General features: G+C 35.6%; 1 protein-coding gene, 1 long non-coding RNA gene and 1 other non-coding gene across 3 annotated transcripts; 2 read left to right on the top strand and 1 right to left on the bottom strand.

Moving 5' to 3' along the window:
• Positions 1-19,130: 19,130 nt before the first annotated feature.
• LOC113737629 (L-type lectin-domain containing receptor kinase IV.1-like) lies at positions 19,131-21,037 on the top strand. The gene is made up of 3 exons (XM_072083877.1): positions 19,131-19,875; positions 19,999-20,436; positions 20,823-21,037. Exons 1-3 carry the CDS (start codon positions 19,131-19,133, stop codon positions 21,035-21,037), a joined length of 1,398 nt encoding a protein of 465 aa, XP_071939978.1.
• Positions 21,038-22,807: 1,770 nt separating this feature from the next.
• Positions 22,808-27,117, bottom strand: LOC140038276 (uncharacterized). Its single transcript, XR_011842117.1, has 2 exons — positions 26,569-27,117; positions 22,808-23,310 (listed from the first exon to the last, which is right to left on the bottom strand). It is a non-coding gene; the product is annotated as an uncharacterized lncRNA (long non-coding RNA).
• On the top strand, positions 25,212-25,318 carry LOC113738341 (small nucleolar RNA R71). Its single transcript, XR_003460126.1, has one exon. It is a non-coding gene; the product is annotated as a small nucleolar RNA R71 (small nucleolar RNA).
• Positions 27,118-72,089: the final 44,972 nt, after the last annotated feature.

Here is a 72,089-nt window from a genome sequence, read left to right as displayed (position 1 = left end):
CTTTAATGAACCAGACACATGGCAATCCGCCCTTAGCAGAGTTGGATCATTATTACTTACTGGATGCCTCGATCGGTACTCCTCACACCAATTGAAGACATAAAGCTGTCAAAACAATTCTTTAGAAATTGCAGCTTTTCTTTCATTAGAAGAGAAGGAAATGTTGCAAGTCAGAGTTTGGCAAGATTTGCCTTGAACTTAGTAGAGGATGTTTACTGGAAGGTTTCCTTCCCCCTCTGGTTAACTAGATTAGCTAGGGAAGATTTAGGAGTAGCTGCTCCTCCAATTTTGTAAATAAACTTTGACTCCATTTGAATTAATTATTTTTTAGCGTGTTTTTTGTAAAGTTGTTATGGTGCAATTCTGTAGAAAAATACTGTTTACGTTGGAAAAAAAAATAGAATTACCCTACTCATGAACTTCAGTCCCGCGATAAAGGTCGAAATAGTCAAGCCCAAAAGGTTAATTTTGTCTGCAAACAAGTTTGAATAGCACTACACCAGTAAACTCCGTCTTTCTAAGCTCATCAAAGGGAGCCATTTAGGAGCCTGAAACACCCCAAAAGCCCGAACACAGCAACTCGGCCAGGCAACGGCTGCCCATTACCATTTACTTATTCTTATACTTTGGACAATAAGAAATTTTGCAATTATGTTTCTTACAGCATTATAAAATTTTGAAGTACAAAAAAAGATAAAAGTGTTGGGAATCGTGTAAGAATGACGGATTGTTTCTGGATAATTTATTTACATATCAACTAAATACTGAAAAGAAATGAAAAGAGAGCCTTTCTTCGTTTGGATTATATAGGAGGTATTTGAATTTATAATTCATCGATTATTATAGTATTTAAATACTCGGTGATGTATAAACTCAAATGTCCCCTAGGTTTTCCAAATAATGAGAAAATTTTGAAAGGGTTTCAAAATTCAAATTTTTTACCAAATCCTTCAGTACAAATGCAGTAAGAAATTCCTTGGAGTAATATTTTAAGGAAAATCAATTACACAGCTACCCAGTCATAAAAGCCCACCCAAAAACCCTTTGTAATAGCCTTGACCAAACAATTAAAGCCCACTAGCCCAATGTGGTATACCCACTTGTCCTGCCTTTCGTCGCACCGTCTGGTTGGTTCTTGCAACGGTTTCTGAGGAGACAAGTCTGGTCCAAAGATTGATATGTAGATTATTTGCTTCTCATTGTTTTGGTAAATTTCTGTTGCCTTGAATTTTTATCCAACGAGGTTTACCATTCTCTTTTCTTTAATTTTAGTTAATTTTGTTGGCCTGATTTTCACAAAATACCTGATTTCATCATAATGTATAGGTTAAGGGAGAATGTAGAGAAATAAATGGGTAAGCATGGACCAACATCATTCATCATTGTATTAATTGTTCCTGGTGCAAGAGGAAAAGACATGGCCGGTAAATTATTTTGGGGCGTCGGTATCCCCTCCGCCCCCGCCCCCCCACACTCCACTGTTGGAGGTACTTGGAGTGGGAGGAGGGGTGGCGAGCAAAGGAGGGCTCCAAAGGTGGTGCAGCTGCTGAGGCTCCAAAGGCATCAATGCCCAACAAAGAAGTCGAGTCCATTACGGTAGTTGGAGCCAATATTCTCAAGGATGGAGCAGCACCGAAAATCTTGCCAGACTCAAAAGAGTACCCTGAATGGCTGTCACACCTACTTGATGAGGTCTTTACTCTTGGATAAGGTCTTTATTCTTGTTTTAGAGAGATCAATGCTAAATAATTTCGCAAGTTACTGTAGCAAATCTGGTTATGACTTGTAAAGCAATAAATTTCTACATTTTCTTAAAAAAAAAAGGCAGACTTATTGCCAATGTCTTGAGTTTCTTACCATCCCCGAAAATGCATTTTTCCTTCATTATATTGCCGGAGGGCATTACTGCGTGCATGTCGTTCCACTTCCATATAACAAGAAAATAGGCTTATTGTGACGCCAGAATTGTGTTGCAAAAAGTCACAAAAGCGCTGTAAAAACCTTTTAGTGGCACAAAAGCGATAAAATTCTATAGTATCACAAAAGTAACTGTTACAAAGGAAAACGATGCAATTTACGAATGTGCCGCATGTATTTGTGTCACTTTAACGCTAGCTTGAGTGTCGCCATTCTACTTGTGGCACAAAAAATGTGCCCCAAAAATATCCATAATGTTATGTGACATAAGCTTGTGTCCAAAAAAACCACTAATATAAAGGCCAAATTTTTTGATGGTACAATATTTATCATGCTCAAATATACTAAAATCGAATATCAGAATAAAATTAAAGTTCCACAGTACACTGGAATAAATCATCATATACTGCTTCAGTCAAATTCTACAAACTTAATCACGTCATCATTTCAAAAAAAAAAAAAAAAGAGGATAAACTTCTTAAGAGTAATATAATTCACTCCAATGACAAAATATTTCATATATCCCAAGAAGTGCTTGTCTTCGAAATCACAGCTTCATCACACATCTCTCAAAAGCATCTCCATATCTCAAAATCCTGAAATAACACAAAACATATAGTCATAACCATTCTTGAATACTAGAGTTTGGAAATGTCTGCATTAATTCACTTCCAAATTTGGGAAAGTAACCCATATCCACTATCCAATAGAACTACACTCAATAAAATTTCAAGGTGGGAGGAGGAGAATTTAAGAAAAAGAATGAGCAGACTCCAAGATTAGGGTGTGCCCCACCATCTACAAAAGAAATACAATCTGAGGACCACACTAATCAATTTCAGAATGTTTTACCTATGAATTCAGTCAAAGAGTTAGGACCACCAGCAACGTGAAAGAACATGCACATAAGGAATGAAAGTTCCTAAAACATGTAATCAGTAAATTATGCAGTACGAACTCGGCAACCCCTTGTTCAATGCATGTTACAGTGAAGAAAGCAATGAAAAATTGTTAATCTTGAAGATAGGAATGAATTGTACCCCCTGTCACTTCACAATCTACAATTACAGATAGTACTTCTTCCTTAGTAATCAAGGAATGTCGTCCAAGATGGCATGCAGAGCTCGAGATAGGCACAGCCTCATAGCACAAAACGCAGGGTCTATGAACTAGGGGACTCTCTGGCTTACAACTCATCAAATTAATTTATACATTATTTTGTTTTCGATCAGGAAAGAATATGAGAAATGACATAGCAGAATTTTTTGCTTAAAGTATTGACAAGAATAAGTTCTCCTTGGTGTTCAAATTTGATAAGATTAAAGAAGTCTATCGTGCAAATGAAAAACAAGAAAAGAAAAAAGGAAAAGGAACAGATATATTGCCAACAAAATAAGCAAAATCCTGTCTCAATTAATGCATGAATAGAACATGAATTCATGTCTGATTAAGAAAAGGGCTACTGCTACTGCTATTGCAACTTTAGTTGAGAGATCAAATCAATTGAAAAATTGTGTGCTTTTCCTTGAGAGCACCCAAAGTAGAATTGCAGAGCTTGGAAAGGAACACATTAGAGGATGAAGCTGGAAGGAAGCCATGAGAGGCCTGTGCAAGTCTGAAACTTACTCCTATTAATGTCAACTTAGCAAGACAGATATTTCAAGGTAAATATTCACTTATAGTGTAATTGTACCCAAAACCTCAAGGTTACTAAATCAGAAGCTTTACAGCAATTAGAATCTTCAAAACATAACACAAACTTCATAAATGAACTGATTGTTAATCTCTCACATTCAAAGAACAATAAGAAGAAATCATGTGCAAGAAAATTGTCAAAATAAGCATGGGGAATTATATCGACAGCAAAATAAGCATATTCTTAGTAAGTAAAATTGTTCTTTTATCACAAGCATGAAAAGAACAGAGTTATTTCCAGAAACTTTTCATGAAAGAGCAGAGAAAAGGACTTGAAAAAGAATTCCAATCACATAATTGACTCATATCCTGAACATAGAAAACCATATAACTTTTAAAATAGAAAACCAAAACTAGAAAATACAGGGCAAACAAATAAATCTCAATTATTTTTAGCGGGCAATTAGAACTCTTCCATTTCAACAGTAACATATACAAATGAAACATTAATTATTGTTCATAACCATAATCGGGATTCTTGAAGAAGTCTCAAGAGAAGATAATTGAAAGAAAAAGGGCTTTTAAAACTTGGAATAGAGTGCGATTGTCCTCCCACGGGAAGAAGTATGGCAGGAACAAGAAATTGCAACAACAAAAAAGAATCAGAAATATGTGGTCAAGACTCAAGATTATATGTGGTCAAGAAGTTTTCTCATAATTACGGACACAAACCTGTAGCATAGTCCTAACAATCCACATTTAGTAACAAGGGAGAAACATTACAGTTCTATAGAAATTCAGTGAGCCAACAGAAAAGAAGGAGATAAAGCAATTTTCTTGGTACAGAACTTCAAGAATTCTGTCAAAACATCTGGGAGAAAGTACGCAACATAGTACCAGCAAGTGTAGGCTTCCATCAACATCTTCGTTTTTTGTGGTTGTCAAACTACCAAAAATAAAATTTATATTAATATCTACTCTCAAAACTAAATAAGTATAGTGGTGAGTAGGGTCATCTCCTCAGAGAACTGGCAGATTTATTACACAGATAATTTGGGGGGTTTTAGGAAGGGAGATATAAAGAACAAATTAAAGATGTAAGGGTACTGAATTTCCACTTCGCAAATAGTGCAGTAGCTAAAGGATATAATAAATAATTAATTGACACAACCTAGTCAAAGAAATAATTTCGGCACCGGCTCACGTAATTGATCATGGATACTTGGAATAATTCACACGTTCGTAAGTAAATTGGTTCTAGCAATTCAGTAACCGCTAAACTACCAATCTCTCCTTAGTTATATGGTAGTCTAGAGACGCTCTTACATTACTCCCTTGTAAAATAGATAACCCCAGAGACGCTTGTAGGATTTAATCTATTCACAGGTTTAGAAATTAGAGAGACCCAATTCTAGTTAACAAATACACATGCGGGTTCATTTAAACTAGATTAACTATTCCTACGACACAAATTAAATTACTTGCGAGGCAATTAAATTGTGCCGTTCGCCACTAATTTTAAGACGAGCAAGTGATACGCACCACCGTCTTAATTGGAAGTGTACCATTCAGACAATTGAATAACTGGCCACATTAATCCAATAGATTCAAATAATAATAGCCTATTAAAACAAGGAATAATTAAATACCCACAAATGTAGAATTTAAAACACCGCTGAACAATTAAAAAGATCTCACAATTGCCGTGCACCAGGCCTTGATTATTCCTCAACTAGATTAATGAACCTAGCCTTGTCTCATAACGATGCTGCAATAGAAAACTTGAATCGAATTGAATTGATGAAAAAGTAAAAGGTATATCTGCTAGTCTCTAACTCACGTTCCGAAGTAAAAGACAGAGACAAAAGATAAACGGCTAGTCTGTTGCTCTCCTATTTAAAGTTTTTCCGCCGCCGCCTCCTTTAGCCAAATACGTGTTTGTATCTATAAGGGATGTCTTCCTTATTTTTCTCCTTGAGTTGTTGCCAAAAGTATTCTCTGAAGATGTCTCCTATCCCACGCAACTTCAAAAGACATCTCCCAAAAATAGTGGCCAGCTTCCAGGGATAAGTTCCGCTGTCCGTCCTTTTGGACTTCCCTTTGCGGTCTTTGGCGTGGGCACGCTCTGGAATGAAGAGTTTTCTGGAAATTCGTCTCTTTTCATCATTTGTTAACACCAAGCGCCTGCAACTGACACACATACCAATTATGAGCAGAAATCATTACTCTACACGATAAGTGGCCAAAATCAAGACCAAATACCATCAAATACAATGCACAATTGTCTCGCTATCAATTTTATAAAGAAACTGCGCTATAAATTGTCTTGTCCAACACCAAAATGTAATAAAAGTGTTTCCCTAAATTGGTGACTTAATTTCTTAGTGTTGAATGTTGGCCTCCACCTAAGACTAATTAATAAATGCAAGTATAGTTAAAAAATTACTTGACTCCAATGTACATCATGTTTTGATCAGAGGACCTGTGGGGAAACCATCAGTCCATTGTTCTTTCAAATTCTTCAGGTACTATTTAGCTTCTGAGACCCTTACAAGTCCACCTTAGACCCCATCACAACCAAATAAACACATATAACCCCAAGTGATTAAAGAATTAGAAATCAATATGCCATATATTACAATGGATTTGATTCTTTTAGGATATACACAGACTACTAAATACCTGGAACTTCAGATGTGTTATCTGAAGAAGTTGCAAGTGACAACACACATATTTATTGCTTGGAGTAGGAAAAGAATGAAAGGAGTTTACCCATCAATCAAGAAAAGGTATGATTGACTTCATGTGTAGAGAAATTGGCAAGATACACAATTCATCATCCATAAGTGCACAAGTTTGATAACATGAGCAGCCACTACACTGCGACTCCAGAACCAAATCTTGATACCCCAAACCCAAAACCCCCTCTGCAAATATGATCTAAAATTTAGTATCCATTGCACAATCTCTCTGCTAGTTAAAAAAAAATGCTTTTCATTAAATTCTGGTTAAGCATTGTTAAAAGATACCGTACCAAACCACAGTGCAAAAGGCTAGTGAGCAAGGACAAGGAACATGTTGGGCTCTGAGAGAGCCAAACTCGAGGAGAATTTAACCATGAGTTAGAATGGGAACCACAACCATGGGCTTGACACCACATCCAACCCAAAACCTTAAGGCATTGGATCTATGGATCATTCCCACTTATATGTTCCTCATTCTACTCATCTCTTTCCGATGTGAGACGTTGATTCACACTTGATATCCCAACAGAACACAGTAGCAATACAATGAATCCACCTACTTAAACTGTTTTCATTGTTGTTTCAAGAAGGTTTGGTGTCAAGTCCTCAATATCCTACAAAAGTATTTCCACCCAAACGAAGATGGCAAGTCAAAAATCAAGGAGCTTCACTAAATAAGACATAGGCAGACGCACAAACTAATGTAAAGGCAAGAAAAGATCTCAGACTCACATGTAATACAGACATGCCAAATGCATTTATAAGAATCCTTTGAAAAGCTTATACAAGCAATATGTGATTCCTACAATTTCAACGGATTGTGAAAAAGGATCAACTTTCTCCAGATCTAGAAGTCCTCTCTGCATCAGCGTCTTTATTTGCTTTGCACATTTTTTCTTATGATTAGGGGAAGCAGTCAACTTCAGCAACAAGATTAACAAATATTTTGCAAGTGACACCTACAATCTAGTTCACAAATAAAATATTCACTTCAATTACATGGATAATCACTACAGGTCTTGCGGATACTCAAGTGGTAGATAATACCAGACATAAAATAAATTTCTAGATTAAAGAAATGCAAGAATATTTTCAAAATTGTTCAAGAAAACATATTGGGGTCAAAATACTTATCTAACTTGATCAGACAAAAAAGCACAAGCAATTGAAGATACGCGCATAACTCCATCCATTATCTCATAAGGGTAGGTCATTCCCCTCCCCCCAAATTAAAAAAAAAGGAACTATGCTGCACTATCTAAATTCTAATATACCATCATCAAATATGGGTATATAACCATAAAGTTAGGATTTTTAGAAATATATTCACTAGCTTAATCAATGAGAAATTAATGATTCTCTTCTAGGAAAAAAGGAAAACCAATAATTACTTCAAGGATGAAGCGTCACTAGTGTGTCACTTTCCAATAATAGCTCAGTTTTAGCACAAAAGACATGACAAAATAAACAAAACAACAAATATGGCAAAAAGTTGATAGTACCCATAGGTTTTAAAAAGTCCATAGAGAGAATGAAATTTGACCTCAAATCAAGTTAAATTCATGTTAAGAATCGAATAAGAATCAAAAAGTCGATTCTTAAGATGAATTTAACTTGAGTTGAGGTCAAATTTCATTATATATATATATATATATATATATTGCAGTGAAAGAGGGAGATAATTTGAGCATAATTATCGTGAGTGTGAATTGGAAAATCTCTGAGAAAGACTTCGATAAGATTGGCCTAGAACTCCTGTCAAGACCAAAGCTAGGGTTTGGTTCACCAATTAACAACTTAGAGTAGTGAGCATACCAGTGAATATACAACTCCAGCTCTTCCTGCTCAATGACTTGAAAATGAAATAAAATTAATAGAGAAATTCTCGAAAATCAGCTGCAATCAATCAGAATGGAAAAGAGCAAAGACGTTAAGGTTAAGCTAATCGTAATTCTTCAAAAAAAAAAAATCACAAAACCATGTAATGAGAAAAAAAACTACGTGACTCATAAAATCTATCGCTTATAATTTATCAGTTGCTTGATTGATTCAATTCATCAACACTCTACAGATAGAATCAGTAATATTTAACCTTTTTTCAAATCAAATAGAACTTTATGAATAGAATTACCTAAAGAAGTGTGCGATGTCCAATTCCCGCACTTTCAACACATCGACTTGAAAATCAAGAGGAATTTCCAATTAATTTCCTCAAATTTATGCTATAATTAAATGGAATTAGTACTTGGAAGCAATGTTTTAAAAATTGGACCGAACCGGCCGGTTCGACCGGTTGAACTGCGAACCAGCCATGAACCAGCCATGATGCTGACCCGGTTCTATACTAAAGTTGACTTTGTAAGAAAACCGGTCAAATCTGTCAAAACCAGTGAATGATGGTTTTCGGTTTTTCAACATTCCCCTCAATATTTTTTTAAATTTTGCAAAATGCAACTACTAAGGATCGAACTTAGGACCTTTGTGATAGAAGACCAATGTAATAACCATTGTATCATTACATCCTATTAGTCTTTTTTGATAACTCATTTACATAAAACAAAAATCCATCTTTCTTTTCTCCATTTTTCCTACAAAATCTCATACTTTCATGACTCTTTCTTTCTAATCTTCAACTCTCTCTCTCCTGTTTTCTTTTGTCGCTCCCTTTTTAATCAAACCTCTTTAGTTTTAATTTATTGATGTTTTCTTCCATCTTTTAATATTGTTTTTGCCCATTAAATTGAAAAAAGTTTAAAAAAAATTATTTTTCTTTAACCCTAAAGACTAATTATTAAATGACACAACCACCCACTTTTATCTCATTTTTTGTTGCTTTTCAAGTTTGTATTTCTATTTTCGATTCTCCTGACTTCCTTCAAACTCCAAACTTCTTTTTTTAATAGCAATTTCTAAAACCAAAAAATGTAAATTAAAATTTAAACTCACGATGTCTAAATTCCCATAGACATGAATTTTGCATAATTTCAAAATATTGTGATATTTTTGAGTTGGATTTAAGATTATTTTTTGGTAGATATAATTGAAATTGAGATGAAATTTATTTGTTTCAACTTATAATTTAAAAAAATTATTTTTGAAAATCCAAAGTTATTCGAAAATATTAAACTTTTCATCATATAAAGTTTTAAATTAGTCTATTGCATGTCTTGTTTTGTACATATAATATTTATATAAATTATTTTTAAAAAAAATTCATTGAACCAGGGTTGAACCGATCCGACTGGTTGAACCTTGATCCGAACACCTCACCGGTTCAATTAATAGTTCTAGTTTTAAAACATTGCTTGGAAGAGATCGAGGAAGAGAGAAAGAATAGAAAAGTAATAGAGAGAGTCTTGACTTCTGAGACGTGGAAATTAAGAACGTTTGAGCGAATGCGTAAAATTGAGGAGTAAGTTATCTAATTTGTGATTAAACCTGATACTACGTCGTTTACTTTCAAAACTTGGTCTTGGGATTGAATTAAACTGAAAACTACAACGTGGCATGAGTGTTATTATTCTGGTTTCTATTTGCACCGCAATTGTGCCGTAAAAAGTCAGGACTGTTGTGAAATTTGTGGCACAATGATGATTGTGCAGTTCATTTAAGGCAATTTTGCACTGTGTCACATGAAAAATGCGGCAATAACCCTCCTGTTTTGTTGCAGTGCAGGCTGCATCTTGGCCATGCATGTGTTAGGATGTTCCTACTAATCCGGATGATGAGGGCATCTTTGGTTACAAATTATCATGTTATAAATTATCATCAAGGAAAAGCATTTAAGTTATGTTCTCCTAATAAATCATGTTACACATTATCTTTGTACTTTGCTAGTCGTGCAGTTTTTAAAATTTCAAACTCAACTAACAAACTGTTGAAATTTAACTAAGGGACAGTAATAGAAAGATGTGCTTTTGTAGTTGATATGTCTTACTTTTTTTTTTTTGAACTGTGTGTAAGATTGGCCATGAGACCCTTGACATATAAAATATGATGGAGGAAATATTTTAAAAAATTGGTGGATTACATATCTAAATACTCTCCAAGTAATTATCACAACCTAGAGAATTTGAGAGAATGTCAAATATTTTGTCAAATTCCTCAATTCAAACGCAGAGGTAATGAATTAGAAATGCAAAGCCTCATTAATGATCAACAAAATATTATCAAGAGTTAAAAAGCTTTTTAATGGCCTTCAGGCCCAAAATCGACCATTATTCAGAGATATCAATCTTGTCAATATGTATCCCAACTTATTGCAGTTAGCAACCAATTCCAGAGTAGTTAAAGAAATCAGATTGGCCTTCCTTGACCTCCCAACTTGGCAAGGTGCCCCTTGAGAGGTACTTCTTCAATAGAGTTGAAAAGTGAGACTGGCTAGCTGTGGTTGCATGAGGGCAGTACAAATATATATAAAGCGTAATTATAAAGAAATGAGCCATGAGAGACAGAGAAATTGATAATCTAGTTGTTGCAAATAGGAAGACAAGGCAAGAGGAACATAAACAAAATCTCCTCTTTCCCAGATTGAATTAATCTTCTAGAATTTTATATAGATTGTGCTTGTGTGAACTAAAAATTTGTTAACCAATTGTTCCTTAGTGAAAACGATAATCGTATCACGTTCTCGCTATTTTAGAACTGGAAAATGAAGAAACTCCACTTTTGTTTTAGATTATGAACTTTCTAAACAAAGCTATCTAATGGATGTGTCATTTCGAACGTTGATTTCGTAACTTCCCATATTGTTATTCTTAACTAGAGAGAAATGAGGAATCCGCTAAATAACCATGATTAATTCACCCTCATTGTCAGATTTAGGGTTTGAATTTTGGATCTCACAGTTGAGAGTAGGTTGGGTGTGAAGAAAGTTGGGAGGTTAAAAAAACAAACCATGATTAATTGACAAGTTATAACCATTAAATCAATAGATCCCCATAAACATGAATATTTTGGCACACCATCATATAATATTTTTCTAAAATGTAGAGTGAGCAAAAGGAGGGAAACTAAATGTGTTTGTATCCATATTTTTTCCGTCTTTTCATACCTTTCCATATTATAATCATAGATCTGATAATGTGTCATGTGGGTTTTTCGTCAAGAATTAAGAGATTGTAGTTTTGACGGTGATATTATGCCGGATGCGAAATTGTAGGAAATCTTATTTTTCTTTCTTTTTTTCATAGTGACATACTTTCTTTTTTTTTCCTTTTTTATTTATAGTTGCACATAGATTTAAGATTTAGTTGAGAATTTTTCTTGTGTTGTGTAAGGAATTTTACCTTTTTATTTTGTTTGTTTAACAATTTTTTCGCGCTTCTCCTTTAAGAAGAGTGAAGATGAACTAGACATTTTTTATTGTTCCTTGCTTTGCTCTCAATTCTCCATCATAAAATAAAAAAGTAAGAAAACAAAGAAGATGATTGTTATCGTAAGTCGAAAAAAAAAAAGGAAAAGAAAAGTCCATAGGTTAGTTGTTTACAACCATCGGATGCATCTCTCTTTCTCCCTAACTCCATCTTAAACATCATACTAGAAACATCTTTCTATCTTCTTCCTTTTTCAACCAATTTTCTCTCTTTTTGTCTGCTTTCCTTTTCTTTTCTTTTTTTTTTAGAGTTTTTTTTATTTCTTGATTAATTCTTTAGTTCTGCCATTCCTATAACCTTATTTTACTGTCCATTTGATAGACTCAGGAAAGATGCAAGAAAAATCCACAAGGAGAAAAAAATCCTGCTTTTTAGTTTGTGACCCTTTGCTTTGAATTTGCCGATAATTTTTTCAGATTACTCTAAGTTTGACTTTCAAGTTTCTCATTTATGTGCTATTAACTGGATTTCACAATGTTTTTTATATGTATTGAATTTCTTAATTTTACCTTCCTTTTTATTATTGCCTTCTCAACACGAATTCCAGACGAATAAGTTAAATCGTCAAGACTCATTCTCCCCATACTTGATATTTTTGTCCAAAATAGTGCTTTTTGCTGTTCTATCTGCTCTGTGTTAATATGTCACACAGTTAGCAACCACTTATATAGCTAAATCTTTTGGTAATGTTGCATGGCATATATGGTATATAAGCATAATAGCAACTACCTATGTAGTTAAAATCTGTAGACTAAACTTACTCCAACAGCATAATCATGATTAGGTAACTGTCCGATATACAATAATTGCGCAACGAATTTTCTGTCCCACACCCTATGCCATTCTCTGTCCCATTTTTTATTATATTGCTATTTCTCTTACATAAACACCATGTTTTAATTCTTTTTTTGTTTCCTTAAGATCCAATAACTATTAACTAAGTAATATACAAAATTTAACAAACTCAAAAAATCAAAATGCATAAAAAATGAGATTTTTTATGAAATTTCTGCTGTATTTTTTAATTTTCTATTAAATATTATTTTTTGAAACTGTTGTATTGATTTTTTATTCAGTTAATAGTTATTGGATCTTAAGGAAACAAAAAAAGAATTAAAACATAGTGTTTATGTAAGAGAAATAGCAATATAATAAAAAATGGGACAGAGAATGGCACAGGGTGTGGAACAGAAGATCCGTTGCGGGTAAAAGTAGTCATATTTACCAACTAATCCCATTAAATCTGGGCACCTTAATTCAATGCATGAGGTCCCTTATTATCTAGAATTTCTACACTACGGATGAGAATTCTATATGCATCTAAAAGGAACAATACATCAACTCAATATTAGTAGCTTCATTGTAAATTGTGTTTGGATCAGTTATTCTCCTTTCTCTTTTCTTTTAATCTATTCTTGGGCAGGATTCTTTATTTTTAACTCTGATTTCTAAAATAAAATGTTTTTCTTATAAAAGCTTTATCCTCCTCTTTTTGTTTTGCATAAAATTCCTATCTATGGTTTTGCAGATCTACTCTCAATGAAAGTGGGGACAATCTAAAAAATTGAGTGATAGAATTTTTAGATTGAGCTTATTAATCATTTCTTCACCCAAGAATAACTAGCATGAGACGAGTTGATCTTCTGTCCTTCTCATGCCCACTACCAATCTTTAAAAAGTCTCCCCTTCTGGTGCCCATACCGCGGTCCTGTTTTTCCAACGGTTCTTCACAGCTGTTAATTTTTATTCAACTTTTTTTAAAAGTAATAACTAAACTTATGAGGAAAAAAATCCAAATACACAACTATAATATTAAATACTAAGAAAAAAAATAGTTAAAGCTCAATCTAAAATTCAGAGAATTACAAATCTTTACATAAAAAGTAAATAGCAAGAGAAACAAGGAATCCCCAATCCCCACCCCAATACAATCCTCTACATTTCTTTAGCCTGAAAATGAAACCGAAACACTATCTACCGATAAATGAATAGTCTAGTCGTGGAAAAGGTTTGGTGGTAGATTTGAGTCATAAATAACGTGTGTGCAAGGCATTTGTTGAAAATTTAAAAAATATATATATACAAATGAGTAGTTATAAAACGGTTACCTACCATAATGTGTTGCTGCTAACACAAGTTAAGATTTTCTTAAAAAAAAGGTTAAAACACATTTTTTTAAAAATAATGTACAAAATATTTTTTAAATAGGTGTGGGATTATTTGACTTTTGATGTAAAAGTAAGAATGACAAAGCATTTTTTACCGTGAGAGCGATTCTGTACTAAAAGACAAAATTAACCTTTAACATTCAACAAAAAAATTTCTCCCCTTCCCTTCTCCATACGCCGTCAGCCCTTGTCCATGCTCCTCCACGGCATCACCATCCCTCTAGAATCCATCATGTTTTTCCACCCTAATACTAGTGTTACTATCGTCACAATTATTGTTTCTAGTGGTTATTGTTTGAATTTTTTGATGAAGTTGAAAACTATGGTAGGGTGGCTATGATTTTCAGCTTAATTTTAATGGCTTGACCAATGGTTTTTTTTTTTTTTTTTAAATGTAAGATAGTATTCTTAATCTGAAACTCATTCATGTGATTCGCGCTGAAAATACTGAATAAATGAAAGAGATTACAATGGCGAATTGATTTGTTATATTGGAGCAACATTTGGATCTTCAGTTTGGACGTTGATTTTGAGTGTGGAAACTGGGTTGTGTAGATTATGGGAAAGGGTTTGGATTTAAAACCATTGACATTTGAGCAGCATGCATTGTATTAGAGAAATAAAAAAGTTATCTCTGACAGGTCCAGAAATTAAAACCTTCCCGAGCCCAAACCCAGGGTTCCTAATTTTTTTTTTCAGCGGTTTTTTACAGGTGTTGATCTTAATTCATCTTTTATGAGAAAAAATATCAATCCATATATCAGCTGTAATGTTAAACACTAAGAAAATAATAATTAGAACTCAATCTGAAATTCAAAGTATTAAAAATTCTTACTTAAAAAATAAATGCCTAGAGAAAGAAAGAACCGAGTGAGGTTCAAACAAGCATATATAGGACTGGGGTAGTGGTGTCCCCAACCCTACCCCAATACAATCCTCTACGTTTCTTTAGCCCGAAAATGACATGACTAATTGAAACCCTATTTTCCCATAAACGAATAGTCTAGTCGTGGAAAAGGTTAGGTGCTAGATTTGAGTCATATTAGCATAGTGATTGACTAGTACATTAAGTCACACTGTATGCGAACCAACTGATTCTCAAAAAATTGTGTGTGCAAGGCATTTGTTGAAAATAACAATATATATCAATGAGCAATTATAGAACAGTTACCTTCCATAACAGGTTGTTGCTAACAAAATTTACGATTTTCACATAAAAATAATTCTCTCTTGAAAAGAAAATAATTTTAATTTTCTCTCTTAAAGATTATAATTATAATTTTTCTATTTACGTTGATTTAATGATATTTTCTCAAAAAAATTTTAATTTTTTACGTGGATGGTTTTTATTTTTTTTGCTATAATTTTCAATTTTTTCTTTTTTATGTTGATTTAATGTCAAGTGCAGATCAGATGTAGTTAGATTTGAAAGAAACTAAAGTGATATTTCAATTTTACTCTTAAAATCTATATCAGACTATTATTTTGGGACTAATTTACTTTATTTAGAATGCGAGAGACTAATTTCCTTCATTTTAAAAGTGATGGATACAAAATAAATATTGTCAAGATGCAAGGGACTAAACAAATCATTTTCCCTTGGACTTTTGATGTCAAAGTAACAAACCAGTTAAAAGAATGACAAAATCAGAGTTATTCTGTACGAAAAGACAGAATTAACCTTTAACATTAAACGCCATCAGCAAACCAATTTCTCTCCGTCCCTTCTATCTACGCCGCCACCCCTTCTCCATGCTCCACCACGACGTCACCATCCTTCTAGAATACGTGATGTTTTTCCACCCATTCCTATCCTCACGACCATTCATTCTTGTCCTCCACTGCCAGCAGGTCTTCTCATAAATCGCCCACGCGCACTACACTGCCATAGTGTACTATAGTTTTCTCATTTTGATGGAGCACTGATGCGACAACTATCATGTTAAATAAGTATTATATTAATAAAACTTATAAAGTTTGAACTATTCATTCCAATATTTCCTTAAATACTTCCTATACAACCTCAATTGAAGTTTGATATTTCCACACAACTTCAATTAAGGTTTTACAATAAATTAAGGTTTGATGTCCACGTAGGAAGTGATACTTTAGTGACGAGGAAACCACAGATATGTAGCAGGATGCTTTTAATGCATGCTCAAATTCAGTACTCTTAAATGATTTAGGAAAATGAACGACCCCCTCACAGTCTATTGATTAATTATCCTGGAAATTGCTTGTAGTCTAATTTAATTATTCAATATTTATACAGAGTTGCTTAAATTATCTACACTTGACATGGATAAAAGAATTCGGAAGATGGTAGGTACAGTTTTCGGAACAATGATTTAATGATATATGAAATATTAAAACTACAATATACTCCCTCCGTCCCACTTTGATAGTCCTGTATTCCTTTTTCATCTGTCCCAAATTGTAGTCCACTTTCCAATTGAAGAATGTAGTTGTATTTTAATTTTCCTAAAATACCCTTATTCAATGTAAGTTGTTGTTACTATAAACCTACCCCATTTAATGAGAGTTGATTCTTTTTTTACCATCAATTCAAGTTCCCATAAAGTTGTACCATATTTAATGTGAGGGTATTTTAGGAAAATAACAATTTAAATTTACTTTTCCAACAAAGTTAACTACTTTTTCTTAAACTGTGTGAAAAAATAAACAGGACTATCAAAATGGAACGGAGAGAGTATATGAAATGATATATGAAATGTTAAAAAAATTACAATATATAAACATAATTTTTTTAGAAAACACGGTAATAAAGAGTAAACTATCAAATATAACATTCATCCATTTACACACTGCAATTGGTCAAAAAATGATGGCAAAAAATACCATATTATATTTATCAAAGGTTAAATTTGGAATGAAAAGTCAAATTGCGCTAACATTTCAGATAATAATCACAATTTTTTTTTTGAGAATATATTTATAGATAGTTATGAGCTTTGACGAGGTGGTTTGGAAGCTCAACTTTTGCGATTTTTCCTGCCTCATTCCTAGAAAAGAGTTTCAACCCAGCATTTTCGTCAACATAAATGGATTGTCATATATCAAGATTATGCATGACAAGTAAAGTTCACTGTTAGGCTTTAGCACAAATTTCTCTACAATTGTTTCTAAGCAACAATGCCCTGTTTTCGTATTGAACTACTATAAAAGGGTGTTCACACATATTTACGAACCTTCGGTTGAGGATGTGGACAACAATTTAATCTCAGTACAAGAGCGACTTGCATGATCAGGGCTTACAGTATTTATGCATCGTTTTGTCGTTTGGCTTTGTTATGTTTATCTGATTCCTGCTGTCAATTTTAAAATGGGATAATTGCAGAAATCTCCCCTGAGGTTTCTGACATTTGCACTGACCTCCCTTATGGTTTGAAAAATTACACTGTCCTCCCTTGAAGTTACTAATCCTTTGCAAATTCAGTCCAAACGATTAAAATATTATTTTAGGGAGTGAAATTAGAATTTTTTATCAGATTTGCTCTTTGTGATACATGTCCAATGAATGACGAAGTACTATAAATCAATTAAAATTTAATAAACTTTAAAGAGTATAATTTATGAGCAAACATGCATTACTCATTTAAAATACCGACTCTTTACGGGTATTTTATTTTCAAATATTTAATTTGTGATAAATATATCAATATTTGTAAGTAAAATTCAAAAAGTATTACAGTAATATTCTTGCAAAAGGAAAATCGGTAAGTTATTTATTTAATATAAATTAAATATTTTTTTTTAAAAAGAAATGACCCATAAAGTATTAATTTTTTATGACTTTCATCCATTACATGAGTAAAGTATTCGCTCTTTATGTGCATTTTATTCATTTAATTTATGTTAAATATATAAATATTTGTAATTAAAATTGAAAAGTATTATATTAATATTTTTACGGAAGAGAGATTGGTAGGTTTTGTATTTAACAAAAATTAAATATTTGAAAGTAAATACAAATCTATATTTGAGCGTAAATATTTGTATTAAATTAAATGTTTGAAAGTAAAATACCCGTAAAGAACCGGTACTTTAAATAGTTACCGGCTCTTTATGGACAAACACGCATTACTCATTTAAAGTACCGATTTTTTACGGGTATTTTACTTTCAAATATTTAATTTATGATAAATATATCAATGTATGTAAGTAAAATTGAAAAAGTGTTACAGTAACATTCTTGCAAAAAGGAAATCAGTAGGTTATTTATTTAATATAAATTAAATATTAAAAAAAATGGCTCATAAAGTATTAATTCTTTATGGCTTTCATCTATTACATGAGTAAAGTATTGGCTCTTTATGGGCATTTTATGCTGAATCATTTAATTTATGTTAAATACATAAATGTTTATAACTAAAATTAAAAAAATGTTATATTAATATTTTTACGGAAGAGAGATTGGTAGTTTTTGTATTTAACAAAAATTAAATATTTGAAAGTAAATATAAATCTGTATTTGAGCGTAAATATTTGTATTAAATTAAATGTTTGAAAGTAAAATACCCATAAAGAGCCGGTACTTTAAATAGGTAATGTGTATTTGCTTATAAACTATACTCCTTAAAGTTTATTAATTCTTAATTGATTTGTAGTACTTTGTCATTCATTGGACATATAGTATAAAAGACAAATTTGCTAAAAAAATTCTAATTTCACTCCCTAAAACAATATTTTAATCGTTTGGACTGAATTTGCAAAGGATTAGTAACCTCAGGGGAGGTCGGTGTAATTTTTCAAACCACAGGGAAGGTCAGTGCAAATGTCAGAAACCTCAGGGGAGGTTTCTGCAATTAGCCCTTTTAAAATAACATATTTGTAGGGATTTGAGAAAGATTCACATAACATAATGCTTTTACCAAATTCAGAACTATCTAATGCAGTAGTTTTGAAACCTTAATTTTCACAAAGAAAAGAGAAACTAATACTCACAAACTGACAAACATTGAATAGTTCCGCATGGTTATAAAACCGGGGCACTGAGGGACTTGTATCATATCAACGACAAAACGGGAGAGTCAGAGAACTGTGGCGGAAAAGGAATCACAAGTTTTTTTTGAGTGTCCCATCCCAAACTTCACTTTCTTGAAAACTAAAGTCTATTCATACTCTATGTTCAATATGGTGTGTGAAAAGATTGCAACGCTAGATCGTAAGATATAGGCTGCAAAATCAAGAAGGATTTAGCAATTGGCATCCGAGTCACAGCCATGCCATTCAGACTTGTAACAGCAATCTTAGCCTATTTTCTAGTTCACATGGCAGCAGCTTCTGACCATGTTGGGTTCATCTATCAAGGATTTCAACGATCAAACCTAAGTCTGGATGGATTAGCCAAAATCACCAACAATGGCCTCCTACAAATAACCAACACCACCAGATTGCAGACGGGGCATGCCTTCTATCCTAATCCCATCAATTTCAAGAGCACATCTAATAGTCCAGCTTTCTCCTTTTCCACCCAATTTGTGTTTGCCATGGTACCTGATGTCCCAGGCATACCTGGTGCGGGAATGGCTTTCGTGATTGCACCAACAAGAGACCTTCCAGGAGGGCCTTCCACAAAGTTCCTAGGCCTCTTCAACGAAAGCACTAATGGAAATCGAACAAATCACGTTTTTGCAGTGGAGCTTGATAATCACCAAAACAAAGAATTTGGAGATATCAATGACAACCATGTTGGTATTGATATTAACTCTTTGAACTCCACTGTATCCCGGCCAGCAAGTCACCAAGATAATAACAAGAATTCATTTGACAACTTAAATCTTAGCAGCGGTAAACGGATGCAAGTTTGGGTGGAATACGATGGGGTGGATGGGAGAATCGATGTTACATTAGCTCCAATAGCAGCTGCTAAACCAAATACTCCTCTTTTGTCTTTGTCATGTGATCTGTCGCCAATTTTACAGCAAACAATGTATGTTGGCTTTTCTGCATCCACTAGTCCAATCGACATAGGGATAGCATATTTTGTACTTGGATGGAGCTTCAAGATGAATGGTGATGTGCAACCGCTTGATCTCTCTCGGCTCCCCAAGCTACCTCGGTTGGGACCTTAGAAAGTTTCTAGATTTTTCACTGTGGGATTGCCCCTGCTTTCCATGCTTTTGCTGTTGATTGTAGCTTTTGGGGTAGCTTATTATTTAAGGAGGAAGTGGAAATTTGCAGAAGTGCTGGAAGAATGGGAGCTTGCCTATGGACCTCACAGGTTCAAGTACAAAGATATATACATTGCCACCAAGGGGTTTACAGAAAAACAGCTGTTAGGGGAAGGCGGATTTGGCCAGGTCTACAAAGGCGTTTTGCAGACAAACATGTCTGAGGTTGCTGTCAAGAAGGTCTCTCATCAAGCAAGACAGGGAATGAGAGGTTTTATTGCAGAAATCGTCAGTATTGGGCGCTTACGGCATAGAAATTTAGTACCGCTCTTGGGTTATTGTCGGTGTAAAGGAGAGTTACTTTTGGTATACGAGTTCATGCCCAATGGTAGTCTAGACAAGTTTCTGTACAACCAACCAAAGTACATCCTCAACTGGAGCCAAAGATTTCGAGTCATCAAAGGTGTAGCATTAGGATTACACTATCTACACGAAGAATGGGAGAAGTAGTGATCCACCGAGATGTAAAAGCCAGTAATGTATTGTTAGATGGTGAACTGAATGGAAGATTAGGAGATTTCGGCCTGGCAAGGCTATATGATCATGGAACTCTTCCTCAAAGCACCCATGTAGCAGGGTCTCTTGGCTACCTTGCCCCTGAGCATAATAGGACTGGGATGGCCACAATGAGCACTGAACAGAACCAGAAGAGAATATAATTTTGGTTGATTGGGTATTTTCGTGCTGGAAAGCAGGTTGTATACTCCAGGCAGTTGATCATAATTTGGGTAATGAGCAAAGAGGAAGCGGAATTGGTGTTGAAACTGGGCTTGTTATGCTCTCATTCAGAACCAACGTTTAGGCCAAGTACGAGACAAGTTCTGTTGTACTTGGAGGGATCAGTAGCCTTGCCAGATTTATCATCTCTAGCCGTGGGCGTTTCTGCTGTTGGCCTTGGCTTCGCCCATCCTGACTTTGAAGAAATTACATCGTCACTTGCAACTTCCACTGACAAATCTTTCTCACATTCTGTAGTAGACTCCATTCTCTCCAGTGGTCGGTAATTAAGATGCTTATCTTTCTGATTTTGTAAATTTAGAAACAAAAAAAAAGAAGAAGAAAAGAGCTTCGACTCCCGTAATTATTTTGTTGAGTGCATTTTCTAACGTATCTGTTCTATTTTTATTATCTTTCTACCCACCAGAACGCCTTGTACTCTTTATTAGTGTGGCATCTCAAATATGCAATGTTTTAATATTGTAAGTCTGTTCTTTTCTCCTATTATCTATTTTCTAGATTCTGTGTGCCTTGTGAAAGGATTCATCAATAGCACTTATTCATAAACATCTTTTCTGAGAGAAAAATGAAATTGTTGCACTAATCATTCTGGAAATCGTCCCATCATACAGCTGAATAAGAGCAATGATAGCCCAGAGCACACTAGCTTCACCCATCAAATGCCCAAAGATTGAAACTATCTAGTTATTTACTCCAAAACGACTCATTTGAAGAACTCAATGAATCTTTGAAATTCTTTATTGCTAGAAATTAATTGTTCATTTCATTTATATATTCCATCAAATTTCAAAATTAGCTTGATAACGATTTTCTGTAAGCTCATCATGTGTCTAAGGAGCTAAGAAAAGAAGAATGGACTTCATAGTGTAATCAAAGAAAGGGACCATTAAACATGACAAAAGCTTAATAGCTGTCCATTTAATTTGCTTGGACTAGATATAAAAGAGGCACAGTATGTAAATATCTAATGCTTCTTTAGTACCATGAAAAACACAACTCAGACTTATTACATTGTACCAGGATAGTTACCTAACAAGCTTGGTATTTGGAAATTTTTATAGAAAAATATACTGTACAATTTGATATATGTGAGATAAAAAGGTGATTGAAAAATATATTTACAAAAAATATAAAATTTTTCTATGAAAAATCACAATCCAGACAAAGCCTTGGTTTTCAGCATCTTACGAATCAGCGTGTAAGTACTAGACCATTCATTGACTCGTTCCCTGCGAAAGTCTTACGAATCAAGCACGCAATTGACTGACAATTACAGAGTCCCTTAGAACGAGGGGCTTACAAGTTCTAATTCAAATCAGTTTGCCCTTAAGGTGTAAATGGTGTCGAATCTATTCAACAATAGAAGTCCTACTCGAGAAAATATTAATTTTGTATATAGCAATTAGTAGGGTCATCTTCGTAGGGATTGAAGAGAAATTTAACTCTTTTTAGAGTAATAATTATGAGGGGATTTTTGAAAATTTTGAAAATAACTAATTAACTAATTATAAAAGCAATTCACAGAAATAAATAAGAATTAAATCAATAATAACATGATCCTAACCAAAGATGCAACTTTTCATAAACGGTTTACACAACTGATTATGGATGCAAGAATAGTTCAATTATTCATTAATAGATTGGTTATATCCATCAACAAGTTTTGACAGTCAACTTTTCCTTACTTTATCAATAGTCAAAGTACGATTATTAACTATTTTCCTAATTAATAAATAATTTTAGGTACGACCGTAGAATTTAATTTCTCGATTGCATTTAAAAATAGAAAAATCCAACCCTAATCAACAAACACACGACAAGAGTTTGTTTAACTTAGATCATATGTTTTCCTAACATGAAACAAATTACTCTAGTTACCACTAATATTAACCAATCAAACAATTACGAATTTAACTGGTTAGTATGGAAGTAGATTATTAGGTTAATTCTAATATTGGGTTCTTGACATTCAAATAACAAAAGAATCGTAAGAAATTAAATCAGAAAACTTATGAATATCAATGAATTAAAAGAAATAATTAAAAATCAATTCGATCTTACAGATGTTTGAAACCCCGTCTTCAAGTTGACCTTTGACTAGAAAAGAAAATTAGTTGTACATCATGTACAAAACTTCCAATGCAAAAGATGGAGTATTACAAAGCTGTCTCATCCTCTCACAAAAGAAAAGAAAGATAGATATTTGTTTCTTGCTTGGAAGTAAAGAGTCAATAGCCAGCCATCCTTATTCCTCGCAAATCTCCTAATTATAGCTATTGAGATAAAATATACTTCCTATTTGGAAAAGGAAATGCTAAAAAGATAATGTCTATTGTTTACTAATTGAATACTCTATCTAATAAGGGAAGAAAGCCACCCAATCTTCACCAAAACGTTCGCTCGGTATTCGATTTGATTAGGAAACTTCTATGCATAGGAAAATCCCGAGCGTTCCGCACTTGACAACAAGATTTAGATGCGCCCACGCCAAACTATGCATAGGTCTTCAGGAAAAATCGCCCTTTAACATCTTTTTGCTCTACATTTCCACAATTTGTACCATTTATCAAATATTAGTAGAATATATCAATTAATACAATATTTGAGGGAAAAATATTCACAAATTTACTAACAAAAGACACCCTATCAATCTCCTCCACACCTAAACTATACGTGTTCTCAAGCATATCCAAACTTAGATGTACAATCATGAGAGTAGCATTTCATAGCAAATCATACTAGCATAAACATTCTGCCCGCTTCCACGTCATAAGTTCCTTTCAACCCATGATGCTTGTTTGCAGCAACATTCAACTAACCCCTGCAATTAAACTTAGGAAATTCTTGCACAACGGGATTGATAACATTAACTGCGAACACTGAATGAGAGTCATTGGAATGTTTCATTTTATCAAAAAATATTAAAATAACTACTTTTCTATCAAATTCTATCGTAAGTATACCCTTACTAACATCAATTTTAGTTTGGGCAGTACTCAACAATGGTCTTTCTAATATAATTGATGATGGATTTGAAGAGTTAGCATCTTCCATGCAAAGCACATAAAAACCAGCCGGAAAAACTAATCCATCTACTTGAACTAAAACATTTTCAATTACCCTATCCAGATAAGCATATGTACGATCAACTAATTGAATTATTACCCATGTTTCTTTCAAAGGTTATAGATTTAGGGAATCATAAATAGGTTTGGGCATCATATTAATCGAAACCCTTAAATCTAGTATGGCATTTCTTATTCTAGAATTTCTCATCTTAAGAGGAATAGTAAACATACATGGATCCTTGCATTGAAGTGGTAATTTTCCTTGTAAAATCACTAAGATATTCTTACCTACCACAATTTGCACACCCCCTCTCAATTTCTTCTTGTTAACGTACAAGTTCTTCAAAAATTTAGCGTATTTTGGCACTTATTTGGTCATGCCCAACAAAGAATATTGATTGTCACCTTCCGAAACACTTCTAAAATCTCCCTTTCTTTGTCTTACTTCTTCAATTTCTCTAGCTTTCTAGGAAAAGGAGATGGGTTAATTAGATTTAACTTGAATCACAGGATTAGAAATTACCTTAGGGCTTGTATTCTTCTGTCCTTCTTCTTTAATCTCCTTTTTAATCTGAACTGCACTCTTAATCTTTGGATTGATCAACTTGGGTCCCTCTATCTCTTTGCCACTCCTAAGGATCATAGCACTCATGTTCTTGGGGTTCACCTCTGGTTGTGATGGCAACCTTTGGTCCATTTTGGCTTCTAGGTGATTTACCATAGTTGCCAATTGACTCACTTGATTTTCTAAATTATGTATGCTTGACCTCGTTTCCTGTTGAAATTGTAAAGTGTTAGAGGCTAATGTTTTAATAATATCTTTTAAAGAGTTGCCTAAATTAAAAGACACAGGTTGAGAACTTGAGAATTTGGTTGGTATTGAGACTTTTGAAAAAAATTTGGTTGCCTATTTCCTTCATAACTAAGGTTCAAATGATCCCTCCAACCCGAATTATTGGTATTGAAGTATGGATCATATTGCCTACGTGGCGCGTGCATATTACCAGCCATATTTACTTATTCGACACCGTCCTCTTGAAACATTGGACACATATCCACAGAGTGACCTATATTTGTGTAAACCCCACACACCTTGGCTTGTTGCGAATTCCCTACATCCCATTGTTGCACAAAAAGGGTGATTTCAGATAATTGCTATTGAATAGATAAAGTATCTAACTCATTCACTATACGAATAAGAATGCTATTGCAAAAACCAAATTATTATGAATTTTTTGCCATTTTTTCGATCAAGTCCCATGCCTCTCTTGGGGTCTTATTCACCAGTGCTCCACCACTTGCAGTGTCAATGATGTTTTTGTTAGATAGATGAAGCCCTTCCTAAAAGTATTGGATCAGCAATTGATCGCTTATCTGATATTGTGGACATCTGGTGCACAATTTATTGAATCATTCCCAGTACTCATAGAAGGATTCCCCACGTTGTTGTTTGATTCCGCATATCTCCTTTCTCAAACTTGTGGCCTGGGAGGTAGGGAAATACTTTTCTAAAAATTTCTTCTTCAACTCCGTCCAGGTTGTGATACTTCCTGCGGGCAAATAGTACAACCAGTATTTTGCAAAATCCTTGAGGGAGAAGGGAAATGCCCTCATCTTTATCTATTCTTCAATAACTCTGAGAGAATTCATACTTGAACATACTACTTCAAAATCTTGCAAGTGTTTGTGGGGCTTCTCATTTGGAAGACCATGAAAAGAAGGTAAGAGGTGAATTAAGTCAACTTTTAACTCAAAAGAAGTATTTTCATCTAAATTTGGAAAAGTGATGCATATTGGCTGTAATTTAAGCCAAGAGCAGCCAACTCCTTCAGTGTCCAATTATTGGTCATGGTGATTGCTTCTCCTTCTAAATCACTCAAGTAAGCACTTCAAGAATTCACCAACTCAATCGCCAAATTAAACCCTAGGGATTCAGTAAACGATTGCTCCTATTTGTGTTTTCTAGTCTCTTTTTGTAGCCTACGCACTATCTTCTCAATTGCAGGATCAAAGATTAATTCATCTGTACGAGAAGAACAGGCATAAAATAGAAAAAATATCAGAAAATAAAATGAACTTAAATAGAAACAAATAAACTAACACCAATCCCAAGCAACGGCGCCACAAATTGTAGATGTCGAATCTGTTCAATAATAGAAGTCCTACTCAAAAAAATATTAATTTTGTATATAGTAGAAACTAGGGTCGTCTTCACAGAGATTAATAGGGCTGTGCATCGAAATCGAAATTGGTAAATCAGAAATTTGAAATCGGAATTTAATTTCCCGACCGAATTCGATTTCGAAATGGTCAATTCCGATTTCGAATTCGTTACCGAATTGAATTCGGAATTCGGTGGATTCCAAATCCACCAAATCCCCTTTTTTTCCCTCTTTTGTTAAAAAACAGAAAAACCTCTTCTGCTCACCACAGGCATATTTGTCCCTATTTGCATAAGTATACCATCCACAAACATGAAACATCTAGTCCCTATGAAACAACAGATGCACCTTCCACTAATTGTTGCCGTCTATCTGAAAACTATCAAGATTACCATGATGTCAGCCCAACATTCAAACAGCAGTACCACTATCCTTGCTTGAATTGTTTGTTTTCTAATTACAACCTTGGTGATTTTTACACAGTCGACACCTCCAAGCTCTAGCAACCCAGAAAAGAAAAAAAAGGGGGGGAAGAGTTTGATGTAGAAACAAAAAGGGGACGCGTACCTCAATTTGTCCAGCTACATCACCCGGAGAACATCCCTGCAGGCCAATCCAGGGACGGCACATGTCATAGCAAAGCTGTGAGGGCCATCACTCTAGGACACGCGTACGACGCTAGGGTGACCGAACAGGTTATGGAATCCTCCAAGCACCTCCTCATAAGCCCCACCTAAGAACATCTCCAAATAGTATCCCCCACCACTACCACCAATGCCTTGAAATTCATGGAGGGGCAAGCTTGACTCACCTCCAATAAACTTGTCGATCTTCCCATCACTGTCACACGTCAGGTCCGACAATATTCCCCTCACTCCAGGCTTGAAGATGAAGGCTGACGATGGCTTGAAGATGAAGAGTGAAGATGGCATGAAGATGTCTGTCGGGCTTGAAGGTGAGAGACGATGGTGGCGGAGGAAGGCGGATGAGGGCGTGAAGATAGCTTGAAGGTGAGATAGAGTCAGGCGGTGGAGGCGGTGGTGGTAGAGGAAGGAAGATGAGAGACAATGAGGAAGAGGCGGCTGAAGAATACAAAAGTGTTAACAGATTAGGGTTTTTGCAATTTCAATTATTAGATATATCGTTACTAACTTATTATGTTATATAATATATATTATATATGTATTGTTAAAAAATAAAAACTATTATATTATATATAAATATTATTATTCGAAATCGAAATACCATTTTCGATTTCGAATTCAGTAATTCCAATTTCAAAAAATATATTTTCAAATTCGACTCGATTTCGACTAATTCAAAATCGGAAATACTGAATTCAGTTCCGAATTACCGAAATTCGAATTTGAAATTCTGAATTCAATTCGAAATCGGTCTCGAAATCGAAAATTTTCGACTTTGCACACCCCTAGGGATTAAAGAGAAATTTGCTTTTATTTAGAGTAATAATTATGGGGGGATTTTTAAAAAAATTAAAAATAGCTAATTAACTAATTATAAAAGCAATTCAGGGAAAGAAACAGGAATTAAATCAATAATAAACAAGACTCTAGCCAAAGGTACAATTTTTTAGATATGGTTCACACAACTGATCATCGATGTAAGAATAGTTCAATTACTCATTAATAGATTAGTTATAATCATCAACAAACTCTCACAGCTAACTTTTCCTTACTTTATCGATAGGCACGTTACAACCATTAACTATTTTCTTAACCAAAAAATAATCCTAAGTACAACCATAGAATTTACTTTTTTTATTGCATTACAAACTAGAAAAGCCCAACCCAAACCAACAAACACGCTATAAGAGTTGGTCTAATTTAGATTATACGTTTCTCTAACATGAAACTAATCACGCTAGTTACCATTAGTATTAACTAATCAAACAATGACGGATTTAACTAGTTAATATGGTAGTCAATTATTAGGTTATTTAGAATATCAGGCCCTTTGGCATTCAAACAACAAAACAATCATAAGAAATTAAATTAGAAAACATATGAATATCAATGAATTAAAAGAAACAATTATAAATCAATTTGATCACACAGATGTTTGGAACCGTATCTTCAAGTTGACTTTTGACTGGAAAAGAAAATTAGTTGTTGATCATGTAGAAAACTTCCAATACAGAAGATGGAGTATTACAAAGCCATCTCGTCCCTCTCACAAAAGAAAAGAATGATAGATATTTGTTTCTTGCTTGGAAGTAAAGAGTCAATAGCCGGCCGCCCTTATTCCTCACAAATCTCCTAATTTATTGCTATTGAGATAAAATATACTTCCTAATTGGAAAAGGAAATCCTAAAAAGATAATGTCTATTATTTACTAATTGAATACTCTATCTAATATGGGAAGAAATCCACCCAATCTTCAGCAAATCGTCCGTTCGGAATTCGACTTGAATTAGGAAACTTCTATGCACAGGAAAATCCCAAGCTTTTTGGACTTGAAAGTAGAACTTAAATGCTCCCACACTAAACTGTGCATAGCCCTTCTAGAAAATCGCCCTTTAACCTCTTTTCACTCCACATTCCTACAATAAGCACCATTTATCACACATGAGTAGAACCTACCAATTAATACAATATTTGGTCAAAAATCCAAGAAATACACCTTATTTGTAAATAAGTGGAGGTATGGTGTAAACAAATTTAGATAGTGCAAAATGTAAACAAGTAGTAATGTGGTGTAAAAACGTAAAAAAGGGTCTAGGAAAAGGATTTTTGAAAAATTTGAAGACACCATTCAATATTGAGGTTAATTTATGCGTATCGTTTCACCTATAAAAAAGTAATTTTTATTTTGAAAATTAAAATCCTTTAATTAGACAACTCTAAGTCTTTGGAAATTAGAAAAATGAAGAGCTACATTTGTGAGGAGGGAAGGTTGAGGTTTTACCTTCAACCATCCTTTACACCTCGTAAAATCGGTTGCAAGTTTAATTTTATTCTTTTAATTTTGAGACAAAAAATGTATTAATCTATTGTAGACAAATAACATGCATTTAATTAGCATCTAAACATGTAAGAAAACATGCTTGAAACTTAAAAGTGAAATAAAGTAAAATAATAAATTCCCAGACTTTCATTGGAAAAGCCAATGAATAATGTACTTTTGACCTACTTGAACACATTGCATGATAATATAAGTAATTAAGGAGAAAAATAGAAGAAAATAAAGGAAGAGGACAAAAGAATAAAAATACAAGAACCTACCTAAATTCTAATTAAGCTAAAAGTTAACTAGATAATGGCTAAGGACCTAACTGAAAACACCTAAAATAAAATTCTGGGGTCAAATAACAAAACCTAAAATCCAATGGTTAATTACCAAAAAAGAGAAAAATGAGGGACTTATGCTACAATTCCATAAATATGTCATCTTCTCCAAGCGAAGTGAGCCTCAATGGATTGGTTGGATGGGACATTTTCTTCTTCACAGGGAATTCGTTGGGAACGAAAATTGCATTTCCAGCCAGCACACAGCACCCACACTAAGATTCACATAAAGTAAGGGAAGAACAGCAAAAGCAAAATGAAAAATCCAAATCCAAAACTTGGTCAAATCTCTCTCACTTGACTGGTGAACTCACGGGCTGTGGATGGCGTTGGACAGGCCGGAGTTCCTCCCTTTAGCTAAAAAACAATTGAAGAGCCCAAACTCCTCTTTCATAAAGATTGAATATATTTTGTAAGAATTTCAGATAGATTTTGGGCATAATAATGATTGAATATATTTTTTGTTACATTTTATCAAACAGATTTTGGGCATAACAAAGATTGAATATATTTTTTCAGAAATAATCAGGCCAAAATTTTGTAGAAATCTAAAATAATTCAAAACCAGTCATAGATTGAAATTTCAAGAAGCATTCAGGGGCAGAAATTTAAACCAAAGAAACGATATATCACTATTTTCACAATTTTAGCATATAAATAGGGAAGAGAGGTTTAGGAAATGTTGGCAAACTAAACCAAGTCTAGAAATATTTATTTATTAGTTTTATTGGAGTTAGAGTTTTAGTAGTTGTGTAATTTAGAAATTTGTATTTTATTTGATAATTTCTTATGCAAGTGGTTTCTTTCCTAACAAGTCTGGTAGATTATAAATAGAACACTATTTAAGATATTTTCTAGAGAGAGTCTAGAAGAGTTTTTCAAATTTTCTATTGTGGTGTGACTTATTTCATTATTTGAGATTTTAATAATATTGTGAATTGAGTTTATTATTTTCTTCTTTTCCATATATATTTTGAGTGTTTGTTTTATCCTTTTAATTCTATTATCCTGCATGCAGTGACTATTGTAGAGCCCAAAGAGTATAGAAGAGTTTTTAGATTTTCTATTATGGTGTGACTTTCTTCATTATTTGAGATTTCAATAATATTGTGAGTTGAGTTTATTATTTTCTTCTCTTCTACATATATTTTGAATGTTTGTTTTATCCTTTCAATTCTGTAACCCTGCACACAGTGATTATTATTAAAACCATAAAATTTGGATTTTACAATTGGTATGAAGTGCCAGACTACGACGTTAGTCCTGGGCATTTCCACTGTCAGAGAATTAGGATACAAAGTTGCCAAAAAATATTCAGTTAATCGAGTTAGACCATAAAGTTTGGTGTAGTTGATGAATAATTCAACCATAAGATTGGTCCAAAAATCGTTAGATTGTTGCAAGTGTGATGACAGAGATTGGAAAGGAATCCTGTCAAATTTGTTGATTGCTACAGGTTGTCAACTTGAAGGATTTAATTGGTCAATCAATCAGGGAGGCCAGGAAACTTGACAAAAGGGAGAGAAAAATTTATTCAGGTATATGAATTGTTATATAATGGTAAAATATTATAGAAATGTGATTGATGGTGAAAAATTTTTCATATTGAATCCTATAAGCACAAATTGACATACATACTTTGGTTGGATTTTAACAGTGAACAAATATTTCAAACAATGTAATTTGGATAATATTCTTTGTTGGGTTGATGCAAGTGAGTTGCCAAAACATGTTTTCAAGAAAAAGACACAATTATTCTTTCAAGTGATGCGTAAAACCAGGGCAGGAAGTATTTACAAAACTTTTTGTTCGTCATACTAAAATACCTTAGAGATTTTGGAAAGATATTTATTGTGTTTTGCAGACAATTAAGAGAAATTATGCTTTCAAATTGAAGTTTGGTTGTTGGTATTGATTTGTGGATTTTGAGAATTATAGATTTTTTGATGATATGAGTGATATTGAAAATATTGAATCAGTTGATAGCTTTGATTTGCATACCTTATTTAGAGATATTGGGAGTGATGAATTTATTAAAGAAAAATAATGTGATAATTTGATAAAGGAAAAAGAAAAGCCTGATTTGGTATATGAAGAAAAAACAATTGTTAAAAATTTTATTGGTTCGAACTCTCTTCAAGATGATGGAAAGATCTTTGATTTGATAGATATGAATTTCATCAGAGTTCAAAAATATTTTGCTCCAAAAGAGTTGATTGACAGTATGAAAATTTTTTATGATTGTGGTAGTGGTTATTTTGAATTATTTGGTGATGATAATTATGGCAAGAAAGTAATCTATGATTTTTTATTTTTGGACACTTACATTGGTGGTAAGTATGGTGATTCTAGTAATGAATGAAATTGTATAAGTGAGTACTTTAACCAAGGAAAAATTGCTGAGAAATTGTTTGCATAATACAAAGTGCATCTGATGCCACGTGTAAAGATGAAGTTAATAATTGATAACAAGATAGAGTTGCATCTCAGCGATATTGCGACAAAGATTTGTATAAAGATTGTTGCTCAAAATGGTGTTGGACCTATCTTAATGGAAAGTTTGGTTTAAGGGAGGTAATATTGGCAAACTAAACAAAACCTAGAAGTATTTATTTATTTATTTATTAGTTTTATTGGAGTTAGATTTTTAGTAGTTCTGTAATTTAGGAATTTGTATTTTATTTGGTAATTTCTTATGCAAGTGGTTTCCTTCCTAACAAGTCTGGTAGATTATAAATAAGACATTATTAAGGATGTTTTCTAGAGAGAATCTAAAAGAGTTTTTCGGATTTTTTATTGTGGTATAACTTTTTTCATTGTTTGAAATTTCAATAATATTGTGAGTTAAGTTTATTATTTTCTTTTCTCCCACATATATTTTGAATGTTTGTTTTGTCCTTTCTTTTTCCTATCACTACTAATTCCTAGTCCTAAATTCCTAGGAAATGAGCTTGATGTTTACTTGGGACCTCTAATATATGAATTATAAGAAATGTGGCCTTGTATTGAAACATTTAATGCACATAGTGGGCAGAAATTTGTACTATTTGGTGCTTTATTGTGGACTTGAAATGACTTTCTGGCCTATACTATGTTATCCGGACGGAGTACTAAAGGGTATAAAGAATGCCCTTATTTGCATGGATGAGATATCCTATGTACATTTAAGCCATAGTAGAAAGTTATCTTATGCTGGTCACCATCGCTTCTTACCTTCATCGTTGGCGTCGAGAGAGAAAAGCTTTTGATGGCAATGTGGATTTAAGGAATCCTATTGTACCTGGATCTAGAAGAGAAATACTAAAGTACAAAATATTGAAGTGCAATTTGGGAAGATCAAGCAGCAAGTCAAAGCAAGAAAACGCAAGCGTGAGGAGAGTGGTCTGAATTGGACCAAGAAAAGTTGTTTCTTTGAATTACCCTACATGGGTAGACCTACTTCTTAGGCATAATCTTGACGTCGTGCATATATTTAAGAATGTCTCAGAGGCTATTGTTGGAACAATTATGGATATTGATAGCAGAACCAAAGACCATTGGTTGTGTCATCAAGATTTGATGGATTTAGGTTTGAAAAAAAGACTTACATTTGATACCAAATGCTGACTTTTATATCATACCTCTTCCGTGCTACAACCTTACAATGGAGGAGAAAAGAAAATTCTGTGATTTCTTTGCATTTATCAAGTATCAAGATGGCTTTGCTTCCAACATCTCTTGATGTATAAAGAATGGTTAGTTTTATATTTTTGGAACGAAAAGTCATGACTTTCAGATTTTCATTCAAGGAATACTTCCACTTGCAATTCATGCATGCAAGTTTAACCAAAGAAGTTCAATAGGTGCTATTTGAATTAAATGATTTCTTCAAAAAATTGTGTGCTAGAACAGTGTATAGAGGTGTGCTAAAGGAGTTAGGTAGACAAATTGCCACCTTGTTATGTAAATTAGAGAGATTATTCCCTCCTGCCATCTTCGACATAATGATGCATTTGATGGTTCACTTACCTACTGAAGTTGTCCTTGGTGGCTCAGTTTAATATCGCTGGATGTTTCTATTTGAGAGGTACCTTTTTCGACTTACAATTTTTTATGTTGTACTTTAATAATATATAATTTAATTGCTGCATTAAGATCCTGGTTTTTTGTGTTCTCTTTTTTGAAAGAAGGCATATGGAAACATTGAAAAGTTATGTGCAAAACAAGGCTCAACCAGAGGGTTGTATTACTGAGCAATACATAGTACAAAGAATGCTTGACATTTTGCTCTATGTATCTAGAAACTATTCAGACAATATTCAACAGGCCTAAGCTCAATAATGAAAGAGTGGAAACCACTGGTCAACCATCAATATTTTCATGATTGTCCATTTGGAGGGCCAAAATGGGGTTATCTACCTAACTCGAAGCTAACAAAAATTCACATGTTTCTATTGAATAATTGTGATGAGATTGAGAATTATATAAAGTAAGATCCTAACCTTAAGTCTATACTTGTGTTGCATATATTGATATGAGACCTATATCTCTTTTTGGTTATTCCTTTTTCTTTTGTGATAGTGAGCACAAACAAAAATTGGAGGCAGAGAGTATTGATAATTTGAGCAAAGGCATGATAGAGAATTTGAAGCCTAGTTCAAATACCGTGTATACTTTAATTTATAAAATTCAGTTTACTATTTTTTCTCAATATAGCAAATAACTTGTTAATTTGCCCTTGGCCAGGTTCTACATGGTGTTGAACACTGCCATGATGAAATCCGAGTATTAGTATTTGGTTTAGATCTATTGGGCTTGCAAGTTCAGCCCATATGTTGGACCAATCATAACAAGTCCACATGTTAATGCATTTGGTCAATTTTGACCAAATAAAGTAGGGAAACCGAGTCTTGTGACTTAAGAAATCAACAACCGAGGAATTAAAAAAAAAAAGCTTAAGCCACCACTTTTCCTTCTAAGAGAGAAATACAAAGAGAGAGAAAAGAGTGAATTGGGAGACAAGAAACTGGAGAGAGAAAATTTCAAGGTCTTGATTGGAGGGTGATTTGAAACCCAATTGAAATGAAATTTTAACCACACGATCCTCTCGTTGAGCTCTACCCATCTATTAGTTCAAATTTTGGATTTTCTCTTCGTTTGGTAACATCCTTCCAAAACCACTTTTTTAAATATTTTAGTTGGTTGATAATTTGGGAGATGAATTTGTAACTATTTTACTTGGTTGATATTGGTGATATTGTTGTCATTCGAATATTTCAGATAGACCTGTGTATTCCCATTACTATGATAGTGAAAATTTTGTATTGGACTAGGTCCTGTGATTTTTTTCAATTCGGGTTTTTCACATTAAAAATCTTTGTGCTCTATGCCTTTATTTTTTCTGCATATTGTTATTACTATTGATATCGTTGTTTGGTAATTTGATTTGTTCATATTTTAACTGATACTTGAGAAAAGAGTAATTTGTCCTGAGCTAACTTTGATATTATGTATCTCCACCGGTACCCCTTTCCAACAAAGTGGTATCAGAGCAACAAGGTTGGGCTGCTCATTTGTACTGGTTAAAATGGATAATTCGGATAGTTGTTGTATGATAAAATTAAATGCAACTAATTATTCGATTTGGAAGTCTAAAATGGAAGACTATTTATATTATAGAGATTTGTTTGATCCTATTCTAGGAGATAAGGGTAGACCAAGTAATGAAAAGTGGGATGCCATGCACAGAAAAACTGTTGGTATTATTAGAAAATGGATTGGTTGGAGTAGTTTCTAATACTTTGCTAATGAAATTAGAGCTGATGTATTGTGAAAAAATTTAGAAAGCATGTATGAAAGAAAGACCGGTTTATATAAAGCTTTTTGTCTAAAGTAGATTACTTGGATGAGATACAAACATAGGGCAGATATGACTGAGCATCTAAGTAATTTTTAGGGTTTGATAAGCCAAGTAGCTATGTTGAATCTGAACTTGGATGATGAGGTGCAGACTTTGCTATTATTCAGCTCACTGCTGGATAGTTGGGAGACAATGGTGATTTTGATTAGTAATTCAGTTCCGAATGGTGTGTTGACTATGGATATAACAAAAGATGCTGTGATGAATGAAGAGCTCAGGAGGAAGGCACAAGAAATTGTGAATCAATTCTAGGCCCTAGTGATAGAAAAGAAAAAAGGAAAGGGGAGAAGTAAAAACAGAGGACCCACAACAGGAATGACAAATCCGAAGGCAAGTTTGAGTCACGAAAAAATTATGCATACTTTCATTGTAAAAAGAAGGGGCATTATATGAAAGAGTGCAGAATCTTAAAATGGGAACAAGCTAAGAAAAAGAGGAAAGGCAAGGCAAAAGAAAAAGATGATGAAGAGACTATAGCAGTTGTGACAGCTCATGATGACATTTTTGTATTCTATGATGATGGTCATGTAAATGTTACCTGTCATGATAGTGATTGGATAGTTCATTCAAGTGCATCCTACCATGTTACCCTTTACAGGCATTTCTTCTCAACCTATACCAATGGAGACTTTGACTATGTTAGAATAAAAAATGAGGTCTCGTGCAAAGTTATTGACATGGGAGACATATATTTGGATACAGATACCGGATGCCAACTAGTTTTGAAAAATGCTCGACATGTTCCTGACATTCACCTTAATCTTATTTCTACAGGAAAGCTTGATGATGAAGGCTACCATAGCTCGCAAGATAGAGGCCAATGGAAGTTCAACAAAGGAAATCTCATTGTTGCTAAGTCAAGTTAGGGAAGGGAGAAGTAAATGCAGTTCGTGATTCCTCCATTGACCTTTAGCATAAACGACTTGGGAATATGAGTGAAAAGGGGATTTAGACACTTGGTCGCAAGCAGTTCCTACCTGAAATTAGAGGTAATACACTTAAATCTTGTGTTGATTACATTTATGGGAAACAACATAGACTTGCATTTCAAAATTTTTCTCCATGTAGAAAATTGAATCCACTAGAGTTGGTGCACATTGATGTCTGCTATATGAAAGATAGGTCTCTTGGTGGTGCTGTTTATTTTGTAACTTTTATTGAAAACTTTGCTAGAAAAGTTTGGTGTTTTGTTTGGAAATCTAAAGATTAGATTTTGGATATGTTTAAAGATTGCATAACAAAGTTAAGAGGGAGACTGGCAAGCAGTTAAAGTGTGTTCGTGCTAACAATGGTGGTGAGTACAGGGGATCATTTGAAAGCTACTGCAAGTCCCATGAGATTAAATTAGAAAAGAAAGTACCCAAAACTCCTCAAGAGAATGGAGTAGTAGAGAAGATAAACAAATCCATCATTGAATAGGTTAGATGTATGCTTTCCAATGCTAAACTGCCAAAATCCTTTTGGGGTGAGCCAATGAGGACTGCAGTTGATTTGATTAATCTTTCTCCGTCACTGTGATATTCAGAGTGCCATTCAATTTTGTAAGAATTCTATATTTCACTCTCGATCCAAACACATTGATGTGAGGTATCATTGGGTTCAGGATGCATTGGATTCCAAGTTGTTGACATTTAAGAAAGTTCACACTAATGATAATAGTGCTAACATGCTGATCAAAGCATTGCCTAAGGAAAAACTCTTGCTTAGTAGACAAGAAACAGATTTGGTGGAGCCTCTCAAATGAGTTGGAGGGGGAGATTGTTGGGCTTACGGGTCCAAACCATTTGGTGGACCAATCATAACAAGTCCACATGTTAATGAGTTTGGTCAATTTTGACCAAATAAAGTAGTGAAACCAAGTCTTGTGACTTGAGAAATCAACAATCGAGGAATAAAAAAAAAGTTTCAGCTGCCACTTTTCCTTCTAAGAGAGAAAAATGAAGAGAGAGAAAAGAGTGAATTGGGAGAAAAGAAGCTAGAGAGAAAAAAATTCAAGGTCTTGACTGGAGGGTGATTTGAAGTCTAATTGAGACAAAATTTTAACCACGCAATTCTCTCGTCGAACTCTACCTATATACTGGTTCAGATTTTGGATTTTCTTTTCGTTTGGTAAAACCCTTCCAAATCCACTTCTTTGACATAATTTGGGAGATGAATCTGTAGCTATTTTACTTTGTTGATATTGGTGATATTATTGTCATTCGAATATTTTGGGTAGACCTATGTTTTTCGATTATTGTGGTAGTGGAGATTATTTATTAGACTAGGTCCTGTGATTTTTCCCAATTTAGGTTTTCCATGTTAAAAATCTTGGTGTCATGTGCCTTTTTTTTTTCCTACATATTATTATTACTATTGATATTGTTGTTTGGTCATTTGATTTGTTCCCATTTTAACTGTACTTAGGAAAAGAGCAATTTGTCTTGAGTTAATTCTGATATTGTGTGCCTAGATTGGTAGCTCTTTCCCAACAAGATCATAGAGTTAGCACATATAATGGTTGCATTGTTAATAGGTATAGGTTTCTCACCAAAAGATCGTGAAAGGCAATGGAGAACTCAAGACAATGATGTTGCAGTGAGAGGTGAGCATGATGACAATATGATTTATTTTTATGATGTGATAAAAGAAGTTATTGAAGTAAGATGCTGGCTCGGAAACAAAAAGATTCTTTTATTCAAGTGTGATTGATCGAAGACAGATGACAATTTTGGAATTCAAGTGGACAAAGATTGGGGTATCACAAGAATCAATTCATCAAGACAATGGTATAAAGACTAGTTGTATGTCCTTCCAGAACATGTTGAACAAGTCTTTTATCTTGAACACTTGAAACTAGGCAAAAACTGGTTTGTCATGGAAAGGTTTAGTCCAAGAAATTTTTATGATGTTCTTGAAAATTTAGATAAAGAACCAATTGTCAAGGAAACATATCAAGAAGAGGCAACAGGGGAATTCACTATTGTAATAGACCTTGACAATCTACCATCACTTTTGAGGGACGAAAGTGTGCCATTGAAATCTGTACCTTCATCCGTTATACATGTTGGCCAGTCAACCAGTAGGTCAAATGTCAGCCTTGAGGACTTCATCGATGATGATAATGAAGTTCATGAATATAAAGCCAATGCTAGTGAAGAAGATGAGGCTATTCTTAGTGACAGTAACACTGATTTGGACTAGGTCACATTCACTCAATATACTATGTTCATGTGTGACTTGGATTTTACTTTTTGTTGCTAAATGCTTAATGTGTCAATCCTTAGCTTATATTAATAGATTTGCTGACTTTTTGTGTTCTAAATATGAAGAAATGCTTACACAGTGTTGGACCAATTTTTTCCTTTTTAACATTTGGTTTAAATTAGATGGCAGGCCCAGGAAAGCAAAACCAAGCACTTAGAAGACAAACTCAAGACAAGGAACAACTAGCAAATCCAAATTTGGTTGGATGCAGTTAGCCAAGACCTTTATCCAGAAGCATGAGTTCTCAAGAAGCAAGTGTTTTTGTCACTTCAGTTTCTTCACCTAGGGATAATATAGTTGAGAGTTAGAATGTGCAGCCACATACGTCAAAGTCCTATGCATCTAGCCAAAACAGGACTACTCAAGGTTCTAATAAGTAGGAAAATGGTAATTCAGACATCTGGTTCATGCATGATTAAAGTCTGTTCCTAACTATCTCTTTCAATAGTGTTCAAGTCGATATGCTTCAAACTAATGTTTGGAGTTATGTATCCTCATAGTTGTACTTGTGGCACGAAGAAGAGGACATACTAGAAACTTGTCATTGTCTAAGGAAATGGAGGCTAGTGAGACCTTGAGCATTGAAGTTGATGATTGCAATCGATGTATAGCGGGAAAGGATTCTCAGTACTTCATCACGGAGGGTAGCTGTATTGTGAGGACTCGCAAAATTTTCTTATTTAAATTCTTATTTCGAGCTCATTTAATTATTTATTTGGCCAATTGCCTCGAATATTATTTTCTAACCTTATTAGACTTAAATACAAGGAATTATGGCTTCATTATGTTTTTAAAGTGACTCGTTTCAAAAATTAATTTTTGGAAGCTCGATTAATGAAAATAGTGAAAACGTGTTTGAGAAATTTTAGCCAATTAAGAGTACATTAAACTCGGAAAATTGGAGACATGTACAATGTTCTTAAAATAGGTAAATTTAGGTTTAAGTACTCAAGTGATAGTTGGTGGTACGATCGTTACAAGAATTTCTCGAAGATTTCACTTTATCGCGCCTAAATTGGAAATACGCGTTTTCACGCGCGCGCTTAATTGAGGGATTTTAGACCATTAATTTGGGACAATTAAGAGTGAATAATATTTATATGAATATAAGTGCCTTTGAGGTTTAGTGCACTAGCGAAATAAACTCGAAAGGAATCGAGCACAAAACACGCGCGTATGCGCACTATTTGCGGTTGATTTTTGCGCACCTAAACTCTTAGTCCTTAAGCTTCCTTTGTAAGCCAAAAAGTCAGGCCAAACATCTCATTCTCCTAGCTCTCTTGGCCGGCCAGCAAGCTGCAAAGAAACAACTAAAGTTCTTCAACTTTTCACTCCAAAATCTTGGTCAAATCACTACCAAATCCTCTCAAATTTTAGCACCACTTAGCTCAACACTTGGGAAGTCCATCTAGCTGCAAAAGAAAGGAGCTCTCCACGGTTTTCCTCAGGCTTCAAAGGGCCAAAAATTCTGACTTGAAAAACCACCAAAGTAGGTAATGATCCAACACTCTAAACTTGTCCTATGGAGGTTAAATTACACATATGAGGTTGAATCTTTACATGGGTAACTTGTATTGTTGGAAAATTTTGATGGTGGGCTCTATGAACTCCCACCCTTGGCTTGATGGCTGATGAAATGATTGATGTTGGATATAATGCTGGTTTAGTATTTAAAATGGTGGATTAATGGTGTATTATTAGTAGAAACTTCAAGGAACTCATGGGATAGAAATTTCTGATTTTTCCCCTGCCTTGTTCGGTTATTTTAAGGCCAATTTTTGATGATCTAATGGCTTGAATATGATTTTTATATGTTGTATTAGTTGTGTAAAAATTTTCGTTGGAAAATATTGAGGTTTGGTTGGGCAAATGAATTTCTTTGTAAAACTAGTCAAGCTGAAAAACTATTCTCGTAATGCTCAGACCAATGTTCGTATTTCGTCCATAACTCCGTGCTCTGACATCAAAATAAAGTTCCCTTAGTGGCATTTGAAACTAGACATCCCCACGTTTCCAACGGTATAAAATGCACGTTCTGGTTCCATGTGTGTGAGCCAAACCATTCGTTTTAAGATAGCTGTCCTGTTTCTCTGTTCTGCTGGAATGATTTGTAGAGGCAGCAACTTGAGACTCAATTTCGAGCTGGTTGTTTGCCAAATTTCAAAATGTTTTCTTCTGTTAATTTTTAGCCCTATGAATGTATTTTCCAACGCCATAAACCATGCTCAATTCTGAGTTAATTCGACTGAGTTGTGATGAAAACAAGAACACTGCTCTGTTTTGGACAGATTTGAGATGAGACTTGTTGTGGTCTTACTAAATGAAATTCTTGGTGTTAAACACCTACCAAATGTACCATGAATGTTCCTTAGACTTTTCTTTCACATATGAACCATGATTGGAGGATTTTCTTAGCCAAACGATTGGATTTGGAAAGAAAAGGATTAAAGGCAGATTGCCTTAAGAAATTTTCCAAACTTTAGTTGGTTCGTTGACTACCTTCCCGAAGCTATTTTTCTGTGAAATTTTATAGAGAGATACCCTTCATATAAGAGTAAAATACTGTCAATTTTGGTACCAATCCAAGTTCGTTTCGATACCTAACTAAACTTCCAATGTTGGAAGTTCAAATCTGGAAATTCTTCTCCAGTCTTGAATTTTCCCCAACTTTGAGCTACCATATCTTGGTGCTCGAAACTCCGATTCTCGGTACGCTTATTCTGTCATAAACCTTACTTGCACCTCTAATTGGATTATAAATTTCAAGGGCTGGTTTGCAACGAGTGAATTCTTACGAATTTCCAAATTTAGCGAAAAACCAACCCCAGCTCAATCCTGAACATTCTGGAACAGTGATTTCAAGCTCATTTTTGAATACCTTACACTTAGATTCATGGAAAAGTGTCTTCTAAGAATTTTTAGTACTTTTCAAGAGATTTCTAACGATAGAAAGTTTTCCAATTTTAGACTTGTATCGAGTGAGATACGATTTTTCAAAGATCCATATCAAAACTGAAATTTTCCAACTTTCAAGGAAACAGAGTTTTCCAAGAACTCTTTATTCTTTCGACACTATGCAAAATTTTTAACCTCGATTTCCAAGATAAAAACCCAAATGCTCCTGTACTTTATGAAACGCCACTCGAACCTCGATTTACAAGTAATTAAGGTTTCTTTTCACAAAAATTCTCTAGATTACAATAGTGCACGAATTATTTCTCAATAATTGGGTTGGGTGAATAATAATTCACTATTATTTGCTCAGGCGCACACGAGAACCTTCAAGAGGATCCCACGGTGGACGTTTGAACTTTCCTTGACCCTACTTGCACTTAATACTTGGTGAGTGTCAAGTGCATGACTTGTCGTGTTTACTTGATTTTCCTACTTATATACGTGAATATCACTTGATGAGACGAGTGTGTAATTTATCGCACTCGCTCTCCTTTACTCGAACTTTACTTGCATTAACTTGATTTTCAAAGTCGATTTGAGTGAATCTCGTCGACTAAAATATACCCGTTTTCGTGTGCATGTCGTGTTGCCGTGCGTGTCGTGTATGCCGTGCGTGTCGTGTTGTCGGGTGGAGTGAATCTTCTCGACTTATGGGGACGCCCAATTCTCTTAGCCAATCTTGCAACTCGAGTCAGCATGGGCTTGGTCGAGAAGCTTGATAAACCAAGAGAATACAAAACACAACTTGATCTTTCGAGATCTTGTTCGGCATACTCGTGGAGTATCGCCCTTTTCGTGCGAGTTAAAAAATCAAAACTTGATCTCTTGAGATCTCGTGAGGCATACTCGACGAGTATTGCCTTTTTCGTGCGTGTTTGGTTACGGATTCAAGAAGGTGGAATGTTGGTCGGAGGAAGTAATAAGTGAAGTTTCTACGGATATAATAACCACTCGGATGACGGAGTGTCATCACGAGGGGGTATCGGATCGAGCCTTGGCAAAGCAAGTGAAAAATAGCTCCTGAGAGCTCCTATATTCTTGAATTGTTTCTGTTTAATTTTCTCGCTCGAATTGTTATATATTGAAATTGCATTGCTCTACTTGTTATATTGGGATTGTTACTTGGACAACGTGCTTGCATGTGTGTTTTCTTGGCCTCACGAGCTATTGGCTCACCCCGTAGATTTGTTTTCTTTAACAGGAATGGATGGAGTGAAACTCGATGGAACCCTTTGGATGTACTTTTATATTAGGGTTTCAATTGTAATTGACTAGACATTTTGGCTATTGTATATATTTGAGAATTGATGTATCCTTTGGATCCTGATGTAAGAATTGGATAATGGATGAATTTTGAACTCGTGGTGCAAGACTTGGATATTCGATTATGGAAGCGATTTTTTCTTATTAGACTGGTATAAATGGTTATATATTGTTAAATTTGAATTGATTTGTCTCGAGTCCTGGCGAGAGTTAGGCAGGCGTTCCGCGGATACCCTTAGGTTCGCCCTTGGGAGAAGTGGGGGCGTCACAGTTGGTATCAGAGCTTAGGTTTTAGATCTTTATAGTGTATCCTAGGCTTAAAAGTTTAGGATACCAGACTGTGGGACTGGTTTGAAAGTTAAGTGACTACTTGTAGGAAAAAAAATCAGAGTAACTTCGCGTGGTCTCTGCATGAAGTGAGTTTGGGCCAAGACGCGATATGGTCCCAATTATGTGAATATGTATAAAGGACTAAGTACTCTTCCTGTACGTAAGTTACGAATTACGAAAGTGGTAAGCGTAAAACCTTTATCATGCTATTTGAGGTAGATAGATATGTACGTCAGGTAGGGATCTTAAACTTTGTTGATTTGCACTTGGGAGCGTACGGCCTGAGTTGTAAATTCTCTTAGTTTTGGATTCTTGTACTTGAGTACTAAATACTTTTCCTGAGAGAATACTTGTGACTTTGGAAGGGATATAGTCTCTTGTATTATAATGTGGATAGAAATCATAAGTGATTTTGAGATAAGTTCTGATGGCAAAGGTTAGAGTACGGAGGATTCTTTTATTGGACTTGAGATCTCCATTAGGGAAAATGAACGAGAAAAATTAGACCCTTTTGACTGGTATAGCTAGAATTGGCTGGGGTGACGTTAAGTGTTGAGACCATTGTATTTTGCATGATTATGTGGTCTACTTTTGAGACACTTGTTTTACTTTAGACTTCTGTGACTAAAAGTACTCCCATGGCACCTGTGTGCAATATTTTTGTGATTTTCCTCATGACCTGCTAATTATATGAACTTGACATGTTAATTAATGTAAATTACTATTATATCCAATATTTTCTTGATTTGTTCCTGCTTTCTACTTTGCATCACATAATTGACTTATTCCTTGCACTAGGCACACCTAGGTTATGGAAGGGCTAAGAAGGGGTCGAGACCGTGGTCGAGGCCGTGGGCGAGGGTCTAGGCAAGCCCAACCTCAAAGGGAGAACAAGGATCGGCAACTGGACCGACCCAAGGACAAGAGAATATAGACGTTAACCAAATGGCTACCGCCATTAATAGGATGACTGATATTCTAGAACGATTAGTTGAGAGACAAGGACCAGGGCCACTTAACCAACCCGGGGGCCAGGATGGAGTGGAAGATAGAGCCTTGGAGAGGTTCCTTAAATTCAACTCGCCTAAATTCATTGGTGAGTCTGATCCCGAGGTAGCGGAGAATTGGTTAGAAAGAATGACTAACATTTTTGCCGCCCTAGATTATGCGGAGGAGAGACGAGTGACTTTTGCTGTCTTTCAGTTTGAGGGTGCAACACGTGCTTGGTGGGATATGATAAGGGGAAAATGGGAAAGAGCGCAAACCCCTTGGACCTGGGAAAACCTTTTAGGAGAATTTAATGAGAAGTTTCTTCCGCCCTTGGTTCAAGAGAAACGGGAGGACGAATTCAGAAAAGTGAAGCAGGGGGCGTCTAGTGTGCCCGAGTATGAAGGAAAATTTACTAAACTTTCTAGATACGCCCCAGAATTGGTAGCCACTGAGAGGAGAAGGATAAGGCGATTTATACAGGGACTTAACGTGGAGATTCAAGAGGGGTTAGCAGCGGCCCAAATCTCTACTTTCACCGAGGCCCTAGAGAAGGCGCAGAGAGTTGAAAGTGCAAGGCTGCAAGTTAAGGATTTTCATGCCAAGAAAAGGGGCACTTCTAGTCACCCTCTTGGACAAGTAGATAAGGGTGCCCCACCCTCTAAAAAGGAAAAAGGAACGGGAGGAGTAGAGACATCTAGTACACAAAAAAAAGGACTCAATCAAGAGGAGGCCACAATGGACTGGATCAACCGAGAGAGACACCTCCAAGTGGTCAGCCTGTGGCTCCTCAAGTTATTTGTGGTTATTGTCGCAAGCCTAACCATACAGAGAATGAGTGCTGGAAGAAATCAGGAAAGTGTTTGTATTGTGGCAGCACTGAACATCAGATCGCGAACTGTCCGACTATACCAAATGAAGGAGGTAGTACTCAAAGGCTTGAAAAGTCAACCGTAAAGCAGTCTAGTGCTGGAGGAAGTCGATCTAAAGCACCAGCTAGGGTTTATGCATTAGGCTATCAACAAGTTTCCAATCCCGCTAAAGTCATTGAAGGTATGATTTTTGCTTCATATTGTTTAATTAAGGTTCTAAGTGACCATAGTACGACGCACACTTTTACAAAACCCTAGATTCATGAGATAGAATCAAAGTTTGACTACTAATTGGGCGAGTAGAAATTGTGAAAAATGGGTTGCAGAGTGTAAGTTATTGTTTGACCTGATAAGTGTGACTATTTAGGGGTATGACTGTTATCCTAAGTGTGCATTTCGAGGACGAAATTCTCTTAAGGGGGAGATGATGTGAGGACTCGCAAAATTTTCTTATTTAAATTCTTATTTCGAGCTCATTTAATTATTTATTTGGCCAATTGTCTCGAATATTATTTTCTAACCTTATTAGACTTAAATACATGGAATTATGATTCATTATGTTTTTAAAGTGACTCGTTTCAAAAATTAATTTTTGGAAGCTCGAGTAATGAAAATAGTGAAAACGTGTTTGAGAAATTTTAGCCAATTAAGAGTACATTAAACTCGAAAAATTGGAGACATGTACAATGTTCTTAAAATAGGTAAATTTAGGTTTAAATACTCCAATGATAGTTGGTGGTACGATCGTTACAAGAATTTCTCGAAGATTTCACTTTATTGCGCCTAAATTGGAAATACGCGTTTTCACGCGCGCGCTTAATTGAGGGATTTTAGACCATTAATTTGGAACAATTAAGAGTGAATAATATTTATATGAATATAAGTGCCTTCGAGATTTAGTGCACTAGCGAAATAAACTCGAAAGGAATCGAGCACAAAACACGCGCGTATGCGCACTATTTGCGGTTGACTTTTGCGCACCTAAACTCTTAGTCCTTAAGCTTCCTTTGTAAGCCAAAAAGTCAGACCAAACATCTCATTCTCCTAGCTCTCTTGGCCGGCCAGCAAGCTGCAAAGAAACAACTAAAGTTCTTCAACTTTTCACTCTAAAATCTTGCTCAAATCACTACCAAATCCTCTCAAATTTTAGCACCACTTAGCTCAACACTTGGGAAGTCCATCTAGCTGCAAAAGAAAGGAGCTCTCCACGGTTTTCCTCAGGCTTCAAAGGGCCGAAAATTCTGACTTGAACAACCACCAAAATAGGTAATGATCCAACACTCTAAACTTGTCCTATGGAGGTTAAATTACACATATGAACTTGAATCTTTACATGGGTAACTTGTATTGTTGGAAAATTTTGATGGTGGGCTCTATGAACTCCCACCATTGGCTTGATAGCTGATGAAATGATTGATGTTGGATATAATGCTGGTTTAGTATTTAAAATGGTGGATTAATGGTGTATTATTAGTAGAAACTTCAAGGAATTCATGGGATAGAAATTTCCGATTTTACCCCTGCCTTGTTCGGTTATTTTAAGGCCAATTTTTTATGATCTAATGGCTTGAATATGATGTTTATATGTTGTATTAGTCATGTAAAAATTTTCGTTGGAAAATATTGAGGTTTGGTTGGGCAAATGAATTTCTTTGTAAAACTAGTCAAGCTGGAAAACTATTCCCGTAATGCTCAGACCAGTGTTCGTATTTCATCCATAACACCGTGCTCTGACGTCGAAATCAAGTGCCTTTAGTGGCATTTGAAACTAGACATACCCACCTTTCCAACCATATAAAATGAACGTTCTGGTTCCATGTGTGTGATCCGAACCATTCGTTTTAATATAGCTGTCCTGTTTCTCTGTTCTGCTGGAATGATTTGTAGAGGCAGCAACTTGAGACTCAATTTCGAGCAGGTTGTTTGCCAAATTTCAAAACATTTTCTTCTGTGAATTTTTGGCCCTATGAATGTATTTTCTAATGCCATAAACCATGCTCAATTCTGAGTTAAGTCGACTGAGTTGTGATCAAAACAAGAACACTGCTCTGTTTTGGACAGATTTGAGATGTGACTTGTTGTGGTCTTACTAAATGAAATTCTTGGTGTTAAACACCTACCAAATGTACCATGAATGTTCCTTAGACTTTCCTTTCACATATGAACCATGATTGGAGGATTTTCTTAGCCAAACGATTGGATTTGGAAAGAAAAGGATTAAAGGCAGATTGCCTTAAGAATTTTTCCAAACTTTAGTTGGTTCGTTGACTACCTTCCCGAAGCTATTTTTCTGTGAAATTTGATAGAGAGATACCCTTCATATAAGAGTAAAATACTGTCAATTTTGGTACTAATCCAAGTTCGTTTCGATACCTAACTAAATTTCCAATGTTGGAAGTTCAAATCTGGAAATTCTTCTCCAGTCTTGAATTTTCCCCAACTTTGAGCTACCATATCTTGGTGCTCGAAACTCCGATTCTCGATCCGCTTATTTTGTCCTAAACCTTATTTGCACCTCTAATTGAGGTATAAATTTCAAGGGCTGGTTTGCAACGAGTGAATTCTGCCAAATTTCCAAATTTAGCGAAAAACCAACCCCAGCTCAATCCTGAACATTCTGGAACAGTGATTTCAAGCTCGTTTTTGAATACCTTCCACTTAGATTCATGGAAAAGTGTCTTCTAAAAATTTTTAGTACTTTCCAAGAGGTTTCCAACGGTAGAAATGTTTTCAATTTTAGACTTGTATCGAGTGAGATACGATTTTTCAAAGATCCATATCAAAACTGAAATTTTCCAACTTTCAAGGAAATAGAGTTTTCCAAGAACTCTTTATTCTTTCGACATTATGCAAACGTTTTAACCACGATTTCCAAGATAAAAATCCAAATGCTCCTATACTTTATGAAACGCCATTCGAATCTCGATTTACAAGTAATTAAGGTTCGTTTTCACAAAAATTCCCTAGATTACAATAGTGCATGAATTATTTCTCAATAATTGGGTTGGGTGAATAATAATTCACTATTATTTGCTCAGGCGCACACGAGGACCTTCAAGAGGATCCCACGGTGGACGCTTGAACTTTCCTTGACCCTACTTGTACTTAATACTTGGTGAGTGTCAAGTGCATGACTTGTCGTGTTTACTTGATTTTCCTGCTTATATACATGAATATCACTTGATGAGACGAGTGTGTACTTTATCGCACTCGCTCTCCTTTACTCGAACTTTACTTGCATTAACTTGGTTTTCAAAGTCGATTTGAGTGAATCTCGTCGACTAAAATATACCCGTTTTCGTGTGCATGTCGTGTTGCCGTGCGTGTCGTGTATGCCGTGCGTGTCTGAATCTCCTCGACTTATGGGAACGCCCAATTCTCTTAGCCAATCTTGCAACTCGAGTCAGTATGGGCTTGGTTGAGAAGCTTGATAAACCAAGAGAATAACAAAACACAACTTGATCTTTTGAGATCTTGTTCGGCATACTCGTGGAGTATCGCCCTTTTCGTGCGTGTTCAAAAATCAAAACTTGATCTCTTGAGATCTCGTGAGGCATACTCGACGAGTATTGCCTTTTTCGTGCGTATTTGGTTACGGATCCGAGAGGGTTGAATGTTGGTCGGAGGAAGTAATAAGTGAAGTTTCTACGGATATAATACCCACCCGAATGACGGAGTGTCATCACGAGGGGGTATCGGATCGAGCCATGGCGAAGCAAGTGGAGAATAGCTCCTGAGAGCTCCTATATCCTTGAATTGTTTCTGTTTAATTTTCTCGCTCGAATTGTTATATATTGAAATTGCTTTGCTCTACTTGTTATATTGGGATTGTTACTTGGAAAACGTGCTTGCATGTGTGTTTTCTTGGCCTCACGAGCTATTGGCTCACCCCGTAGATTTGTTTTCCTTAACAGGAATGGATGGAGTGAAACTTGATAGAACCATTTGGATGTACTTTTGTATTAGGGTTTCAATTGTAATTGACTAGACATTTTGGCTATTGTATATATTTGGGAATTGATGTATCTTTTGGATCCTGATGTAAGAATTGGATAACTGATGAATTTTGAACTCGTGGTGCAAGACTTGGATATTCGATTATGGAAGCGATTTTTCCTTATTAGACTGGTATAAATGGTTATATATTGTTAAATTTGAATTGATTTGTCTCGAGTCCTGGCGAGAGTTAGGCAGGCGTTCCGCGGATACCCTTGGGTTCGTGCTTGGGAGAAGTGGGGGCGTCACATGTATTGTGAGGAAGGCCGTGAGGCTTAATGTTGAAAAGTGGGCCCATCTTGATCCTAGTGATCGGGATAATATACACAATTTGGTCACCATATTCTATTCCCTCCAATTTTTCAGATTCACAACTAATTTCCTAATCCAGATTTTCGTTTCTATTTTACTTGAATCTTTCATTTCAATTTAAATATACATATATGCTTGGATTTTACTAGAGATGCATTACTATTGCAGCATGACCTCCAATTTGAAGAGCACGTCACCTCCAAAACTGCTATAAATAGGCAGTTGAACATACAATTCTAAAACCACTGTATCAGCTCCACAAATATTTCCTACGTTTTGATTTCAAGGAAGAGGCAATGAGGCATATTCTGGAAGGTGTATCACAAGAAGACTGGAGATGGATTGTCAACTACTTTGGGAGTGATGAATTTAAGGTTGCAATTACATAGAAACCTTATTTAAATTTTAGATTATGAACTTTGACCACTGGCTAATGTGATGATTTTTCAAATGTTCTAGAAAATTAGAGAGCATAATAGATAAATCGCTCAGAAAATGATTGTCACACTACTGTTGGGACAAAATCACTTGCTAGAGTCATGCAGAAAAAGGTAATCCAATGGCCAATCTGGACACTTGTTCTCTATATACAACCTAGTGCTTTTGGACTAAAAAGAAGAAAAACTAAAAATTTTGACAGAAAAGGAAAAAAGGTTTTGAACTTTCAAAGATAGACATTTTTGAGTTAAGCTAAAATTCAAAGAAGACAGGAAACTTGGTAAATGACAAAGCAAAAGAAACCTTGGTAAGATATTGCATTTTCTTTTAGTTGCATTCACCTACTATTGACACCTCTTCAAGCTATATAAAGTATGTCTTTTTACTTGTGTAGGACAAAACGAGAGAATTACATTCTAATTTCACAATGACAAGTAAGGAAGTTTGTGAAAAGGAGCTTGGTTACACACTTGAACAGCTCCATGGCCATAATTCAACAAAGGAGCAAGTTGCCGAGGTTGAATACTAGAGGAATGCAATTGAAGACAGTCGAAGAAGGGCAGATGAATTTGAAAACCGAGCTGCATCCATAGCTAAACAATTCAATGCTTAGCAGTACTTGATTACAAACTTGTAGTAGCAATAGGCCGAAACAAGAGGGCTATATGAAGACTCAGTTAACCAATTGAAAGAGTTACACAAATGAGTAGGCTTCTACGAAGGTTGGAAATTCAATTCTTTTCATTTCTAATATTTATTGCAATTGAAGTACTATGAGTGTATGTTGGTTTCTCAATAATCTGGTTCTGCCACTTTAGATACATGGATATGTTTTAGCATTTAGTTCCAAGAACTGCTATCACATTTTCCTAATTGTCGGTTCTATTTGAGTTAATACTATACTGTACACTTGCATTACTTAAGAACTAATGGTGCTTGACAAGTTTACTAGGAGTTTTATCACTAATGACTTATGGACCTATTGATTCAAATTTTGTAATGTAGGTTTGTAATGATATTTTGCCTATATTATGTGTAATGCAAAATCTAATTCTCAATACTTTTGTATGAATGCGATCCTATGTTATTAGTGAACCTGAAGGGATGAAGAAAAGATCAACTTTTGCTCCTATACAAGATGCTAAGGTGCTTACTGATTTGCAAACATGATGGTTGCTTTTGCTCATGGTTTTATATAGAAATCTACATGAACTTTTTATTTTGGATCGGATGGCTATAATTGTGGATATTGTATGATTAATTTGTAGTTCAGCTAGTGTTGGTAAGCATGGAAGATATTTGAAGATGTTTAACTATTGTAGTTCAACTCTTGTGGATACTTGGTGTATGTTTAATGGCTTTTAAGATGTTTATGGCTAGATATATACATTTGTGCTTGTGCTGGATGAATTTGTTGGATTTTACATTCTCAGGCTATAGGATCACTTATGGTTGTGCTGAAAGTTAGCTCACCAAAATAAATTCACTAGCAGCAGCGACAAACTTAATTCAGTGATGACTTCAATGTTGTCATTGCCCCAAAGTTCACCAAGTGACAATAATAGGTAGTCATGAAGTGAATAGGAAAGAACTGATAACTAAAGTCATCACTACAACTTCTACAGTAAATAATGATAAAAATGCAAGCCATATACTAACAACGAAAGTCGTCACACAAGGTCGACTACTTTTGTTACCACTATATTAATAGTGTTTGTGACAATTTCTCAAAGTCGTCACAAGGACCTTATTTGTGATGTAGAACTAGTGACAATGCTGTGACAGTAGTAAATGTCGTTATTGAAATTTTTTGTCATGACTTTTTGAATTTTGAGTAATGACTATCACTTGTCAAAGAAATGCTATTTTCTTGTAGTGTGATATAACCTCATTGGCATTCAAGTCAACTTATTTCAACAAGTATCACAATAACATGGTGGTTTTACACCAATATCTTGTGCGAATATTTCTCACACAATTGCTATAGAGGCAAATATATTCACTTCAATTGAAGGCTCAATTTTTCAATTTTTGTTTTCATTCTAGTAGCTAGTAGTCTTACTGGAAATCATCAACATGGATGATCATTTGCTTACTACTAGGAGCCACTCTTTATTTTTAGTAATTCTCAATTCATCTAATAGCCCAGTAACTACTAGGAACCATTCTTGTCAATCTCTATGGAATCTCTATAAATTTTTTTCACAAGAATATAAAGTATTTACTTCATGTGCTTTCACATTATATTCACACTTTTGAGTATGTATCCACCAATTTATCCATTGGAATAAATAAGAATTCATTTTTACTTGTTAAGAAGCCATCTTTGAAATTTCTAACAAGTGCTTATTTGCATGTTTTTATGTGGCTACTGATAAGTGTGCATTTTGAGTGATTTAAGGATGTTTTATTATTTAGTTTTAGTGTGTTTTATTCATTTTTATAGGTAATTGACTAAGTTTCTAGTGAAAGTATACATTTTATGGTTTAGGTGTGAAAAATTGCATTTCTATGGCTTAAAGTGGTGAAAACTTCATTTTTTGTAGGTTTCAATGATTCAATCATCAACTGGAGTGAATTGAGAAGATGATACAATGATTGCTGATGATTTTAAAGGTTTTAAAGAGAATATGAAGTGCAAAGAGGAAATGCAATTAAGAAAAACTGAAAGGGAGTTTGATAGCTTTGACACTTGTTGGCATTTCAGCTATATTTTGAGTTACAAGCATCAAATTGAGGTGATTCTTAAACCATTTTGAAACTAACACATAGATCTATATTTCTTTTGAAAATATCGAAATCGAGTTCATCAGTTTTCCTAGTCAAAATGTCAAAATATAGTCGGTCATTTCTGTTGTCAAAAGCTGAAACAGGGTTTTAACCAGTCAAGGGTATTTTCATCATTTCTCAGTCTATAGAACTCCAAATTAGATGATTCTTGATGCATTGGAATGTAACGCAAAGTGGTACAATTTTCATGTTTTTTCAAAAGTGCTAGTTCAGCCTCCATCACTGAGAAAATATCAGTTGAATTTGGTGCAAAAATAGAGCAAAGTTGAAGACTAACATAAATGAGAAAACCTGTAAAGAGGCAAAACCTGAGCCAATAAGCGACCTTGTGCCCGCGGTTTTAGACCTCATGTTTTCTTAAAACGAAGTTGCAACTTGCTCATCAATTTGTTCTCATTCACACAGTTTTTCCAGCTATTCCTCAACTCAGAATTTTGACTACAACTTAAAGAAAAGTATGGAAACTTGGACAAATACCTTTTGGTGATTTCATGAGACAAATTTGCCAACTAGAAATAACTCACTTTGAGCTTGAATTCCTCTATAAATAGAAGCCTTTGAGAACATTTCTTTATAACTTTGAAGCCTAGAGAAACTACATAAAAATATAGTCTTCACTAAAATTTTCTTATTTCATTAGTTAGGGTAGATTAGTATAGGTTATTTTATCCAAGTCAAGTATGTAACTAAGCATAGATGAAATTGAGGATGAGGATGGAGAGCTTGGAACTCATGTGATAAGAGTGACATTTCTCCTATCACTTTATTTCTTGTATTGATTCTAATGTTTGGTTATAATATAAGTTTGGATTTTGTTTTCACGTCTTTCATGTGTTGCTAAAGTTTATGCCTAGAGTTATAGATGAATTTTCTATATCTTGTTAGTGATATTTACTTAGTTATTTGATGATATTAGGGTTAATTCCACTTTGTCCCCCCAAACTTTGGACGATTACCCACTTTAGTCCCCTAAACTTTAAAATGGGACACTTAAGTCCGTAGACTTATAAATTGGGATACTTAAGTTCCTAAACTTATGAAATGGGACACTTAAATCCCTAAACTTATAAAATGGGACACTTCGACCACCAATGACATTTAGGATTCTATCAACAATTTTTCTTAATTGGGAGGTATTTATAAGTTTAGGGATTTAAATGTCCTATTTTGAAGTTTAGGGACTAAAGTGGGTAACCGTCCAAAGTTTGGAGGGACAAAGTGGAATTAACCCGATGATATTATTTTGAACAAGTTATTTAGTACTTTTGCTTATCTAATCATGGTTAACCGGCCATTAATTATGATAACCTTAAGGTGTTAAGTTACAATGAAAATTGGGATTTGACACTAGTTCAAGAAAGTGTTAAATCTAGGGAGTTCACTCACGAGAGTAGAAAAGCATCTTTGTGGCTTTAGTGACTTGTTTCATGTAATTTCATAGAAGAAATAAACTTGTAGTTAGTTTGATAACCACTAGAGTAGGTATGACTTCGTTACAAATATAATTGATTCACTACGAGAATAGGTTTCGCATACATTAGGAAATTATGACATAACTAGTCAAAATAATAACATTCAATTAACCAGTAATTTCACTTGCAAGAGTAATGAGAAATTTCATAATCCTAGGAGCTTTTCATTGTTATTTGTATTACTTTTATCTCATGTTTATAGTGTAGATTTAATTTTTTACACTTGTGATAGTCTAGATAATAAAGGAGTTCGAAAACCAGCGGTAATTGATAATCTTTCCTATGGGATTGACACCTAATATCCCCTATACTTGATAAATGACATGTATACTTGTAGAAAATGAGATGTATAGGTTTTATTAAAATTTGGTGCATGGTAGAATCTCATCAGCTATTTAAGTTGGTTTTGGTGTGTTTTAGTTGTTTTAGGAGTTGAATAACATGTTTTTTTTTTTGGTTAAGTTTTGCATTTTTGTGGCTAAGTGAGAAAACTTGCATTTCTATGGATTTAAGTGCGAAAATTTCATGTTTTTATAGGTTTTGATAATTCAATCATCAATCGAAGGGAAGTGAAAAAATATTTGCATGATTGTTGATGATTTTAAGTGGAAATCATGTAAAATGAAGTACTAAAGGATGAAATGCAATCAAGAAAAAAAAAAAGAAAAGCATTGGCAGCAATGATATATTTTGGTACATTGGTTATAATTTGAGCTACAAACCTTGGATTGAGATGATTCTTGAACCATTTTAAAACTAAGAGGAAGCGCTACAATTCTTAGCAAGACACCAAAATCTAGTTCTCATGTTTTCATAGCCAAAAGTCCAAAATACTTTTCTGCTACAATGCTTTCTGGCTAGGTTTTAGTGTTTTGGCCATCACCTAGCCCCTAGATCTCCAAATGACATGATTCTTGCGTCATTGAAAAGTTATTTTGAAGCCCATTACTTTAGTTTTTTGCACAAGAGAAAATTCAGCAATCTTCATAGAGAAATTTTCATATCAATATGGCCCCGGATTCCTAGATGGATTGCAGGCAGAAAAGCAAAAGACTAATGAAAAACAAAGAAAAATGAGAGATCCATAGATGGATGATATTTGTGGATCACCTCACGGATCCTTTTTAGTGGTTTCTTTTAGCATTTCAAAGTAGAAACAAAGGAGCAATCTGGCCAGCAATTCATGTGCGGATTGTGGGCAAGATTCATATAAAAAAACCAGCACAACTTACATAATAATTGTGCTCTTTCCTCTTTCTATAAAAGAGGCAATTTGAGGACAATTTTTGGAGAGGAAAGAGGGGAGAGAAACACCACCACAATATAGATCTAAAACTGGAAATTCTTAGTTTCTTAGTTTAGGTTAGATTAGTGTAGGATTAGTTTAAGATTAGTGGGTTGTTCTTCCATTCTTGTTTTGGCTCAACAAGGAAGCAAATTGGGAGATGAAGAAGGAGAGGCTCAAATTGCTCTAGTGACAAGGGTTTTCGACTTTCCACTTCTTGATCTTTGTATTGATTTCTAAGTTTTGTTAATACAAGTTTCGATCTTATGTTTTTGATGTGTTCTTAAAGTTTCTTGCCTTGGATTTTGTTTGAACTAACTGATAAGTGAATATTTGGATGATATTTTATTCCACCTTGGCTATGTTATAAGAAGAAAATGGATTGTTCTGGCTATAATCAGTTCAAAATGCTCTTATGTGTTTAAATGAGGTTTATGTCCCTTTTACTTGCATTTTGTCCATAATTTTTATAGGAGTTGGAAATAGACTTCATTTGGATGAAAAAGGAAAGTTGATAGTTTTGACACATTTTCATATTTCAGTTATATATTGAACTACAATGATCGGATTGAGATGATTTTTGAACCATCTTGAAGATAAGATATGGATCTACAATTATTGTGAAGACATCAAAATCCAGTTTGAAGGTTTTCTAGACCAAAAAGCCGAATTACAGGAGCCAATTTCTATGACCTAAGCTGAAACAAGGCATTGAGCAGTTAAGGGTATTTCAGTCATTTTTCAGCCTACACAAATTCAAATGAGGTGATTATTAATGCACTGGAAAGCTAATTCAAAGGGCTAGAAGGTTTATTTTTTTTTCAAGAGTTAATTCAGCTTCTATCATCAAGAAAAGTTCAGTTGAAATTGATGAAAAATTGGAATAACATTGAAGACTGAACAGAAATTGCAAAGAAAAGCAGGGAAGCAATTCGGCCGACAATCCGACCAGTTTCTGGACGGATTCTTGGCTGGATTCTGGTTAGAAATGACTACTCTCCACTTGCACAACTTGTTTTCTTCTCCAATAATTCACAGCTGTTGATGGACATGTGACAACCACTTTGCAGCTGTAAAAGTGATGTTTGAAGCCTCATTTCTTGACTAAATTCATCTATATATAGCCATGGAGTTGCAAGAATCAAGAGAGTCTGGAGAGTGCAAGAAATACCATTAAAATTTAGTTCTTACATTTTCTTAGTGTTAGGTTAGTATAGTATAGGATAGTTTAACTAGTTAATTCATCCTTTCTTATTTATTAGCTAGGCAAAGATGAAGAAGGAGATGAAGATGAAGGAGATGAATTCATGTGACAACGGTTACATTTCTTTCCAAATTCTTTATCTTTTGTACTTGATTCTATTGTTTAGTTAATATACAAGTTTAGATTCTATGTTTATTATGTATTTCTAAAGTTTATGCCTTAGGTTTGGTTGAACTTTCTATGATTGTTAGTGTTTATTATTTGACTATTTGATGGTATTATTTGGAGCAAATTATTTAGCACTTTAGCTCTTTAAATCATGATTAAGTTGGTACCATTAATTGTGATTATCTAAAAGTGTTATTTTTTCAATAAAAATTGAGATTTAACACTAGTTCAAGAAGTGATAAACTTAGGGAGTACACACACGAAAGTAGAGGTGCACCTTTGTGGTTTTAGTGACTTGTTTCATATAATTTCATAGAAGAAATGAGCTTATAGTTAGTTTCATAACTACGAAAATAGGTATGAATTAACTATAGGTATAGTTAGTACACCGGCGAAAGCGGGTATCACGTATATATATTAGGAAATTACGCCATAACTAGTCAAGATAATACCATTCACTTAACCGGTAATTTCACTTCCATGAGTAGTTAGGGATACCATAACCTAAGGAGCCTTTATTTGCTATTTTCTTGCATAGTTTAGCATAAGTTTTATTTCTTTTAATTCATTGATTGTCTAAATAATAAAGGAGATTTAGTAGTGCCGGTAATTGTCCAATCCTTCTTGTGGGTTCGACCCGATATATGCCAGAAACTACTAATTTGACATGTATACTTGCCATCAAAATGGGTATAAATTGGATTGAAACTTGTACACATATCAAAAATCCGTCACTAACTATCGATTGTTTGTGATATTGCTTAATTATTTTTTATGCTATTATCTTGGTAAAGCTATTTAGCACTTTTGCTAGCCTGATCATGATTAACTGGTTATTAATTGTGATAATCTTAAGACGTTAAGTTTGTAATGAAAATTGACAGTTAACACTAATTCAAGGAGGAGATAAATCTAGGGAGAACACTCATGCCATAAAAGTGAGGTGCACTTTTATGGCTTTGGTGGTAATTCTATGTAATTTCATAGAAGTAATAAACTTATAGTGAATTTCTTAACTACGAGAGTAGGTATGAATTAGTTGTAGTAGATGTCAATATACTAGCGAGAGCAGCTATCACATACATTAGAAAATTATACCATAGCGAGACAAGGTAATAACAATCAATTAACCCAAGAGATTCACTAGCACGAGTAGTTAGAAATTCTATAACCCTAGAAGCTTTCTATTACAGTTTTTGCTTTATATTATTACAGGTTTCTAGTTGATGTTTACTTTCTCTCATTTGTAATAGTTTAAATAATAAAAGAGTTCAAATAACATCGGTAATTGATCATTCTTTCTTCTGGGATCGGTCCTTAATTCCTTATATTCAATGGCAACCTGTATACTTGTGGTTGGGATTTTTTGAAATTTACAAATTTAAAACTTGAGATGTTGTAAAGATATTGTTTTTATATACATATCCCAGAATTATCAATTTCTTCGAAAAAGCATGTTGGCAACTTGTTGAGTGTACCAGCCAGTTGTAGTTATTCAATAATTCGAACTCCTTTGAATTTGCTTATTTAATGCCATAGTTTTTCCTATGAAGCCTTCCAAAGCTTTTGATAATAGGGTAAGAAGTTTTATAAAAACTATAAAATTCATGATAATACATGTAATGGAATTCAACAACTTCCCCTTTTTTCTGAATTTTTCTTCACAAGCTTACTTTTATGCTTCATATATCTCATTGGTTGAGATCTTCTCAAATTTTTTTCCTCCGTTCGTCAGTAGACTACTCAAATTACTTGAGTTGATAGTAGGAACTTGTAAGTTGAACTCTATCTTGATTTAAATCATCCTAAAATTGTTGTTCCACTAAAACAAAGATACAAATGTTAAATAGAAAAATTCACATTAGTTATAATAATAATTTTAATAATTATAAAATCAACTACAATAAAATAGTTAACAATAATAATATAATAATGCACAAATGTAGTAGGTTGAGACACGAATATCTCCCTTTTCTTAAGATGATTCAAACCCCTGTGGAAGAATCAACTCTGATGCAGCAGGATCTCTAGTTTGTCAATCCCAAAATACAACTGTCCAACCACATTTGTTGCCACTCTTATTACCCTGCACAACTAAGACAGTATAGTTTCACTAATACCAGTTTTTCTTGCCGAGCTATGAGATAGAAAAGTAGAGAAAATAGATTTCTTTTCTCTTATTACTTATAACTCTCAAATATGAGTAGCAGTAGCATTAGTAGCATTTTCTACCTCAAGATTCATGCACACATATATAGACGATGAGAGCTGGACAAAAGCACAGGTGATACTTATAATAAGCTACATGAATTTTCTATCTCTAGCAAAGCTCTAATATATAGATGAAGAGTTAGTCAAATCATAAGTTCCAATATAACAGTAACAATATGAGAGTGATTGGCCGATTAAATTTGTATTGTAGGTTACAAAATTTATTCTAATTAAAAACCTTTAAATTCTACCAATAATGGTGAATTCGTGAGTATTATTCAAATACCAAAAACTCTAAAAAAATCGTTACAATATTCTCTTCTTGGAACTGATGCATTTAACATAAAAATTGAATATTTTATTAAAATATTGACTATATTAAATTGAATACTACAACAGTCAATATAATCAATCTATTGACTATATGGCTGGTTATCTCAGCAGAGCAGTGTGTTGCATTGGAATCAGAGATTTATGATTCACTTTTTCATGGAACTGTGATTTATATAGTTTCTTATGGACTGAATTTTTGGAACGCTGGTCAGTTAAACTTTAGGGACTATACAGCAATTTGGCGTCTGTTAGCTTTTATGCACAATTACTAGTCACCGTCTCCAGTTTCAACTCCAAACATGTGGGGACTGAGACTTGGAGAATAATACATGAAGATAACGAATGGAGCACTTCCATTTAGATAATGGGCTACATGACATAGCTTTGAACACTACATAAAGACGGCTACACGAAGCTAAAATTAAAAAAGCATGCGAGGAAACAAATCAAGAAAATTGAAGAGTGACCATAGTCCAATACAGCCACAAATCCTACATCCTATTCTCCATATTAGCAAGCCAAACAAGATCACTTTCTGTATGCCAGTGGCATGCCTCAACTTGTCGAGGAGAAGCTTTAAGAATCTTGAAGGCTACATGATCCTGTGACCATAGTGATGTATCCAAGTGACATGTTGCAAGGATTTTATTAACAGGAGCTCTTGTTTTCGGTTCAACCAAATCGACAGCATAAAGACGAGTTAAGGATTCCATATGGCAAAGGTAGGCTGCAAATGGGAGGAAAATTTCATGACATGCCACAAATTTTCAGCATCAAATTGCTTTATGTTTCCAATTATTAGTTGTTTTCCTGACCCTTTTGAACTTCTGGAAGTTAATACGACCACCTGTTTTACACCTAAAACTTTCTTCGAGAATTCTACCATGTCCTTAAGGGATTTTGGGCAGCTCTTAATCTCTCCCATTATAGCTGGTGCACCACAGTATAGAAGGCTGTTTCAATCGCTTGTTTTGTTGCGAGAGAATTAAAAGAATCAGGAAATGTTTTCTGGAGATCACCAGAGGTAGTAGATATCTTTGATGCAATTGGAGAAGGTAGAAAAGAGCGAGGAGGAATTTGATCGTTCAAATCTAGAAGGTGCACTCTACTCCCATGTACAAGGATACTCCCATGTACAAGGATTGACAGCCTAAAGAAAGAGTTGGGATCAACCTCATTAGAGGCAAGAAAGGTGCTGTTGGCACAGCATGCGTTGTATAAATTACCAAGGTTATGAAACTTTCCAGATACAACTGAACAAGCCAAATTAGCCACAGAGCAAAATTTGTCATGATCAGAAGAAGGTGATTGTTTAGGTATTAAAGAAGCAAAATAATCAGAATAATGCTTAGACAATGGCGACAATTTTGACAAAACTGATTCAAGCATATTGTTGAGTACATTTTTAAACCAGAAGTAGAGTTGATTGGAGGCAGTAGATGTAGAATCAAACCATGCAATTATGACAGGAGTTAAAGCAAGAGCTAGGAAAAGGAAGGTAAAGATGAAGGAAGATGTTGAGGAAAATTTACCCATGTTTTCTTAGCTGAAAATAGTTCAGGTGAAGAGGATTCCGCTAGCTATTTATAGTAGAAGAAGGTTGTATACTCCCCATAATCTTATACGTTGAGTGTCTATAACAATGAGATATTTTATAACAACGAGATGTACTGATTTCTGACAACATGCCCTACAACAACGAGATATCCTAGTATTGAATTTGGATCACTTCTATTGAAAAGAAATAAAAATTACTAGTTAATTTGAATCCAGTCACATCCCATGTTAAAAAAAGACAAACCCCGATAGGACATTAGTTTTTATCTCAATGGCAAGCTGGAGTTATTTTTCGTTATTTTTTCTTTTTCTTGTTAGGAGATCCCTTTCTCAATGGCAAGTTGAGATCGTCTTGTCTTTGTCTCAAAAAAAAAAACTAATTAGGAAATTTGAATTCATTCTGTAATAAGCTTTATTTTTTATATAGCCTTTTAATTGAGTACTTTTCCTGGACGAATGATATTTGGCATGTTAGTATCGATGGATCCATGTTCCTATTTGTCTGGATTGACTCTTGTGACTTGTCTTTTCTTGTTTTATGCTCGGCTTTGTCCCTAAGAAGATGTAATTGATGAGCAAAATTGGTCTGCAAAGATTAAAATCAATAATGAAGCAGTTGAGGCAAAGTAGAAAACATGAAATATTGTTGATTTGATTATCTAGCATAACATACTCTTCAACGTAGTTAGTATACTTGCCTTTGTCTTTACTAAGTTAGTCTCTTATTTCTACTCCAGTTTTGTGGTAGCTAAGCTAACGAAAGTTATTTTTTTCTTTAAATTTTTAATTATCTCGTAATTATTATACTACTTTACTGCAGATAAATATTGTTCACTCAAACTTTTTGGGGGATTAGTACTTATTACAGGGGTTTTTTTGAAATAATATAAAGAGATCATACACGAGAAGCCAAATCAGAAAAACCTTAATGCTAACTTATCTTTCTACACCCTAACCTTGCGCAAACTTGGAAGACCCGACCGATCCAGAGCGACGTCCCCTCTCACCAGGTGGGGCAAGTCATTGAATGATTCATACGTCAAAGTTACTCTTGAGTCCACTCCAATGTTTGCAAGGCGGTCAGCTGGTTTATTCCCTTCGCGGAAGCAATCCGTGACTGCTCTAATGGACCGTCTATCTTTTAGTAGCTCTCATAAATCCCCTCGCAGTCTCCATAGGCACCGTAGTTTCCCGTGAATGATCCGCATCAGTACCAAGGAGTCAGATTCTAAATACAAGTCCGAATACCCATGGCCAATAGCCAATCTAACACCATAAATAAGTGCTTTCAGTTCCGCCTGTAAACACGTCATCTCCCCAAAGAAGCATGAGAACCCTACAAGAAACCTTCCCTCCCGAGCAGCGGAGCACCCTCGACCCCCACTCTCCCCCGGATTACCTCTAGAGCAACCATCTGAATTCAGCTTGACCACCTGTTGTACGGGACATCGCCACCAAACCACTAAGGTTTTGTACTCTCGTTGCATGCCAACCACCATACCGTAAAAGCCCGGCCAATCTTGTCCAGCGGTACTGTTGCCTTTAAATTTGAGATAAAAAGGTCCCTGAGATCACTAAAGATTCTGCACAAACGTGAACCACCGACATTAGATGACCCTCAAACACAAACTTGTTCCGCATCTTCCACAAGTTCCAACATATTAGGGATGGCAGTAGTCGAAGAAGATACTGGAGATATGGGATCTGAGTAGGCTTCAACCACCAACTAACCATCTTATGTCTTATAGTAGCGGCAGCCCTAAACCCTTCAATCACCCCTTCAAAGTACTCCCAAATTCACCGCGCCACTTCCCTAGTGCAGAAGATGTGATTGACAGACTCCTGGCAAGGATGCCGACAACAAAAGCAACGAGAAGGGCCTAAGATTCCAAGTTTGTGTAACCTATTCATCATTGGCAGTCGGGAGCCTATCAACCTTAACATGAAGAACGAGATCTTTATTGGCAATCCCTGAGGCCAGAGCAACTAGTAGATCCAGGAACTGTTCCCTTCTTGGCTAACAATCTAATACGCATACGCTAATGAGAAGTCACCTGAAGTACTTGGTGTCCAAACCATGGTATCCTCTTGGTCTAGAGACGAAGGCACCATATCCAAAATCTGCCTCACCTATCGACCAGGCACCACAGTGTGCAGCCATTGAATATTCCAACAACCCTTGTCAACAAAATCAGACACAGCATATTCCTGAAAGGAATCCACATGATGATAGAGTGGACCCGTACCCAGCCAATTATCATGTCAAAAACTCACGTCACCCCTAGCCAACACCCAGCCTACCTGCTGCTCTGCAATCCCCTGGATAGCCACCATTCTCTTCCAAGTCCAAGAATCCCCAAGGGAAGTATCAACAAAACAAGGGTGAAGCTTAGGACAATATTTGCAGAGCATGAACTCAGTCCACAAAGATTGCCGTAGTTGGAAGTGTCACCATAATCTCATCGAGAAGGCATCAAAAACATGCTCCAATGATCTCAATCCCACACCCCCGCTTCCATGCGACTTACATAGTTGATCCCACTTTAACCAGTGAAACCGCGGCCCCGCCTCAGAAGAGCTCCATAGAAACATCGTAAAAATTTTGTTCAACGTGCTAAAGATCGACGTGGGGGGGAGGGGTAGATGCAGCAAATGTGTGAAGAGGCATAGACGATAGCACACTCTTGATTAGAGTCAATTTGCCACCGTGCGATAGTAGTCTCTCTTTGCATCACAACACCTTCCTCGTGACCGAGTCACAAACTCCTGAAAAATAGCATTTCTTCCGCCGCCCTACATATAACGGGCATCCCAATATGTAACTGGAAACTCCTTTGTCTGGAACCCAGTGATTTCCGCAATAGAATGTTTCCGGATCCTGGGGAAGTTTACATGAGTCACAACACAACTCTTTTGCTGATTGACCTTTTGCCCTGACATTGAAACATAATCCTCCAAGCCTTTAAAATCAATCTTACCGACCACTTCATCCCACTTGTAAAGATTATAATATCATCTGTATAAGCTAAATGAGTGATAGGCGGGCAACTCGGCAGATCACTAAAAAGTATGAAGCCCCGAATACTGCCCAAAGAGTTAAGAAGGTGCGAGGGAACTTCCGCACTGATCACAAAGAGCGCTGGTGAAATCGGATCTCCCTGTATCAATCCCCGACTAGATTTAAAGAAACCCTGAGGTGCACCATTAATTACCACTAAGAACCACACATTCGAGATAATCCTCTAGATCATATCAATCCACACCTTGCCAAACTTGAACCTTCTCAACACCTGTAACAGAAACAGCCAGGGGACTCTATCATAGGCTTTGGCCATATCAAACTTTAACACCACATTTCCCCCATGTTCTTTCGATGAATATCAGACACCAACTCCTGGGCCAATAAGAAGTTGTCATAAATATGCATACCCTTAACAAATCCACTCTGCTGAGAGGATATAATACTCAGCAGAACTTTTGACAAGCGTGTAGCCAGAGTTTTCGAGATGACTTTGTTGACGAAGTTGCAGTGGGTGGGTCTAAATTGACTGAAATCCTAGGGAGAGTTTACCTTCGAAATCAATACAATCAAAGTCGAAGCCACACTCGGGGGCAGCTCGTGCCCACAAAAGAAGCTAGCCACAGCTTCGTACAAATCTTGGCCCACCACCTCCCAAGCAAAGGTAAAGAACCTTCCTATGAATCCACCAGGGCCCGCCGTACTCTCCCCGTCCATGGTAAACACCACCTTTTTGATCTCCGCCATCGACAGTAGGGGCTCCAACTCAGCATTCTACTCGTTGGAAATGATCTTGGGAATCACGCCCAAAATGCTCTCTGACCCCAAGCAAGATTCAGCCGAGAATAAAGACTTAAAAAACTCTATTGCCTCTGCCGAGATCTGAACTTCATCTGTCAACCACTCCCTATTACTACCCCTAATGTGATGTATGATTGCCCCTAATGTGATGTATGATTGCCTTAGATCTTCTCTCCGTAACTACAGCATGGAAGAACTTTGTATTTTTATCCCCATCCTGGAGCCATTTGATTCTTGCCTTTTGCTTCCAAAATGCTTCCTCCGTGCTCAGTGAGCTTCGCATGACAACTTGAGCTTCTTGCAGGGCTAACCAATGCTATTATGATGGGTCAAAATCAAAAATCTGACTCTGCTTCCATTACTGCCCTCTCTGCCAGCTTCATTCCCTGCTTAGTATGCCTTAATTTTGCAGCCAACCGCTGTAACGATCGCCCCGGAAAGCAGGTTGCCCAGTTTTCCTTGATGACATCCAATAAACCTGCTTTCGACATCCAGACGTTTAAAAATTGAAACGGCTTAGGCTTATTATCAAGCCTAGTCGAAGCTGAAAGAAGGAGAGGGGAGTGATCTGATGGCTCTCTGTCTAGATGCTGAACCAAAAGACTCATCCCCAATAATGCCACCATTGGGTGACAAAGCACTTTATCCAATCGCTTCCAAATTCGAGCACGCCCTCCTCTATTATTACACCATGTATACCGCAGCCCTGAGAATCCTGTATCACCGACTCCCAACATCGCCATAAAGGTTCGCAGCTCTACTACTTCATCAACCCGAACAGGCAGACCTCCCTGCTTCTCCTCTGCACTAATGATGACTTTAAAATCCCCTGCCAATAGCACGGGTCATTCGTCAGATTATCATCTAACAAGGCTGAGCAGAGCAAAGTCCTCTCCTGCTCTGTGCACTTTGTATGGACGAAGGAGAAATAAACTAGACCCGAGAGCAATTGGGAAGTGAGTTTAAGGGTAAGATGTTGGGAAGATTCCCCAACACGCTTACAATGAAAACAATTTTGATAGAACACCCAAATAGACCCCTCCCTATTAACCAACCAACTATCCATTTTGAGTCTTGCACATATCAAATGGATGTCACATGGCGATACCTTCGACTCACAAATTGCCACTAATTGAACCGAGTACTCATCAATGATCCTTTTTAATCTATGAAAATTTGGAGTACGCAAAATACCCCGAATATTCTAGAATGAGAAATTAATCATGGGATAATGCAGTAAAGGAGTTAGAGGACAATTTCGACTTAGATCGCAGAAAACAATCAGTTGGGGCTTGGTAACAAGTACCCTTGCACCTAACTTTATTACCCAATTTAACACCTTCCCCAATGGCAGTGTTTTCCTGTACTTGATGAATTATTAGGTCAAGATTAAAGATATCAATCACCAAGGAGTTACACTCGCATTGCCATTCAAGCAACTGCCCCCGTGAAGATAAACTACCAGCTCTTCATTTTGTCGCGGGCACATCCTCCTCCTCAATATGCCCCTCTGATACCACCTCCTCCACCCTCGACTCTACTGCCATGCCTGGTGCGTCCTCAACAGGCAGCGTTGCCATAGGGCCTCCAGCAGTTCCAACCGTTGGTCGCACCCATACCTGCTAGCGCGACATGTACAACGAGCCAGTTGAATGGGCTTGACCAGACTCCAAGTGATCTGCTACGGCCCTCACCTTCTCTGATAAGCAAACCACAGCAGCCTCCCGCTGCTGCTCCTCCGCACGCGCCTCTAGTTGCATTACTCCTTGACCTGCTGCATTCGTGTCCAGCCTGACCAGTCCTTCAAGTTGCTGCCGCACTTGCTCTGCAGATGCGACTAGCTCCTTTGTCCCTGCCTTCCCCCCAGCGGCACTACCACTCGTGGGCTGCAAGAGAGCCGTATCCTTACCCGACTCAGTAGGCACCAGCGGCACCCCCTCCGCAATGTCCAGTGGTTTACGCGCTTCTGTTGGAGCTCTCTTCTCGGCCCTCTCAGCCTTCAAAACTGGATGGAGCATATTACACCCATCCCTATCATGGCCCTGCCTGAAGCAATGGTTGCAGTACTTAGGTAGCCGCTCAGGAACAAATTGCTGCCAGAATCTTCCATGTTCCGCATTGCTAATCCAAATCCTCAACGGTAGAGTTTGTAGCAAGTCAATCTCCATACACACCCTAACAACACTAGGGCGAACTCTAGAAGCTGTAGCAGAGTCCACGAACAAGGGCTTACCCAGGAACCTCACAATCTGAAATAAGCACCCCTTGTTAAAGAAGTGGATAGGCAATTTCAGCAGCTGAAACCAAATCGAAACCACTGACGGCTCACGATCAACAAGGAATGCAGCAGACCATTTAAACACTCTCACTGGTGCTTCATGGATGTACCAGATGCCGCGAGACCAAATTCTAAGGAAGTCCTCCTCGTTCCCCAAGTGGGAGAATATGTCTGGAATCAAGTAAACCCACCGACGCTATTTCCTTGAGATCCAATGATAGAAAGAAATTGCGTATCACTTCCATGCTAGGCCTTCCTCTTGAGAACTTGCCAACCAAAGTAAACGTAAAGGGGGCGGACAACACCTCCAGGTCTGCTTGTGCAAAGGAGATCTCAGGTTCTTCACAATGAGACGAACGGGAGGCCTTTAACTCGGGCACAGGCTGGTCCGACGCTGGTTTAAAGAACAGTTCTGAGAATGACTTCTTCAGGAAGGTGGGAGAGAGTGAAGAAAGTTGCCCTCCAGACGGCAGCCGGAGGGCAACCATGGCTGCCATGCAACGGTCTAAGCCCTAGACGGTCGGGAACCCTAGGCAGTGGCGGCAACCCTAGAGAGTATTTTTGCCTTATATTCTTTAGCTATTCAATATACCATTGATCTTTTATCTTTGTTTGTGTACTTATTACAAGGTTTAAGAACATTAGAGGTGAAGCTTCGAGTAATGGACGTTGGAGATAGTGCTGTCTTTTGCTGATGCAATGGTTCGGGAACAGTTTTCTGTTTCTTAGACTTAAACTTCCTTTTTTAAAGCTGCTTACTTACGACTTATTAAAATATTTGTACGGTGGTGTAAAATTTAAATATGATATTTCAGTACCTAATATGGTATCTTGACATTTTCTAATGCTATGACTTCCTTTCCTTGTTAGTTGCCAAGCTATATTGTTTTTATTGATTTGTAGATAAGCAATTTCAGCTACAAAATAGTGTATTCACTAAACTGCATAGTAAGAGCACTTGATAAATAAATCAAATTTCTTCATTGACAACATTTTGTCATCATAGAATAGGAAACTCCTAAGTGACAAGAAAATGTTGTCACTAACCCAAGCCAACAGTGATGAGAAGTGTTGCAGTAACTTGTCAACATTAGTGACGACCATTGGACGAGTTTTAGTGATGACCTTGATCCAAATATTTATGACAAGATGTCAATTTGCCACTAAAACCGCATTGAGCTTGTCATCACTGAACACTCTTATTCATTAATGACACTTTAAGTCATCACCATATACTTTTACCGACATACATTCACTGATGACTCTGTGATGACATCAAAGTCGTAACTAAAAGCCATTCATGACGATATTTTTATTGTCTGTGATAAGCAGTTGTTGTCCCTAATTGCCAATTTTCTTGTAGTTCCACTAGACAGAACAATTATGATCAAGAAAAGATTGAACCCCACGACAATTACTAGTTCACTAATTGGGCATAGGGGTGAGCAAATGGTGCAAAATCGATAATTCGGTTATATGAATTCGATAAATTCGATTATTGGACTTATAGAAATTTAAATCGCTTTCAAATTACAATTGGATACACCTGAATTCATTTCACTTTTGAATTTGAATTTGAATTTGAATTCGGGTTAATCGAATTCATTAAAACAAATATGTTGAATCCTTTAATTGCAGTTTCCATTCTTATATAGCTTTTTTGGAAAAATTTGCAAATCACTTGATTGATTTTAATAGTAAAAGTCAATACAATAATACATTGATTTGCAATTTATATGCATGCACTTAGATTGCTTAGCTGTCTTGTCTATGTTTAAAGCCTTAAGATTAGTGAATAGAGAATATGAATTTTTATTTTAAATACGCGATGTAATTTTAGAACATACAAATACGTGCAAGTTACAAGTTACTGTGAGAACCCGCAAAAATTTCTTAATTTCTAGGCATTATTTTTCTTTCGTTGTACACGTTTTCTATATTTTCGTTATTATATTTTTTTTTATTTTGGTGATATTTTTATAAATAAATATAGTTTTTAAAACATTTTTCTAGTATAAGTAAACTCCTGAGATATTTGACGTGTATGGTGGACGTGGGACCCGCTAGTGCGTTAAGTGCGGTTAATTCGACTAATTAGGTTAAGTTTTGCATAAAGGAATTTATTTACTAGGTGTTAAGAGATAATTAGAGGTTACCTAGATGGATTGGTATTAGAGAAACAAAGGGATAAGCTTTAAGCCAAAAGGTGACAAGTGTCACCATCCAATTCACCCTTGGACTTTGACCATTGTATCACCTTTCTTACATAACTAAAAATTGACCAAAAAATCATCTTATTTCTCCCTCTCTTGGCCGACTTTCTTGGAGGAAAAAGAAGAGAAAACTTCCAACTTCTTTCTTCAATTTCTTGCCTTGATCTCACAAACCAACCGTTAAAACTTTGATTTGCTCCATAAAACCCTTTCCCTTGGTAGGATTAAGGTGAGTAGTGAAGTGGTTTGAGGAGCAAAGGTGCTAAGTTGCTTCTTTTCTTGAGTTTACAAGGTGAGTGGTTAAGGAATCTTTCCTTTGATCTTGATAATGTTCAATTAGTGATTGATAGTAGTTGAATAAGTGATTTTGTGGAAGAATTCTTGACTTTTGGTAGAGATTCGTGAATTTTATATTTTTTCTTGATTTTTCTATTTTTACATGTTTAGTATTGTGTGGCCATGGATGATGGTTTGGGATAGTCTAGAATAAAACCATAGTGCGTAAATTGTAGCTAATTGCGGAAAATTTTCACTTTGTGCAGAAAATTCCAAATTAGGGTTTCAATTTTCCCTATTCTGTCTGGTACTGTTACCCATAGTTAGAGGCCGAATTGGCCTTAGCACAAAATATACAATTTGTAGAGAATGATGTTTTATAGTTGCCTGCAAAATTTCAGCTCAATCGGAGTAACGTAGAGTGTGAAAAGACCAAAATACCCCTACTGCCCTGTTTCTATCCGAAATTGATAATCAGCTTCTGTAATTGGTTACTTTGATCAGGAATACTACTAATTTGGTTGTTGATGTCTTCTTAAGAATTATAGCCTTGTATCTTAGCTTTCAAATGGCTTTGGAATTACCTGAATCGGAGTTGTGTGTACTCAGATATGATTGAATGAATCAGGACTACTAGTTGAATTTTACAGTGAACTTCGAACTGGAAAATCTGGTGTTGTTTTGGTAACTTTGACCTAGTTAGGGTGAGAACTGGACTAAGTAGTCTTCATCAAAGTTATAGCCCTCTGTCTTAGCTTCGAAACAATATAACTTGCACTTCAATCCAATAAGCATAGCTTCGGTTATGTTCGATACGCTAAATAGCGGTGAATCTGCCTTTTTGGTTTCTTAGCTTAAAGTTCATTTCCAGTCATTTTCCTAGCTAAATCTTGTACTTGAATGACTTTGAGTCTATTGAACAGCTGTTGTGATGAATTTATATTGTGTATAATTTTGGGATTGGTTTAGGAAAATAATGAAGTCATAAATGGCTAGAAAATAGGTAAATACAGAGGGCATGATGCCCAAAATTTTAGGGCTACGCGATTCTTTCAAGTTGAGGTGATCTTGGTAAAAATGATGGGTTTTAGGAGTTGTTTGTAACCCTAGGACCAATGTTATCCTTTTTGCTGAAAAGACATATTTTATTCTTTTGTACTAGTACTTAACCTGGAAAGGCGTACGACGTGTAGTCGAGCCTCATTTATGCATTCCATTTACTGGATTTGTGACTATGGGAACCATAATTATTTACCTTGGTTATTCTAGGGTTTCTTGGTGATTAGAGCCCTACCTTGGTTGAAACTTTTGACGTATCCTTGCTTTACCTGGTGAGTGCACCACTCCCTTGAATTGTTGCTAAACTGATTTTCTGTACTTGCAAATTGCTATTGAATGCCTTTCCTGACTGTTTATCTTGTATGAGACGAGGGTGTACTTCATCACACTCGTTCTCTTGCCTGTACTGAACGAATTGGAATCTATTACTTGTACTTGTTATGTATTTGAACTTGTTACTTGCACTTGTTATGAGATCGTTTGGAAGTGTGTCCAATGATCTTCCTGTTAAACTTGAACTCAACCTCATGGGGAGTTAATTAAATCGAGCCAGTAAGGGCTTGATCGAGATAATTGACAATCCAGGGGTACCTGTTTCTGGGAAATCTTTGGGTATTGAAACTCTTGATTTCGGTATACTCGAGTATTACCATTCCTATTCCTGTTTGGCATTCGGGTCCGGTAAGGGGTATGTTTGGTGAACGGGGTTTTAGCGTTAAAGTGGTGTTCTACTGGACTGGTTCCTTTATTTGAACGTTGACGGAGGGTCAACGAGGTTGGATCAAATATAGCAACGGCGATTTGGCTCCTCAGAGCCACATGTATCCTTTACATTGTGATGTTCATTCATTTCTCGTATTTGATGTGAATATGTGCCTCCAAAGTGCTTTCTCATGAATTCTACTGATTCTACTGTTTATACTTTTGGTACCTCATTGTGCTTCTAACTCACCCCGTTTCGTTATCTTTGTTTTCCTTTCAGGGAACCACTTTTGAAACTGTAATTTTGAAGCCTGAGATGAGCTAGTTTAGATGTTTTGTATAGCTCCTCCATGATTGGAAAACCCTAAGTGTTGGTATTTAGAGCCAACCCTCTCTTTTGGATTGTAAAGTTGAAATCATACTTGTACAAGTATGTTTGGTATCGTTTGTATGCTATTTTGGTTTGTAAATGGCTCATCTTGATGCTTATATGAATTGTTGCTGCTTGGATGGATTTCAGACAGATTTGGGTTTCAAATGGCGAAAGAAAAATTGTGGCGGGAAACGATAGGGCTGAATCCGGCCAGAACTTGGCCGGATTGCTGGCCGGATTGCCCTGGAATTTGTGGCATTCGGCCAGTTGCTCTCTAGCCAGTATCCGGCCAGGAATCCGACCGGATTGTGACATGGCCGGCACTGTTCATGTGCGGCTCCGATTTTCGTTTCTCTGTTTCATGACTTTTGATTCGTTTGAGCGTGCTTTTATCTTCCGGAATGTTTGAGATTGTGTTTTATTGCCTCGTTAGTCCTGGCGAGAGTTGGGCAGGCAGTCCGCTGATCCCTTTGGTTCGCCTTAGGGGAAGGTGGGACTGTCACAGGTGGTATTAGAGTCTGCTTCGCGTGGTCTCTGCGCGGAGTGAGCTTGGGGCCAAGTGGTGTTGTGGTCTCGATCATGTGAATGAGTGCAAGGGACTAAGTGCTCTTTGACCATAAGTTATGGATCGTGAAGTGTTATAAGTTTTAAACCTTTATCATGGTGCTTGGAGATAGTTGATCTGTAGGTCAGGTAAGAATCTCAATTGTAGATGAATTACTTTTGGGACTGGCCAGCCCGAA

This window comes from Coffea arabica, chromosome 3e, assembly GCF_036785885.1.
Source record: "Coffea arabica cultivar ET-39 chromosome 3e, Coffea Arabica ET-39 HiFi, whole genome shotgun sequence".
Classification (NCBI taxonomy): Eukaryota; Viridiplantae; Streptophyta; class Magnoliopsida; order Gentianales; family Rubiaceae; genus Coffea; species Coffea arabica.
Note: the sequence above shows the minus strand (reverse complement) of the source record. Positions and strands in the feature narration are given on the sequence as shown.

Coding starts and splice junctions, on each gene's coding strand:
- LOC113737629 (XM_072083877.1), top strand. CDS start 19,131: ATGGCAGCAGCTTCTGACCATGTTGGGTTCATCTATCAAGGATTTCAA. Junction 19,876..19,998: donor ATGGAGCTTCAAGATGAATG/GTGATGTGCAAC, acceptor TGTTGATTGTAG/CTTTTGGGGTAGCTTATTAT. Junction 20,437..20,822: donor AAGATTTCGAGTCATCAAAG/GTGTAGCATTAG, acceptor GCTCTCATTCAG/AACCAACGTTTAGGCCAAGT.